A 72,089-nucleotide genomic window follows, 5' to 3' on the forward strand; every position below is an offset into this window, starting at 1 on the left:
ATACAGTGTATAGGAGAGCATCATACTGTGTATAGGGGAGCATCATACTGTGTATAGGGGAGCATCATACAGTGTATAGGGGAGCATCATACAGTGTATAGGGGAGCATCATACTGTGTATAGGGGAGCATCATACTGTGTATAGGGGAGCATCATACAGTGTATAGGGGAGCATCATACAGTGTATAGGGAGCATCATACTCTGTATAGGGGAGCATCATACAGTGTATAGTGGAGCACCATACGGTGTATAGGGGAGCATCATACTGTGTATAGGGGAGCATCATACAGTGTATAGGGGAGCATCATACTGTGTATAGGGGAGCATCATACAGTGTATAGGGGAGCATCATACAGTGTATAGGGGAGCATCATACTGTGTATAGGGGAGCATCATACTGTGTATAGGGGAGCATCATACAGTGTATAGGGGAGCATCATACTGTGTATAGGAGAGCATCATACTGTGTATAGGGGAGCATCATACTGTGTATAGGGGAGCATCATACTGTGTATAGGGGAGCATCATACAGTGTATAGGGGAGCATCATACTGTGTATAGGGGAGCATCATACAATGTATAGGGGAGCATCATACAGTGTATAGGGGAGCATCATACAGTGTATAGGGGAGCATCATACTGTGTATAGGGGAGCATCATACAGTGTATAGGGGAGCATCATACTGTGTATAGGGGAGCATCATACAGTGTATAGGGGAGCATCATACTGTGTATAGGGAGCATCATACAGTGTATAGGGGAGCATCATACAGTGTATAGGGGAGTATCATACAGTGTATAGGGGAGCATCATACTGTGTATAGGGGAGCATCATACTGTGTATAGAGGGAGCATCATACTGTGTATAGGGGAGCATCATACAGTGTATAGGGGAGCATCATACAGTGTATAGGGAGCATCATACTGTGTATAGGGGAGCATCATACTGTGTATAGGGGAGCATCATACTGTGTATAGAGGGAGCATCATACTGTGTATAGGGGAGCATCATACAGTGTATAGGGGAGCATAATACTGTGTATAGGGGAGCATCATACAGTGTATAGGGGAGCATCATACAGTGTATAGGGGAGCATCATATAGTGTATAGGGGAGCATCATACTGTGTATAGGGGAGCATCATACTGTGTATAGGGGAGCATCATAGAGTGTATAGGGGAGCATCATACTGTGTATAGGGGAGCATCATACTGTGTATAGGGGAGCATCATACTGTGTATAGGGGAGCATCATACAGTGTATAGGGGAGCATCATACTGTGTATAGGAGAGCATCATACAGTGTATAGGGGAGCATCATACTGTGTATAGGGGAGCATCATACTGTGTATAGGGGAGCATCATACAGTGTATAGGGGAGCATCATACAGTGTATAGGGGAGCATCATACTGTGCATAGGGGAGCATCATACTGTGTATAGGGGAGCATCATACAGTGTATAGGGGAGCATCATACTGTGTATAGGGGAGCATCATACAGTGTATAGGGGGGCATCATACTGTGTATAGGGGAGCATCATACAGTGTATAGAGGAGCATCATACAGTGTATAGGGGAGCATCATACTGTGTATAGGGGAGCATCATACTGTGTATAGGGGAGCCTCATACTGTGTATAGGGGAGCATCATACTGTGTATAGAGGAGCATCATACAGCGTATAGGGGAGCATCATACAGTGTATAGGCGAGCATCATACAGTGTATAGGCGAGCATCATACTGTGTATAGAGGAGCATCATACTGTGTATAGGGGAGCATCATACAGTGTATAGGGGAGCATCATACAGTGTATAGGGGAGCATCATACAGTGTATAGGGGAGCATCATACAGTGTATAGGGAAGCATCATACAGTGTATAGGGGAGCATCATACAGTGTATAGGGGAGCATCATACAGTGTATAGGGGAGCATCATACAGTGTATAGGGGAGCATCATACTGTGTATAGGGGAGCATCATACTGTGTATAGGGGAGCATCATACAGTGTATAGGGGAGCATCATACAGTGTATAGGGAGCATCATACTGTGTATAGGGGAGCATCATACAGTGTATAGGAGAGCATCATACTGTGTATAGGGGAGCATCATACTGTGTATAGGGGAGCATCATACAGTGTATAGGGGAGCATCATACTGTGTATAGGGGAACATCATACAGTGTATAGGGGAGCATCATACTGTGTATAGGGGAGCATCATGCAGTGTATAGGGGAGCATCATACAGTGTATAGGGGAGCATCATACAGTGTATAGGGGAGCATCATACTGTGTATAGGGGAGCATCATACTGTGTATAGGAGAGCATCATACAGTGTATAGGGGAGCATCATACTGTGTATAGGGGAGCATCATACAGTGTATAGAGGAGCATCATACAGTGTATAGGGGAGCATCATACAGTGTATAGGGGAGCATCATACTGTGTATAGGGGAGCATCATACAGTGTATAGGGGAGCATCATACTGTGTATAGGGGAGCATCATACAGTGTATAGGGAAGCATCATACTGTGTATAGGGGAGCATCATACAGTGTATAGGGGAGCATCATACTGTGTATAGGGGAGCATCATACAGTGTATAGGGGAGCATCATACTGTGTATAGGGGAGCATCATACAGTGTATAGGGGAGCATCATACTGTGTATAGGGGAGCATCATACAGTGTATAGGGAAGCATCATACAGTGTATAGGGGAGCATCATACTGTGTATAGGGGAGCATCATACTGTGTATAGGGAAGCATCATACAGTGTATAGGGGAGCATCATACAGTGTATAGGGGAGCATCATACAGTGTATAGGGAGCATCATACTCTGTATAGGGGAGCATCATACAGTGTATAGTGGAGCACCATACGGTGTATAGGGGAGCATCATACTGTGTATAGGGGAGCATCATACAGTGTATAGGGGAGCATCATACTGTGTATAGGGGAGCATCATACAGTGTATAGGGGAGCATCATACTGTGTATAGGGGAGCATCATACTGTGTATAGGGGAGCATCATACTGTGTATAGGGGAGCATCATACTGTGTATAGGGGAGCATCATACAGTGTATAGGGGAGCATCATACTGTGTATAGGGGAGCATCATACAATGTATAGGGGAGCATCATACAGTGTATAGGGGAGCATCATACAGTGTATAGGGGAGCATCATACTGTGTATAGGGGAGCATCATACAGTGTATAGGGGAGCATCATACTGTGTATAGGGGAGCATCATACAGTGTATAGGGGAGCATCATACTGTGTATAGGGAGCATCATACAGTGTATAGGGGAGCATCATACAGTGTATAGGGGAGCATCATACAGTGTATAGGGGAGCATCATACTGTGTATAGGGGAGCATCATACTGTGTATAGAGGGAGCATCATACTGTGTATAGGGGAGCATCATACAGTGTATAGGGGAGCATCATACAGTGTATAGGGAGCATCATACTGTGTATAGGGGAGCATCATACAGTGTATAGGGGAGCATCATTCAGTGTATAGGGGAGCATCATACAGTGTATAGGGGAGCATCATACAGTGTATAGGGGAGCATCATACATTGTATAGGGGAGCATCATACAGTGTATAGGGGAGCATCATACTGTGTATAGGGGAGCATCATACTGTGTATAGGGGAGCATCATACAGTGTATAGGGGAGCATCATACTGTGTATAGGGGAGCATCATACAGTGTATAGGGGAGCATCATACAGTGTATAGGGGAGCATCATACAGTGTATAGGGGAGCATCATACTGTGTATAGGGGAGCATCATACAGTGTATAGGGGAGCATCATATAGTGTATAGGGGAGCATCATACTGTGTATAGGGGAGCATCATACTGTGTATAGGGAAGCATCATAGAGTGTATAGGGGAGCATCATACTGTGTATAGGGGAGTATCATACAGTGTGTAGGGGAGCATCATACAGTGTATAGGGGAGCATCATACAGTGTATAGGGGAGCATCATACTGTGTATAGGGGAGCATCATACAGTGTATAGGGGAGCATCATACTGTGTATAGGGGAGCATCATACTGTGTATAGGGGAGCATCATACAGTGTATAGGGGAGCATCATACAGTGTATAGGGGAGCATCATACAGTGTATAGGGGAGCATCATACTGTGTATAGGGGAGCATCATACTGTGTATAGGGGAGCATCATACTGTGTATAGGGGAGCATCATACTGTGTATAGGGGAACATCATACAGTGTATAGGGGAACATCATACAGTGTATAGGGGAGCATCATACAGTGTATAGGGGAGCATCATACAGTGTATAGGGGAGCATCATACTGTGTATAGGAGAGCATCATACAGTGTATAGGGGAGCATCATACTGTGTATAGGGGAGCATCATACTGTGTATAGGGGAGCATCATACAGTGTATAGGGGAGCATCATACAGTGTATAGGGGAGCATCATACTGTGTATAGGGGAGCATCATACTGTGTATAGGGGAGCATCATACAGTGTATAGGGGAGCATCATACTGTGTATAGGGGAGCATCATACAGTGTATAGGGGGGCATCATACTGTGTATAGGGGAGCATCATACAGTGTATAGAGGAGCATCATACAGTGTATAGGGGAGCATCATACTGTGTATAGGGGAGCATCATACTGTGTATAGGGGAGCCTCATACTGTGTATAGGGGAGCATCATACTGTGTATAGAGGAGCATCATACAGTGTATAGGGGAGCATCATACAGTGTATAGGCGAGCATCATACTGTGTATAGAGGAGCATCATACTGTGTATAGGGGAGCATCATACAGTGTATAGGGGAGCATCATACAGTGTATAGGGGAGCATCATACAGTGTATAGGGGAGCATCATACAGTGTATAGGGGAGCTGTACGGGGGGAGACTCATGACATTATTAAATGTAAAGTGGGCACTTATTGTTATAGGGAACTCAGGTAACTCTGACTGTCAAAGGGGCACAAATGGCGCTATTACTTTCTAGGGGACAAAATATGGGCACTGTTTTCGAGAGTTGCTTTAGAATTTAGAGGGCACAGAGAGCCACACAGCAGGTACAGTTAAAGGGACACATACAGCAGCAGCGGCTCAGCATTGGGGTATCAGCAGGGTGTGGAGTTTGTGCAGGTAGGGAGTAGTCCCATTGGTGACAGTGCTGAAAATATGAGACATGAAATGAATCTTTGTTGTAATCTGCAGACGAGTCCTGGCTGGAAGAAGTTGTCATGTTGGTCTGGGCCAGATGGAAAAGTGAACGATTCCATCAGAAAGAACGTCAGCTGTAAGTCACCATCTGTAACTGTGCTCTGATCTCTTATACGGTATGTTGTGTAGGACGGGTATCTACCACTCACTATATGGCGGTAATATCAATATTGGTCTTATTTAGAAATTATATTCAGCAACAGCGCGGTCCTCTGCTGAGGTTCTCCTCCACTATTACTGTGCGTCACCGAGCTGTAATCAAGGTTACCTGGTTGGGGGCTCACTCAGAAGTTTCGCCCCCCCTGAACCAAAACCCTAGCTACGTCTCTGCTCATTGATCTACTATGCTATAAATTCTCCACAAAATGATAAAAAATTGAAGTATATGTTACAGTGGGAGGAGGATCTGAGGTTTGAACAGTCAATTGATGAATGGTATCGTAGCTGTGACACCATATCAGAAGGTAGTCACCAGACTTCCCTTGTGGAGACCTCCTTAAAACTATTGCACAGAGTCTATTATGTACAGGAAAAAATTCACAGCATTTTTCCTAAAATCTCGGGAGACTGTTTTAGGGGCTGTGGAATATCTGGTGACATGAGACATATTTGGTGGTCTTGTACGGTGGTTTCTGGGCTTTGGGAGAAGGTGAAGCGTCTGATAGCACAGATGTATGGTGGACCGGTTGTTCTGGAACCTTCTACCCTTTTACTGGGAACCAGGCCTTCCCGGCTTCCAAAAAGCTTTCAGAAGCTAGTAAACTACTTATGTATGGCCACTAAAATCCACATTGCGGCAAAGTGGAAGTCGCCCTCACTGCCAATATCTATGGTGAAAGAGAAGATGAACAACATTATGTTATTCTCATTTGTGGCCCCAGCGTTTCTTGTAGAATAAATCCCTTTCTCACACAGTCCTGTAGTAATGACTTTGTTCTCACGGTTTGTAGGAGGGTTCGTCTGACTCCATCTTATGTTATCAGTATAAGTGCGAGAGATGAGACCGACGACTGCAGTTTTACCGTGTGTGTCCGGCGTCAGTTCTACAGTGTGAGAGATGAGGGGTCTGAGACCGAATCTGGGGGTATACGGGTGTACACAGCATACACAGAGGGGTCTGTGACCGAATCTGGGGGTATACGGGTGTATACAGTGTACACAGGGGTCTGTGACCGAAGCTGGGGGTATACGGGTGTATACAGCATACACAGAGGGGTCTGCGACCGAAGCTGGGGGTATACGGGTGTATACAGCATACACAGAGGCGTCTGCGACCGAAGCTGGGGGTATACGGGTGTATACAGCATACACAGATGGGTCTGTGACCGAAGCTGGGGGTATACGGGTGTATACAGCATACACAGAGGCGTCTGTGACCGAAGCTGGGGGTATACGGGTGTATACAGCATACACAGATGGGTCTGTGACCGAAGCTGGGGGTATACGGGTGTATACAGCATACACAAGGGTCTGCGACCGAAGCTGGGGGTATACGGGTGTATACAGAGTACACAGGGGTCTGCGACCAAAGCTGGGGGTATACAGGTGTATACAGCATACACAGAGGGGTCTGTGACCGAAGCTGGGAGTATACGGGTGTATACAGCGTACACAGGGGGGTCTATGATCGAAGCTGGGGGTATACGGGTGTATACAGAGTACACAGGCATCTGCAACCGAAGCTGGGGGTATACGGATGTATACAGGGTACACAGGTGACTGCGACCGAACCTGGGGGTATACGGATGTATACAGGGTACACAGGGGGGTCTGTGACAAAAGCTGGGGGAATACAGGTGTATACAGCATACACAGAGGGGTCTGTGACCGAAGCTGGGGGTATACGGGTGTATACAGCATACACAGAGGGGTCTGTGACCGAAGCTGGGGGTATACGGGTGTATACAGCATACACAGAGGGGTCTATGACTGAAGCTGGGGGTATACGGGTGTATACAGCGTACACAGGGGGGTCTGTGACAAAAGCTGGGGGAATACAGGTGTATACAGCATACACAGAGGGGTCTGTGACCGAAGCTGGGGGTATACGGGTGTATACAGCATACACAGAGGGGTCTGTGACCGAAGCTGGGGGTATACGGGTGTATACAGCATACACAGAGGGGTCTATGACTGAAGCTGGGGGTATACGGGTGTATATAGCATACACAGAGGGGTCTATGACTGAAGCTGGGGGTATACGGGTGTATACAGCGTACACAGGGGGGTCTGTGACAAAAGCTGGGGGAATACAGGTGTATACAGCGTACACAGGGGTCTGCGACCGAATCTGGGGGTATACGGTGTATACAGCGTACACAGAGGGGTCTGCGACCGAAGCTGGGGGTATACGGGTGTGTACAGCATACACAGAGTGGTCTGCGACCGAAGCTGGGGGTATACAAGTGTATACAGTATACACAGAAGGGTCTGTGAGAGAAGCTGGGGGTATACGGGTGTATACAGCGTACACAGGGGTCTGTTACCGAAGCTGGGGATATACAGGTGTATACAGCATACACAGAGGGGTCTGTGACCAAAGCTGGGGGTATACAGGTGTATACAAAGTACACAGGGGTCTGTTACCGAAGCTGGGGATATACGGGTGTATACAGCATACACAGAGGGGTCTGTGACCGAAGCTGGGGGTATACGGGTGTATACAGCATACACAGAGGGGTCTATGACTGAAGCTGGGGGTATACGGGTGTATACAGCGTACACAGGGGGGTCTTTGACCAAAGTTGGGGGTATACAGGTGTATACAGTGTTCACAGGGGTCTGTTACCGAAGCTGGGGATATACGGGTGTATACAGCATACACAGAGGGGTCTATGATGGAAGCTGGGTGTATACGGGTGTATACAGCATACACAGGGGGGTCTGTGACCAAAGATGGGGAATACAGGTGTATACAGCGTACACAGGGGTCTGCGACCGAACCTGGGTGTATACAGCATACACAGGGGTCTGCGACCAAAACTGGGGATATACGGGTGCATACAGTGAACACAGGGGGCTGTGACCGAATCTGGGGGTATACGGTGTATACAGCGTACACAGAGGGGTCTGTGACCGAAGCTGGGGGTATACGGGTGTGTACAGCATACACAGAGTGGTCTGCGACCGAAGCTGGGGATATACGGGTGAATACAGTATACACAGGGGTCTGTGACTGAAGCTGGGGGTATACGGGTGTACACAGCACAGCATACACAGAGGGGTCTGCGACTGAAGCTTGGGGTATACGGGTGTATACAGGGTACACATAGGCGTTTGCAACCGAACCTGGGGGTATACGGGTGTATACAGTGTACACAGGGGTCTGTGACTGAGGCTGGGGGTATACGGGTGTATACAGTGTACACAGGGGTCTGCACCCGAAGATGGGGGAATATGAGTGTATACAGGGCACACTGAAGGGTCTGCGACAGAAGCTGGGGGTATACAGCGTACACAGAGTACAGAGGGGTCCACACAAACACGGCTTCGCTCCGTACACCTCGTACACACACGACCCTGCTCCGTACACCTTGTACACACACAACCCTGCTCCGTACACCACGTACACACGCAACTCCGCTCCGTACATCTCGTACACACACGGCTCCGCTCATCACACCCCAAACACACGCGGCTCAGCTCCGTACACCTCGTACACACACCGCTCCACTCCGTACACCTCGTACACACGCGGCTCTGCTCGTTACACCTCATACACACACGGCTCCGCTTTGTACACCTCGTACACACACGGCTCCGCTCCGTACACCTCGTACACACACGGCTCCGCTCCGTACATCTCGTACACACACGGCTCCGCTCCGTACACATCGTACACACACGGCTCCGCTCCGTACACCTCGTACACACACGGCTCCGCTCCGTACACCTCGTACACACGCGGCTCCGCTCCGTACACCTCGTACACACTCGGCTCCGTACACCTCGTACACACACGGCTCCGTACACCTCGTACACACACGGCTCTGCTCCATACACCTCGTACACACACGGCTCCGCTCCGTATACCTCGTACACACACGGCTCTGCTCCGTTCATCTCGTACACACACGGCTCCGCTCCGTACACATCGTACACACACGGCTCCGCTCCGTACACCTCGTACACACACGGCTCCGCTCCGTACACCTCGTACACACGCGGCTCCGCTCCGTACACCTCGTACACACTCGGCTCCGTACACCTCGTACACACACGGCTCCGTACACCTCGTACACACACGGCTCTGCTCCGTACACCTCGTACACACACGGCTCCGCTCCGTACACCTCGTACACACACGGCTCCGCTCCGTACACCTCGTACACACGGCTCCTCTCCGTACACCTCGTACACACGCGGCTCCGCTCCGTACACCTCGTACACACACGGCTCCGCTCCGTACACCTCGTACACACACGGCTCCGCTCCGTACACCTCGTACACACGGCTCCACTCCGTACACCTCGTACACACGCGGCTCCGCTCCGTACACCTCGTACACACTCGGCTCCGTACACCTCGTACACACACGGCTCCGTACACCTCGTACACACACGGCTCTGCTCCGTACACCTCGTACACACACGGCTCCGCTCCGTACACCTCGTACACACACGGCTCTGCTACATCCACCCTGTAAACCCCTCCTGACCCCACACAGAAACTTCCCCTCATCCAGCACCATGACAACCAGCACAGCAGAGTCCTGCCCACACTGAGGCCCCTGATCATGTGACCCCTGACTCCTCCCCTCCTGTGACCTCATCACAGGTCCTGTGCGCACAGAGCAGCTGTAGAAATCTCCGGCCTCGGGGGTCTCACCAGACTTCGCTCTTTTCTTGCAGGGGCCGCAGTGGATTTCATCCTGGATCCATAGAGCTGAATAGAGGAGCGATGTTCCTTCACTCTGATGGGAATTGATGGTGACGTTTGTCCAACGTCCACGTTACTGAGTAAATCCCCCCAGGACTGCAGCCGGTAAAGACCCCGATATCCACAGGTGTCCCCTCTAATTGGGGGAAAGGGATAGAAAAGCCTCTTATCCCGAGGGGAAACCCTGTACATGGAGACATCGGCCTCAGATCTCTCCTGTCCTGTTCTTCCAGAGAAGCCTCAAACTTCTGTGTGTGACTCAGAGCTGAGATCTAACGTGAGAGAAGATTCCAGTGCGGGGAAGACGGGAAACCTTCATATAGACGGCCGGTGGGGATGGAGGCAGTGACCGACTCTGGCCAAATCTGTCTCTAGAGCCGCAGTAGAAGATGAAGATGTCGTCCTCATCATGAAGGAGTTATTTCTCATGTCACGTGTAATGAATCTCTCTTATTGCTAATGCCGATTCCAGTGTCGGTAATGAGACGAGAATTAGCGTTATGGAAGATGAGTCTATGAGGAACATGTTCAGCTGCCGACTCCGAGGAGGAAACTGCTTGTTGTCTGTAGCCTAAATATATAGGTTTTATTAGTAGATGTCAGAGAAGAAAACTAAACCCTGTAAGATAATAAATCTCCTCATATGTTTCCCTTATTGTCTCCAGTAATTGTATTATTACACAGGATTCTTATGATGTTACATCGGCTCATCTTCTTCTCATTCAGGTCTCTACAATATCAGATCCTCTCAGTGAAGATCTTCTACAGAAGAGAATTTTCCTGATTTACCCATCAAGGATGGATATGGACAGAGACAAGATGGCGGAGAGGATATTACACCTCACCCTAGAGATCCTCTTCCGTCTCACTGGAGAGGTGAGAGATTCTGATGACGTCACATTACATCATTCTTATCTATGGGAATAACAGATGGACAGAACTGGAGAGGTGAGGACTCTGGAAATGTCTGTAGTGAGATTTATTAATGTGTCTCTCCATTACCAGGATTACACAGTGGTGAAGAAGACCTCTAGTGATCGCTGTCAGGACCCTGTGTCTGAGGGATGGGGAAGACCCCTGAGCCCAATCACGGGGCCTCCACCTCACCCCCTGATCCATGAGGACATCAATGACCAGAAGATCCTAGAACTCATCTACAAGATGATTGAGCTGCTGACTGGAGAGGTGACACTGCCGGGAATGCTGGGACATTATACAGTAACACTATGAAGGGATCGGGGGATGACGGTATCATTGTATGTGTCAGGTTCCTATAAGGTGTCAGGATGTCGCTGTCTATTTCTCCATGGAGGAGTGGGAGTATTTAGAAGGACACAGAGATCTGTACAAGGACGTCATAATGGAGGTTCCCCAGCCCCTCACATCTCCAGGTAGTAGACAGGACTAAATACACACGGCCTATAATTATCTGTATGTAGAGAATGAATTCAGTCCCTGTATGTGTTTCCTCCAGATCTATCCAGTAAGAGGACAACACCAGAGAGATGTCCCCGTCCTCTTCTTCCACAGGACTGTAACCGAGAAGATCCCAGTGCTCCTCAGGATCATCAGGTAGATGGAGAGAAGGTGTCAGGAGATCTCCCCTATGATGTGTAGACGGCTGTGAAGGTCTTGTGCTCAGTCTTGTTTTATCCCCCAGTATTATATGTTTTATACTTGTGTAATGAGAGCGGTGGAGGTGGCAGGATTAGAGCTGATCATAGATGAGACTTCTCCATCTGTCGGTGACTTTTACAATATTTGTTTCAGGGTGAAGATCTGACCCATATTAATACTACAGAGACATATGTGAGGGGTGATGAGTGGTGTAAAGAGGAGATTCCCACATATGACTACCCAGGTGAGTAGTAACCACTGAATGCAGAGAAGTCACAGATTCCTCTCAGTCACCGGCTGTGGCTGCTTTATCGGTGGTGTAGTCCGGCCGTATTACCATGATCACCATTTTGCCTCTAGACCACAACATTCTCCTCCACCCAAAACTGTTCAAATGACTTTGGGCATTGAAAGCCCTTTTCTATAGAACTTACAACCTGGAGGATCCATCCACCTCAAAATGCTGACCGTTACCTACCCAGATCTGTAACTATAAAGCCAAATGACAGCGTACGTAGAATGTGCTGACAAGATAGAAAATCACTTGAAAAAAAATATTATGATGGGCCTGTAAGAGAAACCGGAGGGTGATGATGCTGTTGGCTTCCTAGATCCCTGAGATCTTATCGGATGAATCTCCCTTCAGTGCTGCTGAATGTCTCATGGTTCCTAGGGATGAGCGAGTATACTCGTTAGGATTTGGTACTCGGCGAGTAATGCGGTATTCGAATCCTGGCGAGTATTTCACAACTCGCCTCCCTAAGCTGTGCGTGGCTGAGGGCTGTAATATACATTTATTCCCGCCTGCAGGAGATGTGTTGGCTCCAGCCCTGGTGTCATGGAGTCACTCCACATCATAAATTACATTGTTTCTGATCCTAAGGAATTCAGATTACTGCACAATCTCTCCTGAAATGGGGAGCAATATTATTTTCTCTAATCTTCTGCTCAGGATCCATAGTAGCTCCAATGGTCCACCATAAATGAGGGCAACTCTGGTTTACTGTTGTGTAATCTGTATTTGTAGCTTTCAGTCAATGAGATTCTCGTGCTCTGGGGCGGGGCTGTGGGCGGGGCTTTATGTGGAGCGCTGATTACATATTCATCTGTATTGGCCTATGACAGGTCGCTGACCCCTCACTGACCTGCCCCCCATTATTACATAATGCATATAATAGCATTGATATTATTGGTGATAATGCCTATAATATTGTGGCTATTGTGAGGCTTAGAAAAAAAATTACATCCAGCAAAATGTCACCAGCGGCCCCTGCGCAGTAGCCTCTATCTCTTACTTTGCTGGTTGTCACTATCTTCTCTGCTTTCCATATCCCAAGGATTGCCTTGCTCATCGCCCTATAACACCCTTACATGGAATGTGACCTTACACTGGGACCATGGTGTTACCTGCTATTCTGTGGTGTTAGATGGCAAGAAGAATAGTCAGGTAGCTGGGTCAGAACCAGAAGGACAGAATACAGAATCAGAAGACACAAGAGTAGTCAGTAAACGGGCCACGGTCACAACAGGAAACAAATACACAAGCCGCAAGCTGAGCACAGAGGACTGAACCAGAGGAGAACAGCGCTGTATCTGGCAGATTCCGGCCATGTGCTTTGCGCTTTAGTAGGGTGTGGTACTTTCCAATTGGCTGAAGTAGGGAGCAGATTACTCCAGCTGGACAGCAGGAACAGATCCCAGATGAGATTGGACACACCATATGCAGAAGCCCTAATATAACTAAATGACAGAAAACCAGAACAGTCGAAATCCCCATAAAGTGATTCCATGTTATTAATTAATTCACTGAGGGTTATAATCTATACACACATGGTCAAAATTGTTGGTACCCCTCGTTTAATGACAGAAAAACCCACAATGGTCACAGAAATAACTTGAATCTGACAAAAGTAATAATAAATAAAGCATTTCTGAAAATGAACAAATGAAAGTCAGACATTGCTTTTCAACCATGCTTAACCCCTTCACTACCAAGGGTGGTTTGCACGTTAACTCCCGGGCCAATTTTTACAATTCTGACCACTGTACCTTTATGAGGTCATAACTCTGGAGCTTCCATGGATCCCGGTGATTCTGACATTGTTTTCTCGTGACATATTGTACTTCATGTTAGTGGTAAAATTGCATTCAAATAACTTGCGTTTATTTGTGAAAAAAACGGAAATTTGGCGAAAATTTTGAAAATTTCGCAATTTTCCAACTTTGAATTTTTATGCCCTTAAATCACAGCGATACGGCACACAAAAAACTTAATACATAACATTTCCCACATGTTTACTTTACATCAGCACAATTTTGGAACCAAAATTTTTTTTTGTTAGGAAGTTATAAGGGTTAAAAATTGACCAGCGATTTCTCATTTTTGCAACACTATTTTATTTTTAGGGACCACTTCACATTTGAAGCCACTTTGAGGAGTCTATATGATAGAAAATACCCAAAAGTGACACCATTCTAAAAACTGCACCCCTTAAGGTGCTTAAAACCACATTCAAGAAGTTTATTAACCCTTTAGGTGCGTCACAGGAATTTTTTGAATATTAAAAAAAAAATGAACATTTAACTTTTTTTCACAAAAAAAATACTTCAGGTTCAATTTTCTTTATTTTACCAAGGGTAACAGGAGAAATTGGACTGCAAAAGTTATTGTGCAATTTGTCCTGAGTACGCTGATACCTGATATGTGGGGGAGAACCACTGTTTCTGCGCATGGCAGACCTCAGTAGGGAAGGAGCGCCGTTTGACTTTTTCAATGCAAAATTGGCTGGAATTCAGATCAGACGCCATGTCGCGTTTGGAGAGCCCCTGATGTACCTAAACAGTGGAAACCCCCCAAGTGACCCCATTTTGGAAACTAGACCCCCCAAGGAACTTATCTAGATATGTGGTGAGAACTTTGAACCCACAAGGGCTTCACAGAAGTTTATAACGTACAGCGGTACAATTAAAAAATCATATTTTTTCCACAAAAATGATCTATTCACCCCCAATTTTTATTTTTCCAAGGGTAACAGGACCCTAAAAGTTATTGTGCAATTTGTCCTGAGTACGCTGATACCCCATATGTGGGTGTAAATGACTATTTGGGCGCATAGCAGAGCTCGGAAGGGAAGCAGCGCCATTTGACGTTTTTGGCTAGAATTGAGATCGGACACCATGTCGCGATTGGAAAACCCCTGATGTACCAAAACAGTGGAAACCCCCAACAAATGACACCATTTTGGAAACTAGACCCCCCAAGGAACTTATCTAGATGTGTGGTGAGCACTTTGAACCCCCCAGTGCTTCACAGAAGTTTATAACGACCGGGCGTGAAAATAAAAATATCGTATTTTTTCAACAAACATCATCTTTTAGTCCCCATTTTTTTTATTTTCCCAAGGGTAACAGGAGAAATTGGACCCCAAAAGTTGTTGTCCAATTTGTCCTGAGTACGCTGATACCTCATATGTGGGAGAAAACTACTGTATGGGCACACGTCGGGGCTCGGAAGGGAAGTAGTGACGTTTTGGAATGCAGACTTTGATGGATTGGTCTGCGGGTGTCATGTGCGTTTGGAGACCCCCTGATGTACCTAAACAGTGGAAACCCCCCACAAGTGACCCCATTTTGGAAACTAGACCCCTAATGAACTTATCTAGATGTGTGGTGAGCACTTTGAACCCCCCAGTGCTTCACAGAAGTTTATAACGACCGGGCGTGAAAATAAAAATATCGTATTTTTTCAACAAACATCATCTTTTAGTCCCCATTTTTTTTATTTTCCCAAGGGTAACAGGAGAAATTGGACCCCAAAAGTTGTTGTCCAATTTGTCCTGAGTACGCTGATACCTCATATGTGGGAGAAAACTACTGTATGGGCACACGTCGGGGCTCGGAAGGGAAGTAGTGACGTTTTGGAATGCAGACTTTGATGGATTGGTCTGCGGGTGTCATGTGCGATTGGAGAGCCCCTGATGTACCTAAACTATTGAAACTCCCCACAAGTGACCCCATTTTGGAAACTAGACCCCCCACGGAGCTTATCTAGATGTGTGGAGAGCACTTTGAACCCCCAAGTGCTTCACAGAAGTTTATAACGCCTGGGCGTGAAAATAAAAAAAAACATTTTTTTCCGCAAAATTATATTTTTGCCCCCAATTTTTTATTTTCCTAAGGGTAACAGGAGAAATTGGACCCCAAAAGTTGTTTTGTAATTTGTCCTGAGTAGGCTGATACCCTACATGTGGGGGTAAAACACTGTTTGGGCGCATGGCAGAGCTTGGAAGGGAAGGAGCACCATTTGACTTTTTCAACGCAGAATTGGCTGGAATTGAGATCAGACGCCATGTTGCCTTTGGAGAGCACCTGATGTGCCCAAACAGTGGAAACCCCCCAATTATAACTCCAACCCTAACCTCAACACACCCCTAACCCTAATCTGAGCCCTAAGCCTAGCCCTAACCCTAGCCCTAACCCTAACCCTTACCCTACCCTAACCCTAACCCTAGCGGGAAAATGGAAATAAATACATTTTCTTTTAGTTTTATTATTTTTCCCTAACTAAGGGGGTGATAACGGGGGGTTTGATTTACTATTTATGGCGGTTTTTATATTTGGCGGCTGTCAGATGCTAAAAGACGCTTTTTATTGTAAAAATAGCTTTTGCGTCACCACATATTGTGAGCTATAATTTTTCCGTATTTTGACCCACCGAGTCATGTGAGGTCTTATTTTTTGCGGGATGAGATGACGTTTTTATTGGTACCATTTTCGGGCACGTGACATTTTTTGATCGCTTTTTATTCCGAGTTTTGGGACGCAGAATGAACAAAAACCAGCGTTTCATGAATTTCTTTTGGGGGGTGCGTTTACACCGTTCCGCGTGCGGTAAAATTGATAAAGCGGTTTTATTCTTCGGGTCAGTATGGTTACAGCGATACCTCATTTGGGTCTTTTTTTATGTTTTGTCGGTTTTTTGCAATGAAAACTTTTTTTATATAAAAAATAATTATTTTTGTATCGCTTTATTCTGCGAGCTATAACTTTTTTATTTTTTTGCGGATGATGCTGTATGGTGGCTCGTTTTTTGCGGGACAAGATGACGTTTTCAGCGGTACCATGGATATTTATATGCGTCTTTTTGATCGCGCGTTATTGCACTTTATGTTCGGTGGTATGATAATAAATCATTATTTTTTGCTTCGTTTTTTATTTTTATTTTTTAAGGGGTTCGCTAAAGGGGTTAACTAATGGGCCAGTTTTATAGGGCAGGTCATTACGGACGCGGGGATACCAAATATGTGTACTTTTATTGTTTTTGTTTTTTTTTATTTTGAAAAAATGGATTTATTGGGGAATATTTTTTTTTTTACTAATTTATTTAGCGATTTTTTTAAAATTATTTTTAACACTTTTTTTTACTTTATTACCTTGTCCCAGGTGGGACATCACTGTCCTGTGACAGATCGCTGATCTGTCACATCACAGATCACTGTGACAGATCAGCGATCTGTCACAGGCACTGCTGCAGACTTCCTCATGCCTGCGCTTTGCAGGCAGTGAGGAAGTCAGCTCCCTGCAGGCCCCCGTCGCCATCTTGGTTCTGGGGGCCTGTAGGGAAAGAGCCCCCCGCAGCAGCGCTGCACATTGCGCTGCCGTGGGGGGCTCAGGGAAGCACGGAGGGAGCCCCCTCCCTGCCGATGCTTCCCTTTAACCCCCGGTACACCGCGATCGCGTTTGATCGCGGTGTGCAAGGGGTTAATGTGTCGACACATTGTGCCGGGTGTCAGCTATGATAATTAGCTGACACCCGGCCGCGATCAGCGGCGCTCACCAAGTGGGCGCCGCTGATCGCTGGGACGTAATATTCCGTCCATGGTAGTTAGGTCCAGGGTCACATGGACGGAATATTACGTCCTTTGTAGGTAAGGGGTTAAACAGAATTTAAAAAAAAAATGAAACTCATGAAATAGGCCTGGACAGAAATGATGGTACCCCTGAAAATAATGTGACAAAAGGAACATGATAAATCGCGGAGTGTCCACTAATTAGCATCACAGGTGTCTACAATCCTGGAATCAGTGAGTGGCCTGTATAGAGGCTACAGATACTCACTGTGCTGTGTGGTGACATGGTGTGTATCACACTCAACATGGACCAGAGGAAGCGAAGGAAAGAGTTGTCTCAGGAGATTAGAAAGAAAATTATAGACAAACATGTTACAGGTAAAAGTTATAAGACCATCTCCAAGCAGCACGATGTTCCTGTGACTAAAGCTGCACATAATATTCGGAAATGTAAGCTCCATGGGACTGTAGACAACCTCCCTGGACGTGGCCGCAGGAGTCAAATTCATGGCAAATCAAAGAGATGGATAATATGAATGGTAACAAAAGAGCCCAGAAAAACTTCTAAACGGATTAAAGGTAAACTTCAAGCTCAAGGAACATCAGTGTCAGATCCCACCATCACAAAAATTTTCCTTTAGACCTAATTTTTTTTTACTTTCGTAAGGGTAATAGGAGAAAATGGATGATACATTTTGTTTTTCAATTTCTCCTGAGCATGCCGATACCCCATATGTGGGGGAAATCTACTGTTTGGGCACACGGCAGGGCTCGGAAGTGAAGGCGTGCCATTTGATTTTTTGAATGTAAAATATGCTGTAATAATTAGCGGTTGCCGTGTCGCGTTTGGAGAGCCCCTGATCTGCCTAAACAGTGGAAACCCCCAATAAGTGACACCATTTTGGAGACTAGACCCCTTTAGGGAACTTATCCAGATGTGTTTTGAGCACCTTGAATCCACAGGTGCTTCACAGAAGTTTATAACTTAGAGTCGTCGAAATAAAAAAAATAACATTTTTCACAAATAATTCATTTTTTGCCCCATATTTTGCATTTTCATAAGGGTAACAGGAGAAATTGCTCCATACAATTTGTTGTGCAATTTCTCCTGAGCTCGCCGATACCCCAAATGTGGGAGAATACTACTGTTTGGGCGCATGGCAATGCTTGGAAGGGAAGAAGCGCCATATTGGAGAGCAGATTTTGCTGGAATTGTTTGTAGGTGACATGTCAAATTGTCAGAGCCCCTGACGTGTCTAAACAGTGAAAACCCCCAACACGTGACCCCATTTTTTAAACTAGACCCCCAAGGAGCTTATCTAGATGTGTGGTGGGCTCTTTGAACCCCCAAGTGCATCACAGAAGTTAATTACGTAGAAATGTGAAAATAAAAAATCAAATTTAAAAAAAAATCTTTTCGCCCTCCATTTTTTATCCAAAGGGTAGCAGGAGAAATTGGACCGCAAAAGTTGTTGTGCAATTTGTCCTGAGTATTCTGACACCCCATATGTGGGGGTAAACCACTGTTTGGGTGCATGGCAGAGCTCGGAAGGGAAGGAGTGTCATACTGGAGAGCAGATTTTGCTGGAATTGTTTATAGGTGACATGTCACATTGTCAGAGCCCCTGAGGTGCCAGATAAGCATAAGACCCCCAAAGTGACTGCATTTTACCAAATACTTCCCTGAATGAATTCTTCTAGTGGTGCAGTGAGCATACTGACACCACAGCTGTTCCATAGAAAATTATACCATTGGGCAGTGAAGAAAAAATAATTAAATTTTACCACTAAAATGTTGTTTTAACCCCAGATTTTACATTCGAAAATAGGTAGATAGGTGAATGGTCACTACACCCATAGATGAATTCACAGAGGGGTGTCATTTCCAATTCCCAGAAGGGTGTCATTTCCAAAATGGGGTCACTTCAGGAGGGATTCTGCTGTTATGGTACTTTGGAGAGCCGCTAAGTGCCAGAACAACTGAAGTGACTCCATTTTGGAAATGACACCCCTCTGGGAATTCATCTATGGATATAGTGACCATTTTCACTACATGGATGATTTCCAGAAACTCGTAGTAGAAGTTTTAGAGCAAAAATTGCAAAAATGTCATTGTAGTGCCCAATATATTGTGCCCAGCTTGTGTCTCTGGAGACCTCCCCCCACCTCACCCTGGAAATTGTTAAGTCAGCTCTACTCAATTGTGTCTGTCACTAAATAAACCAAATGCTTGAATGTCAAAACAGTTCAAAAACGTGGTTCTGTGTGGAAGATTGTAAAGCCGTCATGGAGGCATAAGGCTGGCAGTGATGGGCATTGTGGGTAATAATAGCGGGGATCATGCCTCATTCCTCTCTAGGAACATACACGACATCTTCTCTGGGGGTTCTTTCTTGTTTCAGTTACTGGGATGAGTGCAATAAAATGTCGCTCAGTGAGTCTTCTGACATCTTCACATTCTAAAGGATTGGCGGGGACAAAATTTTCAAAAACAAGATTTTCAGTGACCTTTTCCTGATAATCAAGGAAAGTATCTGCATTTCCGGCTTTTTTGTATAACACAAAAGAATTATATGTGGCCACCTCAAACAAATACATGACTAACCTTTTATACCAGATCTATGATTTTCTTGATACCTGGTATGGCTGTAGAACCTGATCTGCAAGGTCCACACCCCATATATTTGTTGTAGTCAATGACAGACCAAGGTTTTGGAGTAGTGGATCCCTGTTGGTCTGCAGTGGCCCTTGTGGCATCTGTGTGGATTGAGCTCAGGATAAAAATATTTCATTTATCCTTAATATTAAGGGCAAGCAGCTCTCCATTGTGTAAAGCCCCTGACTGCCCCTTTTGGAACTTTTTGCTGACCAATGATTGTGGAAACCCCTGATGGTTTTTGCGAATGGTCCCACAAGCCCCTATGTTATGTTCAACCAGACTTTTAAATAGGGGTATGCTGGTGTAGTAGTTGTCAACATACAGATTGTAGCCTTTCTTTTTGTAAAAATGGAGTTATCAGCTCCCAAACCATTTTTCCAGATGTCCCCAGATAAGTAGGGCATCCTGGTGGGTTTAGTTGGCTCTCTTTCCTCTCATAAATGTGAAAAGCTGATGTGTATCCGGTTGAACTCTCGCACATTTTATAGAGCTTTATTCCGAACCTTGTCCTCTTAGAAGGAATAAATTGCTTGAGGTGCAGTCTTCCTTTGAATTTTACAAAGGACTCATCAATTGAAATGTTTTCTGTTGGGGTGTAGAGCTTTAAGAACTTTTCTGTCAAGTCTTCGATGATGGGTCTGATTTTGAATAGTCTGTCATGTTCTGGGACATTTCTGGGCAGGCATTGACTATTGTCGTTAAAATGCCAAAATCTCATGAGCATTTCATAACGGGTCCTAGGAAGAACAGCAGAAAACATTGGGGTGGCTTGAACAGGGCAGTTGGACCAATAGGACTGAATGCTCGTTTCTTTAACAAGACCCATAGCGAATATAAGTCCTAAAAATGTTTTAATTTCTAGGATATTAGTTGGTGTCCATAAATTTGACCTAGCATAATAGGATCGTGGATTCTGGCTGATGAATTGGGAAGCATATAAATTTGTAGGACAATATGCTCTAGCAAGCTGTCAGAAACAAATTAAAAAAAATAATTGGTCCAAAATTTTCCACCTCCACATTTATACCAGGAATGGCATTAAAATTAGGGATGAATGGAGTAGCCGAATCCGAAGCCTCCCATCTGGGAAATGCTACATCAAGAGGCAAAGCCCCTTGGACATTGGTGTGCGCCAATTCCCGAGCACTAGGGACAGCACTAGTACTGGGCATTGTTCCCTGAGTTGGAGACATTTCTCCAGAAGCGCTATTTGTCCTTCTTGTTGTACTGGTCCTTGTGTGTGAGGATGGACCAGAATCACTGCTCATTTCTGAGCTATCGCTGTCGCTGCTACTAAAGCCCTCGAAATCCACATCACCATCTGACACTGCACTTTCTTCACTGTCAGAAGATAAAAGTGCATAAGCCTCCTCTGCACTATAATACTGACGGGACATTTTATTCATTTTATTTTTTTTATAAATAGAAAACTATGACGTGCCCAAATTATTGGGGAGACAATTGAGAAAAGCCTAATTCTTTAGCCTACCCCTAACTTTAGGATAAACCCTAACTTTAGCCCCAACACTAACCCTAACTATAGCACTAACCCTAACCTGCCTTACCTGTTTTTTTTTTTACTTTATAGCACAATCGCTGACTGACACAGCTGTTGGCAGCAGCACTTGTAACACTGTTTCTCCTCTAATCTCTCACTGACAGGAGATCTGAGGAGAAACAATGTTTTCATGAGGCAGATCGCCCGGGAAATTTTGCTGCTACAACAAACTCTCCTAGTGATTTGTCTCATTGGCTGGTGTGAGGCTGACGTCATCAGGACCTAAACCAATCAGGTCTCGATGCGTACGGGGGTCACAGGAAGTGTTGTGTGGCGGAATCCCCTCATTATATGGTACGTGGGGGTCCCGATGAGCATAAAACCGCTGACCGTAGACAAACATCGGCATTGCACAAAGCCCTGCTAGCGCCGATGTCTATCTACCGTTGGCAGTCATGAAGTGGTTACGTTAAGGGTACCATAGTTTCTGTCTAGGCCTATTTCATTAGTTTTATTTTTTTTTTAAATTCTGTGGAAGCATGGCTGAAAAGCAATGTCTGACTTTCATTTGTTCATTTTCATAGAGTTTTGATTTATTATTACTTTTGTCAGATTCAAGTTATTTCTGTGACCATTGTGGGTTTTTCTGCCATTAAACGAGGGGTATCAACAATTTTGACCATGTGTGTAGGAGGAGTGAATATTTTGACTCCACAGCAACTTTCCGGAAATTACCACGCAGTGGATGTTGGAGAGTGATAATTACACATTTGCCATTTTCTTACCCAGCACATAGTGCCCAGATTGTGCTCCAGGAGACACCGCAAATTAAGTGGATTCTTCTCACTATAATATTGCTAAATACAGGGATCCTAAATGTTGTTTGCGCACACTGCAAGACTCCGAAGTGAGAGCGGATTTTGCTGGATTGGTTTATAGAAACCTTGTTGCTTTTCAACAGCCTTTGAGCCACTAATAGTGTGGGAACCTCTGTTTTTCCATTGACAGATGATGGACCTGAGTGGGGACTTGTTTTTGTGAGATGAGAATTGGTATTATTTTTGCCTACATAACATTGATTGGTTTCTTTTTATTTGATATTTGGGAGGCAGAATGAACCAACAGTTGAACACCGCACACTACTGGTTCATCCAACAAGGTTTTCTATTAGACGGTGAAGTGTCATTGTCTTGGTAAATAATTAAAGTTTTTTACATAGCTTGCCATTTTTATGGACAGTTTAAGTAGAAATATTAAAAAATATAAAACTCAAGGATATTTTATAAAAATAAATTTTTCTTATCTTAGCAGATGACTGTACCAGGAGGTCAGAGGGACAGCTGACATCTTTAGTTTTGAAATCTGATGATCTTGAGATCCTACAACGTACAACTGAAGTGATTGCTATTACTCCAGATATACCATCATCCATTCACAGCAAAGATCTGTCATCTGATCCTGTGAAACAGGTCCCATCTTCTGATTCATTACCGACTACTAAGGAAAATCAAAGTCACAAAAGAGGCATTAAAAAACAACCTGCTCCTAAAGCAAAGAAGTCATTTTCATGTTCAGAATGTGGGAAATGTTTTAACAAGAAATCACATTTTGTTACACACCAAAGAACTCACACGGGGGAGAAGCCTTTTTCATGTTCCGAATGTGGGAAATGTTTTAACTGGAAATCAGATTTGGTTAATCACCATAGAACTCACACAGGGGAGAAGCCTTTTTACTGTTCAGAATGTGGGAAATGTTTTAACTCAAAATCACAATTGGTTAATCACCATAGAACTCACACAGGGGAGAAGCCTTTTTCATGTTCAGAATGTGGGAAATCTTTTAACACCAAATCACATTTTGTTACACACCAATTAACTCACACAGGAGAAAAGCCTTTTTCCTGTTCAGAATGTGGAAAATGTTTTAACCATAAAGGGAATCTTGTTACCCACCAGAGAATTCACACAGGAGAGAAGCTTTTTTCATGTTCAGAATGTGGGAAATCTTTTAACAACAAATCACATTTTGTTACACACCAATTAACTCACACAGGGGAGAAGCCTTTTTCCTGTTCAGAATGTGGAAAATGTTTTAACCATAACGGGAATCTTGTTAAACACCAAAAAACTCACACAGGGGAGAAGCCTTTTTTATGTTCAGAATGTGGGAAATGTTTTAAAATGAAATGGAATCTTGCTAAGCACCAAAGAGCTCACAAAGGAGAGAAGCCTTTTTCATGCTCAGAATGTGGGAAATGTTTTAACCAGAAAGGGAATCTTGATTAACACCAAAGAACTCACACAGGAGAGAAGCCTTTTTGATGTTCAGAATGTGAGAAATGTTTTACTCAGAATTCAAATCTTGTTACATGTGAGAGAATTCATACAGCAGAGAAGCCATATTCTTGTTCAGAATGTTTTAAATGGAAAAATAAATCTTGATCGCCATCAAAGAACCCACATAGGGAAGAAGACTTTCCTGTTCAGAATGTGGGAAATGTTTTAACCGGAGATCACTTCTTGTTTGACATCAAGTCACACAGGGGAGAAGCTTTTTTCATTTTCTTAATGTGGATAATATTTTACTTGGAAATCAACTGTTAATAAACATCAGAGGCATCACATAGGGGAGAAGGTTTTTTTTTATAATGTTGGAATAGTTTTAATCAAAATTGAATCTTCTTAAATGGGTTGTCTCTTGTCATTCCTCATGTTTGTTGACAAAAGGAAAAAAATAAACTTTATTACTTCCAAAAGTAAAACTATATCCCTAATTCACCCCCTGAAGGTTAGTCAATAGGTGACTAATAGAAAAAACATATATCCCACATCTCAGTATATAGGGTGAGGAGATGTATACACACTCACTCTCCAAGCCTCTCATTTCTACGACTCATCAGGAGACTATTTAATATTGACCTATATCCACGCCAGACTAGACAAAATAAAAACTAAAATCATGTATCATGTTATCTGAAACAGTCAGAAAACTAGCCACATATCGGCAGATCCCAGACCTCAAACTATATACTGTGTAAGTTTATAAGCCACTCCAGTGTCAGGAATAGATAGTATGTGAAAATACAGTATAATTCTTGTGTTTTTCTCCTATAGGGACTGCCCTAGTTTGGGATTGTAACAGCTGTTAATTAGTAGTGCAGACAAATTGTCCTAGACCAGTGATGGCGAACCTATGGCATGCAGAGCCCTCTCTGCTGGCACGTGGTATCACCTCATCTACAAGTGTCCTCGCTCCAGAGCTGCAGCTTCCTGCCTCACATGGCAGTCAGCGACGCGGCTGGATAACATCATCATTCAGCTCTGCAGCCGCTGTGCTAGTGAGAGGAAGCTTCCGGCAAGTGCGCGGAGAGGTGTGTGTGTAATGATGGGGGAGAGGGCAATGATGGGAGTGATGGAGAAGACAATGATGGGGAGAAGGCAATGATGGGAGTGATGGAGAAGGCAATGATGGGGAGAGGGCAATGATGGCAGTGATGAAGAAGGCAATGATGGGTGTGATGGCAATGATGGGAGTGATGGAGAAGGCAATGATGGGGGAGAGGACAATGATGGGAGTGATGGAGAAGGCAATGATGGGGAGAAGGCAATGATGGGAGTGATGGAGAAGGCAATGATGCGGGTGATGGGGAGAGTGCAATGATGGCAGTGATGAAGAAGGCAATGATGGGGGTGATGGCAATGATGGGAGTGATGGAGAAGGTAATGATGGGGAGAAGGCAATGATGGGAGTGATGGAGAAGGCAATGATGCGTTTGATAGGGAGAGGGCAAAGATGGGTGTGATGGAGAGGGCAATGATGGGGTGGTGAGGAGGAAATGATGGAGGTGGTTGAGCAATTTCTACAATAAGGGGTCAGGATGGGGCACATTTCTACATGAAGGGGATCATGATGGGGCACATTATTAAAAGAATGGGGCATATTACTACAAGAAGTGGACAATTATGGGGCATATTACTACAAGAAGGGGACAATGATGGGGCATATTTCAGGGTAGAATCTGCTTGCATTCCATGCTAAAATCTATCTATCTAATCTGCATTTTTTTCCATAAAGATCAAAACAACTGCTGTGTCTGGAAAGGGCAGTGTGAGTGGCTCAGTGTCAGTGTGTGATAAGCAATCATGAGCTTGAAGCCCCCCTGCTGAACAAAAGAGAAGACTGCAAAGGTAAATTTCAAATCAATGAATTGTTTACATAATAGAATTGATCATCAAGGTTTAGGGACGGCAAGCGCTGTACAGGCAAGAGAGTTGGCAGCTGCGGACTCTCCTGTGCAGCGCTTATGATGGTCACTGCTGAGTAGTTCTCATTCACTTTCAGTGCTGCAGGACCTTGAGACGCCACTACACATTTTTCATCACACAAAATTGCCCTGGTGGCACTTCGTCATAAATAATTGGATTTTAGGTTGCAGTTTGGGCACTCGGTCTCAGAAAGGTTCGCCATCACTGCCCTAGACTAATCTCAGTCTTCAGACGGCCCAATATGTACCACTCAGGGAAAACTCACCTGCTCCAAAGATCATTAGCAGCTTCTAACTAATGGCCATGCTGCGGTCTGTCAAGGAATGAGTGCAATATCGTTATACAGACTAGGGATATGTGCAATCATAATGTCTGGGAGATCTGTGCCATTATTTAGTATGAATATGGAAACTATTTCTGAAAGGTAAGTGTTCCCTGAGCGGTATATACGGTATTTTCACATACTATCTATTCCTGACACTGGAGGGGCTTATAAACTTACACAGTATATAGTTTGAGGTCTGGGATCTGCCAATATGGGGCTAGTTTTCTGACTGTTTCGGATAACATGATACATGATTTTAGGGTTTTCTTCGTCTAGTCCCGCTTGAATATACTTCAATATTAAATAGTCTCCTGATGAATGAATGATGAATCCAATGAATATTCATTTCTCTGAAGTAGCGGCACACGTGACCGCCGGCAGCAGCAGGAAGCCAGTAGCTGACACTGCGCGCTACTGAAGAGGAAGGAATACTCACTGCCGTCTGTGCGCACAGTCCCGGCGAGTACTCCAGCAGCTGTGCTCTGCTTGTGAGCAGTGCATAATGCCCCTGCCATGTGCTGCTTACAAGCATAAAGCAGTTGCTGGCACCGGAGCAGATGCGAGGGAGCAGCGGGTAGGTAAGTGTAATTTTTTTTTCTGATGGGGCCATGCATACCAGGATGGGGATGGGGGGCAATTATACCAGAATAGAGATGGTGCCCTGCATACTAGGAGGAGATGGGGGCCCTGCATGCCAGGATAAGGATGAGGGCCCTGCATACTAGTATAAAAGATAAAAAAAACTGACTGGCACATCCAGACTAGTGTGAATAGGTGCTTACCAAGAGGAGCTACCCCCATATACAATATACAAAAAAGCTGCACTCTAACATGCTAAAGCATGTCATTGTGGAATATTGCTGACAGAGGTGTCCACATTCACCCAGGAATTCTGACATCAGCCTTAGAGAGGTATTCACACAGGCCAGGGACCCATCAGACTTTTGAGATCACCTTGACATTGGTTGGTGGGCAGATAATATTTGGCCAAATTTTATGCTAAGCGTCTCATATTTTTTCCTTAGACTCCAAAGCCATATTGCTATTCAAATTTCACATATTCCACATTGACATGCTTTAGCATGATAGAGTGCAACCTTTTTTTGTATATTGGGGTTGCTCCTCTTGGTATGCACCTATTCACACTAGTCTGGATGTGCCAGTCAGTTTTTTGTCTTTTTTTGTCTTTTGTATGTTAGCTTACTGACCGAGCACTCCGCCCTCCACCAGGTGGTGATTTTAATTACAGCAGGTCCCTACTTACCCATAAATGCAGGCATTGCTGACAGAGGTGTCCACATTCACCCAGGAATTCAGACATCAGCCTTAGAGAGGTATTCACACAGGCCAGGGACCCATCAGACTTTGAAACCACCTTGACGGTTGGTGGGCAGATATTTGGCCAAATTTTATGCTAACCGTCTCATTTTTTTTTTTTTTGTATACTGCATAGTATAGGGATGAGGGCAATCATTCCTGCCAGGATAGGGATGAGGGGGCCATGCATACCAGGATAGGGATGAGGGAGCCATGTGTCAGCGTCGGGATTTTTTCTTATAGTCACAAACCTCAGGTAAAGCTCACTTAGAGCTTCTCTTACCTAGGATCCTAGGAGTGGAGAAATAAAAAGAGAGACACAGGTTGCTTGTCTTTCAAGTTAATCTCATCCTTTATTAAGATGGGTGCATCATTTATAGGGTCACAGAAGAGGAAAATGAACAAATATGGATACTTCCGTAATGTGTAACAATTAGAGTTGAGCGATACCATCCGATACTTCAAAGTATCGTATCGGATGGTATCGGCCGATCTTTAAAAAAAGTATCGGTATCGCCGATTCCGATACCGGAAGTCCCATTCAAGTCTATGGGACTTCCGGTATCGGAATAAGAAAAACCCTTTCCTGCCCTTGTACAGCCTCTCTGGGGTCTGTACGGGCCTTTCGGGGGGCTGTGCCGGCCTGCCAGGGGGTCTGTGCAGGCTCCGGTGGTCTGTGCCGGCCTGCCGGTGGTCTGTGCAGGCTCCGGGGGGCTGTGCCGGCCTGCCGGGGGGCTGTGCCGGCCTGCCGGGGGGCTGTGCCGGCCTGCCAGGGGGTCTGTGCAGGCTCCGGTGGTCTGTGCCGGCCTGCCGGTGGTCTGTGCAGGCTCCGGGGGGCTGTGCCGGCCTGCCGGGGGGCTGTGCCGGCCTGCCGGGGGGCTGTGCCGGCCTGCCGGTGGTCTGTGCAGGCTCCGGGGGTCTGTGCAGGCATCGTCCGATGGGACTACAAGTCCCATCTGGCGATGCCTGCTACCATGACAGTGATTGACACATTAGCCAATGATGGGACAGTAGTAGTCCCATCATCCGGCTAATGTGTTAAATGTAAAAAAAAAAAAAAAAAAAAATTACATGCTACATTCATACTACATACTACATACATGCTACATTCATACTACATGCAACATACATACTACATATATACTACATGCATGCTACATATATACTACATGCTACATTCATACTACATACTACATACATGCTACATTCATACTACATGCAACATACATACTACATATATACTACATGCATGCTACATATATACTACATGCTACATACATACTACATATATACTACATGCATGCTACATACATACTACATGCTACATGCATGCTACATACATACTACATACATACTACATGCTACATACATACCACATATATACTACATACATACAATACATTCATACAATACATACATAGACATACAGTACATATAACATAGAGTAACATACTTACCAATACTTGTCACATTGTTCCCCGAAGCCATTGTCGTCTACGGAATAAATATTAACATAACAAACCACAAAAATACTCACCCACGATCCGAAGCAGTCCACGAGTGTGTCCCACGACGATCTTGGGTAGAGAACTGCAGCATCAGCTGATGCTGCCGTTCTCTACGGGCTGCAGGAATCCAATGACGGAAGGTAGGTATCCTTCCGCACTGTATTCCTCCGCCACTTAAAAAAAAAAAAAGTCCCTAGTCTCACTTTATGCCATTGCTGTGTGGGAATTTCCCACACAGCAATGGCATAAAGTGAGACTAGGGACTTTTTTTTTTTTAAGTGGCGGAGGAATACAGTGCGGAAGGATACCTACCTTCCGTCATTGGATTCCTGCAGCCCGTAGAGAACGGCAGCATCATCTGATGCTGCAGTTCTCTACCCAAGATCGTCGTGGGACACACTCGTGGACTGCTTCGGATCGTGGGTGAGTATTTTTGTGGTTTGTTATGTTAATATTTATTCCGGAAAGACAATGGCTTCGGGGAACAATGTGACAAGTATTGGTAAGTATGTTACTCTATGTTATATGTACTGTATGTCTATGTATGTATTGTATGAATGTATTGTATGTATGTAGTATATATGTGGTATGTATGTAGCATGTAGTATGTATGTAGTATGTATGTAGCATGCATGTAGCATGTAGTATGTATGTAGCATGCATGTAGTATATATGTAGTATGTATGTAGCATGCATGTAGTATATATGTAGCATGTATGTAGTATGTATGTGGTATGTATGTAGCATGTAGTATATATGTAGCATGCATGTAGTATATATGTAGTATGTATGTAGTATGTATGTAGCATGTATGTAGTATATATGTAGTATGTATGTAGTATATATGTAGCATGTATGTAGTATATATGTAGTATGTATGTAGTATATATGTAGCATGCATGTAGTATATATGTAGTATGTATGTAGTATATATGTAGCATGCATGTAGTATATATGTAGTATGTATGTAGTATATATGTAGCATGTATGTAGTATGTATGTAGCATGCATGTAGCATGTAGTATGTATGTAGCATGCATGTAGTATATATGTAGTATGTATGTAGCATGCATGTAGTATATATGTAGCATGCATGTAGTATGTATGTGGTATGTATGTAGCATGTAGTATATATGTAGCATGCATGTAGTATGTATGTAGTATGTATGTAGTATGTATGTAGCATGCAGTATGTATGTAGTATGTATGTAGTATATATGTAGTATGTATGTAGCATGTATGTAGTATGTATGTAGTATGTATGTAGTATGTATGTAGCATGCAGTATGTATGTAGTATGTATGTAGTATATATGTAGTATGTATGTAGCATGCATGTAGTATGTATGTAGTATATATGTAGTATGTATGTAGCATGTAGTATGTATGTAGTATTTTTTTTTTTTTTTTTAACATTTAACACATTAGCCGGATGATGGGACTACTACTGTCCCATCATTGGCTAATGTGTCAATCACTGTCATGGTAGCAGGCATCGCCCGATGGGACTTGTAGTCCCATCGGACGATGCTTGCACAGACCCCCGGACATCAGCACAGCCCCCCGGCAGGCCGGCACAGCCCCCCGGCAGGCCGGTACAGACCCCCACAGGGTGCACAGCCCCCCGGCAGGCCGGCACAGCCCCCCGGCAGGCCGGCAGAGACCCCGGGCAGTCCACACAGCCCCCCGGCAGGCCGGCACAGCCCCCCGGCAGGCCGGCAGAGACCCCCGGAAGGCCCGAAATGACGGCGCATCATGATGCGCACACACCGCGCATCATGATGACGTCAGGCCGTCAATCAACTGAACTTCCGATTCCGATGCCGAATTCCGATATTGAAAAAATATCGGAAGTCGGTATCGGAATTCCGATACAGCAAGTATCGGCCGATACCCGATACTTGCGGTATCGGAATGCTCAACACTAGTAACAATTCAAAATGGTGGATAGCTTGGCAAGAACAATAGTTATATAACAGAAATGTCAAAGTATATCATGTGTTAGAAGATATATTTAATTGAGGGTGAAAGGAGTACGTGGGTTTATGGCATTTCCCTTATGTCAGTTTAACAATTCGTGGAACCATTTCCGTTAGTACTTTTTGGCCAGATAACTATTTGGCCTTGACATTCTGAGAATAAGGCTGGAGTCACACACAACGAATAAAAAATCGGACCCATTTTAACGGTCCGAAATCGCACAAAGGTATCTTAACCAGTGATGCGTTTTTGATGCGATTTTTCTTCATTGATGCGATTTTAATCACATGTAAGCATCCTTTTGACATCCGTCTGGCGAGATTTTCTCGCAGGAAAGCAAAATGGACATATAATGGAGCCCAATGACAGGTTTCCCCACACAAACTAATTAATAGATATAGACACATTAAATAAATATATATATATTTATATATATATATATATTTTATACATGTCATAGAGACACATTTATATATATTTCTAGTTCATACATTTCTTCATTGCAGAATAGCCGCTGACACATTAGCCGGCTTTTGTATAACATTCTCCTGCCCGACATGAAATGACACATGGTTTACATATAGTTAACCATTTCATTTCATGTTTTTTATTTTATGTCTATCAGTATTAATTATATGAGGGCTTGTGGGTTAAATTTTGGGCTTGTAGGGGTTCATTTAAGGGGTTAATTCGTTGTATTAAATTGCGGAGACTCCCGCTGACGTCACTGAGGCTGCAGGGAGTCCCCGTAATTTAATACAATGAATTAACCCCTTAAATGAACCCCTACAAGCCCAAAATTTAACCTACAAGCCCTCATATAATTAATAGTGATAGACATAAAAAAAACAAAACATGAAATGAAATGGTTAACTATATGTAAACCATGTGTCATTTCATGTCGGGCAGGAGAATGTTATACAAAAGCCGGCTAATGTGTCAGCGGCTATTCTGCAATTAAGAACTGTATGAACTAGAAATATAGATATTAATGTGTCTCTATAACATGTATAAAATATATATATATTTATTTAATGTGTCTATATCTATTAATTCGTTGCTTTATTTAACGGAACACTGTGATTTTACTGTCTTAGGGAAAAAAAATGCCGGCTTTTGGTGCGATTTTTATCGCAACTCACACATCGGGTCCGTTTTTACTCCCATTTTTTCTCACCCCCATAGACATGCATTGTCGAATCCGATCCGAAAATCGGTGACAATCGCAGCATGCTGCGATTGTCTCGGTCAGAGGATCGGATGCGATAAAAAATCGCATGATGGGAGCTGCCCCATAGAATAACATGGGTTCGAATGCAATGCGATTTTTTATTGCATTGCATTCGTCCGTTTTATTCGCCAGTGTGACCCCGGCCTAAGATGGGAATTTGGAACTGACCACTTGGCAGAATTATCTAACCACGTAGGCAGATAATAACAATTAAATAGTGTCATGGGTTATAAGTTGTTTTTCAGTTATTTTCTGAATTTTAGAGAACTAAGATTAACCATTTCTTTACCAACTCCCCTCTTTTTATTATCTATCTACCTGTTCTGTCTGTCCTTGCCTTCATCCGAGGCCTGCAAGATAACCCTACTTCACAAAATACATGGCTTGTCCTATGTATATCATGGGATACCAGTCCTGCTGTGTATCCATTCAGACTATACTTGAGAATCAGACCTCCTTTCCCTACTTCTATCCTACTTATTGCCCTATCTCAGAGGAATACAGACTGTATCAAGGGGAGTTATATTTGTATATGGTAATGAGATATTCATAATTACTGTAATGCAGGGTAACATATTTTTATATATATATATATATTAGTATATTTAGTGTATTTATTTTTTTCTTTATTCATAAGTAAATATTAAATCATTTAAAGTCCATAGTGTATGTAATCTCCATGGTTGTAGTTCTTTGTAGAGCCTTTGTCTTTGCTCAGACCAGCGGTTTTCCACAATGCAATCAGCCAGGTCTACTGAAGTTTGCTTGTTGCAGAATATACATTCACGCTGAACGGTGGTTATGAAGGTCGTCAGCACTTGGTTGGTTATGAAGGTCGTCAGCACTTGGGTTTGCTTGATCTCTGAATCGATATCAATTTTATTACTACGTTTACCTGGAAAACATTTGCAATTAAAACCAAGAATTTTCTTTATGAGCAAAACAAACAATCTTATCATTACTGCAATAACCAATATCACAAAAACTGCTTGAATTAGGAAATGAATTATTCCTGATATCCATCCACCTATCCCTTTAAACAGATTCAAAGGCTTTAACCATGCGAGCCATTCAGGGAGGGGCAGGTCCTCCAGGGAATTAACCTTCCGTATTCCTTCCTTTATCAGCCTAGCTTGTTCTATGTCATGAGTGACTCTCATCAGTCCGGACGGATCTATATAGTGGCAGCAGGCGGGTCCCACTACCTGACAGAATCCCCCTTGAGATGCTGTGAGATAGTCGAGCACCATAGAGTGTTGGTTGGTTATAACAATGAGCTGTCTCATATAAGCAGATCCTACATTGATGGCATCAAATAAATACTCAGTCACATTATCAAAGATATCAACCAATTCTTCTATCATCTGAGCATTTCTTATAGTTCTGAACATAACTCCCAGAGGACCAGTGAGAACCATCCCAGTCTTAAGATACCATGGAGTGTGCATTAAATGCTTGGGTGGCTAGGAGAAGGTGCACTACGCTTTGTTATCATGTGACCAGGGACATTTTTATAATGGAAGTCATTCTCATCCCATACCCAGGTGGCCGGCTCTAACCTAGCCAGTGTACATGCACCTTCAGCTCCTTTAGGAATCCACCTATACACATTGCTCCCACAGACTATATAAACTCCCTTTGGTAATTCAAACTGAAATTCATTAAGAAAAGCTATAGCTATTGAAACCAACCGGGTGGTGGCAGTGTAGAGGCACCAGGAGTAATCCAGATCTGTAGTGACTGCCCTATAATATCGTAACGGCTGACATTCTGGGTCAGTATTAATGCTTATGGACATCTCAGCTGCTCCATCTCCATACTGACCTCCTCCAGCTTCCTCATCTACATGAACCGCCTCTCTTGCTGTACATTGTGCTGTATTACCATAAAGGAAGAAATGATTCCTTGTCCAATTAGTATCATGTAGGAATCATTCTAAACACACTTGGTCACTACAAATTTGCTTATCTCCGAGGGAAAAAGGAGTTTTTACTGCAAAACTAAGCTTTACCTCCTGATCTGTCACCTTTCCTATATAATTTTTATCAGTAGCCTTGTTTCCCCAGTTTCCATCATATTCCTTAAATTCAAACAAATTGATTGGTCGCTTATTTACAGGTTCCTGTTTTCTGGTAAGATTGATTTGGAACCACGGCTGTTGTCCAACCAGTAATAGACAAGGCAGCAGAAGTTTGACTCTGCTGCTCAGCCAGATTGAGGGCCCGCATTTCCCAACACTTTCCTCTGAACAGCTCCTCTTCTGTCAATGGAGTTACGAAATATGGCATAATTTTTGCAGCAATGGGAGCATGTGAACAAATCCAACAGTTGGATAAATTTCGGACTTGGGCAATATAGTTATGGTACTGGACAAATTTATTAGCCCACAGTTTTGACACGTCATTATCCCATGGTTTAAAGACATCATTATCTTTTTTACATTGAATAGATATCACAGTGAGAAACAAGAATGGATAGTACTTCCCAAATTCCATTCTTTTAGTTCCTGTAAAATTTCTTGCAGCGAGACGTGTGTGGGCGTGATCAGCTGGACTTGATAGGGTCCCTCAAAGTGAGGATCTAGACTTTTCCTCAGGTGCTTTCGCGTCACCACCCAGTCACCAGGCTTAAGGTCATACGAATTTGCTGCAACACCTGTTGCAATGCTCCCACATAGGCCGTCATATTTGAATGAGAGGCCTGCATCTGCTGGGGAAAGTACAATCCTGTCTTGGGAGGGCTCCCAAACAATACCTCATATGGACTTAAACTTGTCTTTCGGTTGGGAGTTACCCTAACAGTGTACAATGCAATGGGAAGACACTCAGTCCATGGTTTACCTGTTTCTGCCATTGCTTTTTGAATTTTCAATTTCAGTGTACCATTTAACCCTTCCACCCTGCCACTGCTCTGAGGATGATAGGGAGTGTGAAATGATTGCTCCATTCCTAAGGCTCGAGTGATTCCTTGGCACACCTGTGAAGTGAAATAACTACCTTGGTCACTTTCAATTACCTCTGGCACTCCAAATCTGCAAACAACTTCTGACAACAGCTTTTTAACCACGGTGCGTGCATTTGCATGAGCACAGGGCCATGCGTCTGGCCAGTTGGAAAAAAGATCCACACATACCAGCACATATTCATAGTTGCCTATTCTTGGAAGCTGAATGAAATCAATCTGCAGTCGCTGAAAAGGGTGCAATGGCCTGGGGGTGCACTTTGGTGGCACCTTCACCGTTTTCCCCTACATTATGGCATGCACAGATAACACATCCCTGTACGAATTTTGCAGCTGCATAATGGAACCCTGGTGCGACCCAACTTGCTTTTACCTGGCTTACCATTCCATCCTTGGATTGGTGTGTCAGTCCGTGGGAGAGGGAGCACACTATAGGGAACAATGCCCTGGGCAAGCAATACCTACCGTCCACTCTCCACAATCCATCTTCTTCCTTCACACCTGCGTGCCTTTGCCATTCTTCCTTTTCTGGTGCAGAGGCCTGATCTTGCAGTCTCTGGAGTAATTGAAGATCCACCTCCCCCGACACCTGTACAGTGTATGTTCCTGCGGGAAGAGGGAACAAAGCAACCTTGGCTGCAATATCAGCTCGGTTGTTGCCTTCGGCTTCCTTAGTGCGCTCTTTAGTGTGAGCTTGCACTTTCACTATAGCAACTTTCTTAGGCAGCTCCAATGCTCTGAGAAGCTGGGCCACCAAATCTGCATTTTTAATGGGCTTACCAGAGGAACCAACAAACTGTCTGCTCTTCCATATGGGACCATAATCATGGCAGATGCCAAATGCATAGCGGCTATCTGTGAAAGTATTTTCTGTCAAATGTTCAGCGATTACACACGCCTCAGCGAGTGCTTTCAATTCAGCTTCTTGAGTAGACATCCTAGACATCCTAGAATGCAAAGCTTTACTTTGTACCACCTTATGTTGATCAACCACGGAATAACCTGCATAAGGTACTTCATCTTGGTAAATCTGTGGCAAATCTACATAAAACTCTTGATCTACATTAGGGATTGGTGTCTCTTGCACATTGCCAAGTAGCCATGTTAAAAATACAGTATACCCTTAGCATGTCCCCCCCAATTCATGACAAAGCAAATGGAAGTGGAGGTCATAATTTGGCATTCCTAGAGCTGAGGCTGAGAGAATGGCCTACTTCAAGTTCTTGAACCCCTCTTTTGCTTCCGGGGTCAGTTGGCATGGCTTCTCTACAGTAGCTGGTCAGCCCCAGGAATATACTCAGTGGCAGATGGAAGTGAGCTCCATTGCTTGGCTTATGGCTTTTTCTATGCAATGACCTAAGAAAAGAACTTTTTCCTTTGCTAATTGCAGTTACCTCTTGACACCTTACATCCTTCATGGTACAAAAATATTAACAAGGAAGCTGTTTCCATTAGACATACAGTACCTGTTTGATCTCTCTGCTCAGGGGATATCGTCTAATACGTACCGGGACAGTTCCTGGCTTCAATCTAATGAATACTGGCACTATCCTAAACCAACATCTGTTTTATCTTTTACCCATAGTGCAGCTGCTATCTGCTCGAGCATCTGCAGTATTTCCTCATCTTGCTCAACCTGTTGTTTTTCCTGTTCTTCTAACTGCATCATGGACATCACCGTGGATAGTGCTTCTTCCGATAAAGGGCCTGAAACAGTAATTCCCTTTTTCCCAAACTTAATGATTGCATTGACAGCATTCAAAATATCAGCGCCTATCAAGTTCAGCAGACATTTCTCTGAAACTAACAATTGGGCACATAAGTCAGTAGTCTGAGCTATTCACGCATTCATAGGTTCTGTTTCATACAAAGGATGAACCATTCCTCCTGCTCCTAATCCCTGTACCATTTTCCCTGTCATGAATTGTTGTGGCATATCCTTTTTCTTATATATTATAGTACGGCTCACCCCCAATCAATCAGGCATTTTATTTGTTGGAGGAAGATTTAATTGTGTGATAGTGATTGGACCGTCCTGTGGGGGAACCGCTATTCTTGTTTCCACTTCTCCGGGTCTGTTCTCCCATCTTTCCTTTTCTTCTCTCCCCCTGTGATGTATACCTGCCGCCTGCACCACAGTTTTCACAGCATTAATAAATGCATCCGGAGGTGTATTCCCCATAACAGGAGTCGCCTTCTGCTGCTTCTTCACTTTCCTATTGGTAATCTGGTCATCTATCCCCTGAACATGGGAAGGGATTGTATATACATTCTGGCCGTACTCTCATCACTTCTGTTCTCAGATCTTCCTTCAGTCCTATCAGTAACATATTTTTACAAATCTGGCTTCTCTGGGGTTTTTCAAATCATAGTTATGAGGTGTAAGGGTTGTCTGCAAGTGAAATGTAAAATGTTTCCTCATTTCTCCCCTCCGTAGGAATTGCTTGGGGCTGTTCTTACCGGAGTGGAGAGACTGTCTGTGAACCCCTGTGGCGACCCAAGGGTAATAAGCATAGAGGAGAAGCATCATATACAAGTCAGCTAGTTTGCATCTGCGGAGACACGGGGATCAGTCCTCCCCCCGTGTTTGGCACCTATGGGACCCCTGGCTGATGGTATATCACCAGGGTCTACCAGAGATGGGGCGTATAGAATTATACAGATGTTAAGGCTGCAGACAGAAATCTCCTGTCAGCACATAACTTCGCTCTTTGGGCTGCTTAACCCCTTACCTACAAATGACGTAATATTCCGTCCATGTGACCATGGACCTAATTACCATGGACGGAATATTACGTCATCGCGATCAGCGGCGCCCACGTGGTGAGCGCCGCTGATCGCGGCCGAGTGTCAGCTAATTATCATAGCTGACACCTGGCACAATGTGTCAGGGGCGGTCACGGACCGCCCCCGACACGTTAACCCCTTGCACACCGCGATCAAACACGATCGCGGTGTACCGGGGTTAAAGGGAAGCATCGGCAGGGAGGGGGCTCCCTCCATGCTTCCCTGAGCCCCCCACGGCAGCGCAATGTGCAGCGCTGCTGCGGGGGGCTCCTTTCCTGCAGGTCCCCGGATCCAATATGGCGACGGGGACCTCCGGGGGCCTGTAGGAAGCTGGCTTCCTCAGTGCCTGCAAAGCGCAGGCATGAGGAAGCCTGTGCAGTGCCTGTGACAGATCGCTGATCTGTCAGAGTGATCTGTGATGTGACAGATCAGCGATCTGTCACAGGACAGTGATGTCCCCCCTGGGACATTGTAATAAAGTAAAAAAAAAATAAAAAAAAGTGTAAAAATAATTAAAAAAAAATCGCCAAATAAATTAAAAAAAAAAAAAAAATATTCCCCAATAAATTCATTTTTTGGAAATAAAAAAAAAAAAAAACAATAAAAGTACACATATTTGGTATCGCCGCGTCCGTAATGACCCGCCCTATAAAACTGTCCCAATAGTTAACCCCTTAAGCGAACCCCTTAAAAAATAAAAACAAAAAACGAAGCAAAAAATAATGATTTATTATCATACCGCCGAACAAAAAGTGCAATAACGCGCGATCAAAAAGACGCATATAAATATCCATGGTACCGCTGAAAACGTCATCTTGTCCCGCAAAAAACGAGCCACCATACAGCATCATCAGCGAAAAAATAAAAAAGTTATAGCTCGCAGAATAAAGTGATGCAAAAATAATTATTTTTTATATAAAATTTTCATTGCATAAAAGTGCCAAAACATAAAAAAACGACCTAAATGAGGTATCGCTGTAACCGTACTGACCCGAAGAATAAAACCGCCTTATAAATTTTACCGCACCCGGAACGGCGTAAACGCACCACCCAAAGGAAATTCATGAAACACTGGTTTTTGTAAATTCTGCATCCCAAAAAACGAAATAAAAAGCGATCAAAAAATGTCACATGCCCAAACATGATACCAATAAAAGCGTCAACTCGTCCCGCAAAAAATAAGACCTCACATGACTCGGTGGGTCAAAATATGGAAAAATTATAGCTCTCAATATGTGGTGATGCAAAAACTATTTTTACAATAAAAAGCGTCTTTTAGCGTGCGACAGCTGTCAAACATAAAAACCGCCATAAATAATAAATCAAACCCCCCGTTATCACCCCCTTAGTTAGGGAAAAATAATAAAATTAAAAAAATGTATTTATTTCCATTTTCCCATTAGGGTTAGGGCTAGGGTTAGGGCTCAGATTAGGGTTAGGGCTAGGGTTAGGGCTAGCGTTAGGGTTAGGGCTAGGGTTGGGGTTAGGGCTATGGTTAGGGTTAGAATTGGGGGTTTCCACTATTTGCGCACATCAGGTGCTCTCCAAACGCAACATGGCATCTGATCTCAATTCCAGCCAATTCTGCGTTGAAAAAGTCAAATGGTGCTCCTTCCCTTCCAAGCTCTGCCATGCACCCAAACAGTGTTTTACCCCCTCATATGGGGTATCAGCCTACTCAGGACAATTTGTAAAACAACTTTTGGGGTCCTATTTCTCCTGTTGCCCTTAGGAAAATAAAAATTTTGGGGCAAAAATATCATTTCTGTGGAAAAAAATTTTTTTGTTATTTTCACGCCTGGGCGTTATAAACTTCTGTGAAGCACTTGGGGGTTCAAAGTTCTCACCACATATCTAGATAAGTTCCTTAGGGGGTCTAGTTTCAAAAATGGGGTCACTTGTGGGGGGTTTCCACTGTTTAGGTACATCAGGGGCTCTCCAAATGCGACATGGCGTCCGATCAGAATTCCAGCCAATTTTGCATTGAAAAAGTCAAACGGCGCTCCTTCCCTTCTGAGCTCTGCCATGCGCCGAAACAGTGGTTCCCCCCCACATATCAGGTATCAGCGTGCTCAGGACAAATTGCACAATAATTTTTGCAGTCCAATTTCTCCTGTTACACTTGGTAAAATAAAAAAAATTGAACCTGAAGTAATTTTTTTTGTGAAAAAAAGTTAAATGTTAATTTTTTTTAAATATTCAAAAAATTCCTGTGACGCACCTGAAGGGTTAATAAACTCCTTGAATGTGGTTTTAAGCACCTTAAGGGGTGCAGTTTTTAGAATGTTGTCACTTTTGGGTATTTTCTATCATATAGACCCCTCAAAGTGGCTTCAAATGTGATGTGGTCCGTAAAAATAAAATGGTGTTGCAAAAATGAGAGATCGCTGGTCAACTTTTAACCCTTATATCTTACTAACAAACAAAAATTTTGGTTCCAAAATTGTGCTGATGTAAAGTAAACATGTGGGAAATGTTACTTATTAACTTTTTTGTGTGCCATATCTCTGTGATTTAAGGGCATAAAAATTCAAAGTTGGAAAATTGCGGAATTTTCAAAATTTTCGCCAAATTTCCCTTTTTCTCATAAATAAATGCAAGTTATATGAATGAAATTTTACCACTAACATGAAGTACAATATGTCACGAGAAAACAATGTCAGAATCACCGGGATCCATGGAAGCATTTCAGAGTTATGACCTCATAAAGGGACAGTGGTCAGAATTGTAAAAATTGGCCCGGTAGTTAACGTGCAAACCACCCTTGGTAGTGAAGGGGTTAAGGGGGGCCGGTCTCATCCCCTCCGCTACTACAGGGGTGGAGGGAGCTGTGGAAACACAGACTGATCTTGGGAAGGGGGAGCAGCCTGTGTGTGGAGACGCTGCAGATTGCCTGACATACATTCTCTCATTCTAACTTCATCACACTTAGTATTAACTTCATCATTCATCATAACTTCTTAGTAATAACTTCATCATTCTTAGTAATAAAACACAACATATCATTCAGAGGTTCTGATCCATGCTGCACCTTGCACACCATAATCACATTTTCCCAATGCCATACAGCATGCTCCTTACTTAAACACTCATTGTATCTCTCAGCATCCAAACATCCATTCCTTGGCACTTCTGCCTTTTCAAGAATTGTCAGCGGTATTGTTAACTGCTTCATAATCCTGCAGGTCCTTTATCTTATATCTCGGATCCGTAGTCTGCCCTGACCAGGTGTGCCTAGCACCATAACAGCTGTCAAGGGTAGCGACCCCTGTCTTCAGCCCTGTTATGTAATAGCGGGATCCCACTGGTCTACTACAATAGCCAGCAATCCCACTATCAAAGCAATAACATAAACCGCAGCTCTGTTCTGTCCTAATGCTGATACATACTCTCCCAAACAATTAGACAGAATACTGTCAACAACACAGTTCCAAACACAAGCGCTGTATACTCCTCATACATCTGGATCTGAGCCCTTACTAGACTCTGAATATGGAAGGTCTATTCCTGAATCCGCTCCGGGTTCAATAAGATAATATTCGTGCGTGATATTATCTTGCCACCTTGGCATATACCCTCTAGAGTCCAATACATCTACCCAGCTTTTGAACAATGCATATGACAAGAATATACTCTGCGCCTATACTGGTGGACTGAACACAGACCCTTATCACACAGCATATGGTACACACATGGTAAGCATCTGTCTGACACTTCAATCACATCCATACACGCAGTACTTCTGTACTCTCCCGCTCCCTGCATCTTATCAAAAATGCTCTAGTGCCAATGGACGAAAACATCAATCACATCTATTTGTAGAAACTCTTGCTTGGTTCACTATATCCTCTATTTAGCGTCCTATCTGAGTACCGGGTTGCATACAAAAAACATTTACATTTATATTCCCATAGATTGTCTTCACGTGATTTTCCCTCTTCACTACAAACTCCCACCCGGGACCTTCCTGTAAATTTTTCAAGTAGCAACTAACTAGAGAGTTTTATCTTACTCACTGCTTTGAGTAAGAAAACTATTTTATACACTGAGCACCCATCATTTATCAAATTTCCTTTGATAATCCTTTAATTTTATTTTTGCAGATTCACACCAAACAATCAACCAATTCTTATCATTTTACTACTTACCAACTGGATTCTGTCCCTTGTAGGACAGCAACTACTGGTAACATTTGAGTCACTAAGAGAGATTTCCCTACTCTCACTCAAAGGGGCGGAGGGAGCTGCGGACACAGACTGTCGCTGTAAAGGAGGGGCTGCTGCTCGTCCCTGCGCTATTTGATTTCTCCCTCTCCTACTTTGGGCGAACTCCCTCTAGTCATCATTCTTATCAGTATTAAAATATGGATCATGCTGCTCAGCTGTTCTCATCCATGCGGCCACTTGCTCCTCATAACCATATTTCTTAATCCATTTATCATGTTCTCTGCTAAATCGCTTCCATCTCTCAATCTCAACAGCGCAGCTTAGTGCTCCACAACACAGACATAGCAACATATCAGGACAGCATTATCAGTACTACTTATCAATTAACATTTGACAAGGCATCAACAAACAAAAGAAGAATAAAAGTTAGAACAAACATAAACCAAGTATAGCAAAGCAGCAAAGCAGGATCAAGACAATTTGATTGCAATATTTTCAATATTAACAAACACTGATATCATTACAAACAGAAAGACAGGAACCTTTGTTATAGATACAGACAAAACAAATGAAAAATCATCGCACTTCATCCTGAAACAAAACAATTGTTAACAGCACTTTTGGTCTATTGCCCGGTCTTTACTTTGCAACAACAATTAAGCACATAACATTAGAATGTTAAGATGGTTAGTATTTTTAGACAGATGAACAAGTGCAAATATGCAACAACAGACAAGGACACAAAAACAAAATAGATTAAAGCAAAGAGACAAAAATAAAATAAACCTAAATCTTTTAAATTTTGTTACCCGAGGGGATTCCCATTCAAAGATCCAGACAGACTGACCTACCTACCTTGCCTGAGGGAGACAAGAAAGGATGCGAGCAAAAATGCTCACTTACCCGGGTCCTCTTTCTGCTCTCCCTGACAAAAGCAAGGCAATCTTTTTCAGTCCAAATCGATAGTTAAAAGGGAATGCAATCCCGCTGTGGGCCTCCAAGTTGTCAGTGTCAGGATTTCTTTTCTAGTCACCAACCTCAGGTAAAGCTCACTTAGAGCTTCTCTTACCTAGGATCCTAGGAGTGGAGAAATAAAAAGAGAGACACAGGTTGCTTGTCTTTCAAGTTAATCTCCTTTATTGGGAGGGTCAGGGTAGATCTTTTATAGCTCATCAGAAGAGGAAATGAACAAATATGGACAATTCCGTAATATTGTGTAACAATTAACAAAAATGGTGGAGAGCTTACACAATAACTGGCAAGAATGATAGTTATATAACAAGATGTCAACTGTATCATGTATCATAAGATATATTTAATTGGAGGTAACGGGAGTTTTTGGCATTTCCCTTTTATTAATTTAATAGTTCATGGAACCATATCCTGTTGGCCAGGAAATGGATTTGGCCTCAACATATCTAGACATTTATTATGAGAGAGATTTGGAACTGACCACTGGCAGAATTATCTAACCACGTAGACAGATGATAAAAATTAAAATGGTGTCATGGGTTACAAGTTGTTTTTCAGTTATTTTTCTAGAATTTAGAGAACTAGGATTAACCATTTCTTTGACACAATTGACTGTACGGAACCACAGATGGGTGAGTCTGAAGAGCTGTTCACACATTCTATCATGAATTCATCAGAAGTGTACTCAAAAGCTTCACAGAGTCAAGAGGAGGAAATCTGCACCGATGCCCATTTATTTAGCTGGATCCGGGGCAGAACGAAGTATGGTCTGAACAGCATCCTGACCCTCATCAGCAGACGCTTACCCCTGGGGGAGATGGTCCTGATGAGACTCAGATATCTGAGGCTCATATGGATTGTACTGTGCTGTCAGGGCAAGAAGAGGAGGAGGGTGACTCCAATGGCGAGGAATGTGATAACACAGAGGATGATGATGATGAGGTGATAGATCCCAGTTGGTGTGAACATAGAGACACACAGCTGAGTAGGTCATCTGAGGAAGATGAGGTTAGGTTGCGCTGTACATCGCAAACACGCAGTGAGGCAGCCACGACGAGCGATGCATCCTCAGCCACAACTGTGCCTCTGACCAGCAGCGTCCATGGGTCTGCAGTTTGCAGAGGTGGCAAGGGTTGCCTATTCTGGGCCTTTTTTGACACTGCAAATTATGAGCCAACTCATGTAATCTGCCAACTTTGCAAAAAAAAAAAAACTGAGCCAAGGTAAAAAGTGCAATAATTTGACTACTTGTATGAAATTTCACATGCGCAATCAACACAAGGGCTTTAAAAGTGAACCTGGAAATTATAGGCCAGTAAGTCTAACCTCTATTGTTGGCAAAATATTTGAAGGGTTTCTGAGGGATGTTATTCTGGATTATCTCAATGAGAATAACTGTGTAACGCCATGTCAGCATGGGGTTTTGAGGAATCGCTCATGTCAAACCAATCTAATCAGTTTTATGAAGAGGTAAGCTATAGGCTGGAACAAGGTGAGTCATTGGATGTGGTATATCTTGATTTTTCCAAAGCGTTTGATACCGTGCCACACAAGAGGTTGGCACACAAAATGAGAATGCTGGGTCAGGGGGAAAATGTGTGTGAATGGGTAACAGGCTTAGTGATAGAAAGCAGAGGGTAGTTATAAACGGTATATTTTCTAACTGGGTCGCTGTGACCAGTGGGGTACCACAGGGGTTGGTGTGGGACCTATTCTAATCAACATATTTAGTAACAATCTGGTAGAAGGTTTACACAGTAAAATATCGATATTTGCAGATGATGCAAAACTATGTAAAGCAGTCAATACAAGAGAAGATAGTATTCTGCTACAGATGGATCTGGATAGGTTGGAAAGCTGGGCCGAAAGGTGGCAGATGCAGTTTAGCAATGATACATGTAAGGTTATACACATGGGAAGGAGTCCATATCACTATTACACACTGAACGGGAAACAACTGGGTAAATCTGACATGGAGAAGGACTTGGGGATCCTAGTTAATGATAAACTTACCTGGAGTAGCCAGTGCCAGGCAGCGACTTCCAAGGCAAACAGGATCATGGGGTGCATTAAAAGAGATCTGGATACACATGATGAGAGCATTATACTGCCTCTGTGCAAATCTCTGGTTAGACCGCACATGGAGTACTGGTACAGTTTTGGACACCGGTGCTCAGGAAGAATATAATGGAACTAGAGCGAGTACAAAGGAGGGCAACAAAATTAATAAAGGGGATGTGGGAACTACAATACCCAGAGAGATTAGCAAAATTAGGATTATTTAGTGTAGAAAAAAAACAACTGAGGGGCGATCTAATAACCATGTATAAGTATTTAAGGGGACAATACAATCACTCCGAGGATCTGTTTATACTAAGGAAGGTGACGGTCACAAGGGGGTATTCTCTGCGTCTGGAGAAAAGGTTTTTCCACCAACATAGAAAAGGATTATTTACTGTTAGGGCAGGGAGAATCTGGAATTCCTTGCCTGAGGAGGTGGTAAAGGCGAACTCAGTCAAGCGGTTCAAGAGAGGCCTGGATGTCTTCCTGGAGCGCAACAATATTGTATCTTACAGTTATTAGGTTCTTTAGAAGGACGTATATCTGGGGATTTATTCTGATGGAATATAGGCTGAACTGGATGGACAAAAATCTTCTTTTTAACTATGTTAGCATGCTTTATTGTGGGAATTCAATTGCACAAAAATGCGGACCAGCGGACATCAACAACCATCAGCCGCCCCATCAATCACATCTGCTGCTTCCTCCTCCTCGGTTACTGTATCAACTATTGAGACACAGGTCTTCAACCACAAAACCTCAAGTTCTGTACTTGCTCCAGTCACGCTGACTGAGATGCCGCCTTCAGATGTAACGGAACCGGACAAGCCTAGATTTTGACTGATCAGAGAGAACGATCACACCACAAGTTTCTCAAACCACAGTAACATCTCCGCTTGCAACTCTCTCACGGTCCAGCAGTTTGTCTGGTTCACCGTTCTCCGCCCTCTCTCAGCACTGCAGCCAGCCCATGGTTCCGCAGTTGTGGTCACATAAAAGATAGCTTTGTCATGCGTAGGAGGAAATAAAGAGGTTGAACTCCACCATCTCCAATTTGTTGGCCACAGAAATGCTGCCTTTCTGCCTGATACAGACAGTTTACGAAATCTCATAGCCGTCGCAGTCCCCCAGTACCAATTACCCAGTAGTCATTACTTTTCTAAGAAAGCTGTGCCTGTGCTACACCAGCATGTCGCAGACATCACCCATTCCATGACAAAATCGCTGTCTGCTAGAGTGCATTTCATCACAGACACTTGGACGAGTAAGTATGGCCAAGGGGGTTACATCTCGCTGACTGAGCACTGGGTGACTCTACTGGCTGTGGGAACAGGTGCTGCTCCACAAGTCTTGGAATCCCCAAGGTTTGCAGGACAAACCTCTACATTTAACACTTCCTCCACTGCTTTTGCCTCCTCTATCACCTCTAGGGCCTCCACCTGTGCCCTCAACCTCTGCCTTAATGAGACACACGTTCCAAGTGCGGAGCAGACCCCCACCACCTCCGTACTGCACAACATGGGCTCTCTGCAATCAGGCAGTCTTAAAATTGATATGTCTTGGAGATTGCAGCCATACAGCTGAAGAGTTGTGGACAGTTCTCCAGGCTCAGTGTGATCAATGGCTGTCTCCGCTGAACCTGCATGCAGGGAAGGTGATAACGGTGCAAACTTGGTGGCGGCCCTACAGCAAGGCAAGCCCACACACGTGCCTTGCATGGCTCATGTCCTCAACTTGGTGGTACAGCGTATTCTCCACCACTATTCTGGCCTGGGTGAACTGCTCAAGAAGGCACGTAAGCTGTGTGCTCATTTCTGCCGTTCACACCCCTCTCCTCATCGACTTGCAGTGGAATTCCACTGTGCACGTTGGAGCAACTGTAGCAGCAGCAACAAGCCCTGACGCAGTATGTCATGTCATATAGCCTGGGCCAACGCAGTATGGACCTGGCGCATGTCACATTTACAGAGTGCGCACAGATTAAGGACTTCTGAACCCTTCTGCACAGTTTCAAAATGGCTACTGAGATAGTTCTCACTGATGCCGCCATCATCAGCATCACTATTCCGGTCATCTATATGCTGGAGAAGACATTGAACAGCCTGCGGGAAGAGATGGTGGTCCCAGAAGAGGAGGAAGCAGAGGCGGATGCAGAAGGGATAATACTGTCTCTAAGTTCAAGACTGTCACCACACAGGTGGGTGCCAAGGGAGGGTGGATTACTGTGATCGAGTGGGGGTGGTGATAGACACGCTGTTATCGAAGGAGCAAGATCCGAGCAACAAATGGAGGAGAAAGAGGTGATGGGCGAGCAACTGTAAGATGAAGAGGATAATACTTCCCTCTCTGTTATTCGTGGTTGGAGGGATGGGACGGAGGAAATGAGCCTCATTGTTACCCAGCCACCAACACAGCATGGGCTTTGGGCTTAGACCTCATGGTAGAGCCCGACATATGAGTGCCTTCTTGCTACACTATCTGCAACATGATCCCCGTATAGTTATGGTAAGGAATAATGCTGACTACTGGGTTGCCACTTTCTTAGATCCACGTTATAAAACCAAATTTTGCCAGACGATCCCCGCCCTAGAAAGGGAACAGCGAATGCTGGAGTATTGAAACACGCTTTTACACAACCTTAAGAGAGCTTTTCCCTAAGACAGCAGTGAAGCACACAGTTCGAATTATGGTTGTAGACTTCCAACCTCTGGACCGTCAATTCTTCAATGCCAAAATATTAGCAGCAGCAGCAGTGGTGGAAGTAGAAGAAGCAATTTCTGTAAGTCCTTTGACACTTTTTTAGGCCAACGCATGACGTGGGTTACTTGCTTACGTATTTTGGCCAAAATATTTACTAATACCTCTCATATTTTTATATGTGTTTTTTGCACTATATTTTTCAGGGTGCAGTTGGGCCCATTCGGTCTTGCAAACTGTGGTGTCTGTTCACATGGGATGCATTTGGATAGCACTGGGCAGCCCGCCTGATCTAATAGTATGGGTGTAACTAATATGCTGTTAGCCTGGATGCTGTGCATTACCATTGTGTGAACAGCGCCGCATACAAGTCTTCATTGTGCATTAATATACCAAGCAACCGCCCCTCCATACATTGGTAGGTTGTGAGCGGTTGTCTCATCGGTATTCTTGCACCTGTGTTGCCCCCATCCTAACTATATGGGCCCACTCACCCTGACAGTGCGTTTGTTTGGAGGTCTGGGCAGGTCGGCATCTCTGCCTTTTTACTGTGTTTTTGAACATTTGACATTTGCCTGAATTTTTATATCTACACGATTTACACAAATTATATTTTCTTGTGGTAACTCTATACTATTTAACATTAGAAGCTGTGTATTTTTGTAATTATTTGTATGTATACATGATTAATTACCACTTCTGTCTCTGTAAAAACAATCCCCTTTAACCCCTTTCTGACATCGGGTGTAAATGTACGCTGATGTCGGACTCCCTCCTTTTGATGTGGGCTCTGGCACTGAGCCTACATCTTTTCTTGCACATGATGGGCCAGAAATCCCGCACTTCAGTGACCGTCACATGATTGCGGGTCACCGATAGGTTGGCATGACAACCAGAGGTCTCCAGCAGACCTCTATGGTTGTCACTGCCGGATCCTATGAGCGCTGCCCAGTGGTTGGCGCTCATAGCAAGTGAGCAACTCTGCTACATGCAGGTGATCTGATCATTGCCTGTATGTAGCAGAACTGATCGGGTTATAGCAGCTTCTAGCCTCCCATTGAGACTATTGAAGCATGCCTGTGGAGACATGGGGTGGTCAGCGCGCACCCCAGTGCGCTGACCGAAACGAGATGGATCAGGGATCCTCCCACCTAACGCAGGCTCTCCGTTTAACATGGGCATAATGCTACTCAGACAACACACAGTGAGGGTAATGCAGTGTGGGCAATGCTTTATTGAACCACAAAACAGGCAGATAACACATAGAACAGTCCCAGCAACATACCCAACAGAGTGCACATTACAGAGTCTCACCCTTCCGCTGATTCACTCCCAGGGTCGCTACCCCACCTGTGGCACGCACAGAGAGGAGGTAACGACAAGTGTAGGAAGATGACAATCCATACAGTTCATACAAGGTAAAAGGCCAGTTGATCTGAGGATCACAACCTGGCTTCTCCAAACGTATCCATGGTTCAGCGATGGTGAATGGAGCAGATCTGTATTCTTCCAACCGAGGCTGAAAACCCCTAGGTTGTTTCCTGTAGAATGATAGATCTGAGTCCCTCGTGATGTAAAAACTATACGAAGTATAAAATTTGAAGTCTGGGATCTGCCGATATGTGGCTAGTTTTCTGTTACAGATAACATGATTTTAATTTTTTTTTGTCTAGTCTCGCTTGAATATAGATCAATATTAAATAGTCAACTGATGACGCCTTTGGTGAGGACAATGAAACCCGTAGAAATGTGAGGCTTGGAGAGTGAGTGTGTATACATCACCTCACCCTATATACTGAGGTGTGGGGTATATGTTTTTTTCTATTAGTCACCTTCTGTCTAACATTCAGGGGGTGAATTATGGGTATAGTTTTACATTTGGAATTAATAAAGTTTAGTTTTATCCTTTTTTCAGCATACAGGAGGAATGACAAGAGACAACCCATTTAAGAAAATTCAATTTTGGTTAAAACTATTCCAACATTATGAACATAAAAAAAGGCTTCTCCCCTATGTGATGTTTCTGATGTTTATTAACAGCTGATTTCCAAGTAAAATATTGACTACATTAAGAAAATCAAAAAGGCTTCTCCCCTGTGTAACTGCTCTGATGTCTAACAAGCGCTTTCCAGTTAAAATATTTCCCACATTCTGAACAGGAAAAAGGCTTCTCCCCTGTGTAAGGTCTGTTGAGGTGGCTCAGTGGTTAGCACTACAGCCTTGTAGTGCTCTAGTCCTGGGTTCAACTCCCATCAAGGACAACATCTGCAAGGAGTTTGTATGTTCTCCCCGTGTTTGCGTGGGTTTCCTCCCACATTCCAAAGACATACTGATAGGGAATTTACATTGTGAGCCCCATTAGGGACAGTGATGATAATGTGTGCAAACTGTAAAGGGCTGCGGAATAGGTTAGTGCTATATAAAAATAAATATTATTATTAGTAGTAAGATTTCATTTCTATTAAAAGATTTCCCACATTATAAACAGGAAAAATGGCTTCTCTGATGTGATCAAGATTTATTTTCGATTAAACATGAAGGAAGTTTCTCCCCTGTGTGAGTTATTTGGTGTGGAACAAGACTCCCTTTCTGGTTAAAAATTGTTCCACATTCTGAACATGAAAAAGGCTTCTCCCCTGGTGAGTTCTCTGGTGCCTAACACAATCTGATTTATTACAAAAACATTTCCCACATTCTGAACATGAAAAAGGCTTCTCCCCTGTGTGAATTCTCTGGTGTTTAACAAAAAGTGATTTATGTGCAAAACATTTCCCACATTCTGAACAGGAAAAAGGCTTCTCCCCTGTGTGAATTTTATGGTGATTTACCAAATCTGATTTCCGGTTAAAATATTTCCCACATTCTGAACAGGAAAAAGGCTTCTCCCCTGGTGAGTTCTCTGGTGCCTAACACAATCTGATTTATTGCAAAAACATTTCCCACATTCTGAACAGGAAAAAGGCTTCTCCCCTGTGTGAATTTTATGGTGATTAACCAAATCTGATTTCCGGTTAAAATATTTCCCACATTCTGAACAGGAAAAAGGCTTCTCCCCTGTGTGAGTTCTATGGTGATAAACCAATTGTGATTTCCAGTGAAAACATTTCCCAAATTCTGAACAGGAAAAAGGCTTCTCCCCTGTGTGAGTTCTCTGATGAGTAACAAAATGTGATTTCTGGTTAAAACATTTCCCACATTCTGAACAGGAAAAAGGCTTCTCCCCTGTGTGATCTCTATGGTGATTAACCAAATCTGATTTCTGTTTAAAATATTTCCCACATTCTGAACAGGAAAAAGGCTTCTCCCCTGTGTGAGCTCTATGGTGATTAACCAAATTTGATTTCCGGTTAAAACATTTCCCACATTCTGAACAGGAAAAAGGCTTCTCCCCTGTGTGAGCTCTATGGTGATTAACCAAATTTGATTTCCGGTTAAAACATTTCCCACATTCTGAACAGGAAAAAGGTTTCTCCCCTGTGTGAGTTCTATGGTGATTAACCAAATTTGTTTTCAGGTTAAAACATTTCCCACATTCTGTACAGGAAAAAGGCTTCTCCCCTGTGTGGGTTCTCTGGTGAGTAACAAAATGTGATTTCTGTATAAAACATTTCCCACATTCTGAACAGGAAAAAGGCTTCTCCCCTGTGTGAGTTCTCTGGTGAGTAACAAAATTTGATTTCTGTATAAAACATTTCCCACATTCTGAACAGGAAAAAGACTTCTCCCCTGTGTGAGTTCTATGGTGATTAACCAAATCTGATTTCAGTGTAAAACATTTCCCACATTCTGAACAGGAAAAATGCTTCTCCCCTGTGTGAGTTCTCTGGTGTGCAACAAAATGTGATTTCCATGTAAAACATTTCCCACATTCTGAACAGGAAAAAGGTTTCTCCCCTGTGTGAGTTCTCTGGTGTGTAACAAAACGTGATTTCCACGTAAAACATTTCCCACATTCTGAACATGTGAATGACTTCTTTGCTTTAGTAGCAGTTTGTTTTTTATTGCCTCTTTTGTGACATTGCTTTCCCTTATTACTCAGTAAGGAATCAGAAGATGGGACCTGTTTGATAGGACCAGATGACAGATCTTTGCTGTGAATGGATGATGGTATATCTGGAGTAATAGCAATCACTTCAGTTGTATCTTGTAGGATCTCAAGATCATCAGATTTAAAAATTGAAGATGTCAAATGTCCCTCTGATCTCCTGGTACATTCATCTGCTAAGATAAAAAACAATTACTACTTATTAATAAAATATCCTTTGGTTTTATATTTTTGAACATTTCTACTTAAACTGTCCATAAAAATGGCAAGCTATGTAAAAAACTTTAATTATTTACCAAGTCAATGACAGTTCACAGTCTAATAGAAAACCTTGTTGGATGAGCCAGTAGTGTGTGGTGTTCAACTGTTTGTTCATTCTGCCTCCCAAATATCAAATATAAAGAAACCAATCAATGTTATGTAGGCGAAAATAATACCAATTCTCATCTCACAAAAACAAGTCCCCACTCAGGTCCATCATCTGTCATTGGAAAAACAGAGGTTCCCACACTATTAGTGGCTCAAAGGCTGTTGAAAAGCAACAAGGTTTCTATAAACCAATCCAGCAAAATCCGCTCTCACTTCGGAGTCTTGCAGTGTGCGCAAACAACATTTAGGATCCCTGTATTTAGCAATGTTATAGTGAGAAGAATCCACTTAATTTGCTGTGTGTGTCTCCTGGAGCACAATCTGGGCACTATGTGCTGGGTAATAAAATGGCAAATGTGTAATTTTCACTCCAACATCCACTGCGTGTTAATTTCCAGAAAGTTGCTGTGGAGTCAAATTATACACTCCTTCTACACATGTGGCCAAAATTGTTGGTACCAGTTGTTTAATGAAACCCACAATGGTCACAGAAATAACTTTAATCTGACAAAAGAAATAATAATTAAAAAATCTATGAAAGTGAACAAATTAAAGTCAGACATTGCTTTTCATCCACGCTTCCACAGAACTTAAAAAAAATAAAACTCATGAAATAGGCCTGGGCAGAAATGATGGTACCCTAAAGTAAAATATTTTGTTGCACAACCTTTAGAGACAATTACTGAAATAAAATGATTCATGTACCTGTCAATGAGACTTCTGCACCTCTCGACAGGTATTTTGGCCCACTCCTCAAGGGCAACTGCTCCAGTCGTCTCGTGTTTGAAGGTTGCCTTTTCCAGACGGCATGTTTTCAGCTCTTTCCAAAGATGCTCATTAGGATTTAGGTCAGGGCTCATAGAAGGCCATTTCAGAATAGCCCAATATTTTCCTCTTAGCCATTCTTCCGTGTTTTAGCTGTGTATTGTGTGTCATTATCCTGTTGCAAGACCCATGACCTGCAACTGATACCAAGCTTTCTGACATTGGGCAGCACATTTCTCTCTAGAATCCCTTGATAGTCTTGAGATTTCATTGTACCCTGCACAGATTCTAGACACCCTGTGCCAGATGCAGCAAAGCAGCCCCAGAACGTAACAGAGTCTCCTCCATGTTTCACAGTAGGGATAGTGTTCTTTTTGTGATATGCCTCATTTTTCCATCTGAGAACATAGAGCTGATGTGCCTTGCCAGAAAGTTCCATTTTTGTCTCATCTGTCCATAGGAAATTATCCCAGAAGCTTTGTAGCATGTCAACATGTGGGTTGGCAAATTCCAGTCTGTTTTTTTATGATTTTTTTTTCAACAAAGGTGTCCTCCTTGGTCGTCTCCGTGAAGTCCACTTTGGGTCATAGAATGACGGATGGTGTGATCTGACACTGATGTTCCTTTAGCTTCAAGTTCACCTTTAATCAGTTTACAAGTTATTCTGGGCTATATTACCATTCATATTATCTGTCTCTTTGATTTGTCATCAATTTTCCTCCTGCGGCCACGTCCAGGGAGGTTGGGTACAGTCCCATGGATATTAAATTTCTGAATAATATGTGCAACTTTAGTGACAAGAATATGAAGCTGCTTGGAGATGGTCTTATAACTTTTACCTGTAACATGTTTTTCTATAATTTTCCTTCTAATCTCCTGAGACAACTCTTTCCTTCGCTTCCTCTGGTCCATGTTGAGTGTGATACACACCATGTCACCACACAGCACAGTGAGTATCTGTAGCCTCTATACAGGCCACTCACTGATTCCAGGATTGTAGATACATGTGATGCTAATTAGTGGACACACCGCGATTTACACATTCTGTTGAAGCTTGGTTGAAAAGCAATGTCTGACTTTCATTTGTTCATTTTCATAGATTTTTTATTTATTATTACTTTTGTCAGATTCAAGTTATTTCTGTGACCATTGTGGGTTTTTGTCATTAAACGAGGGGTAAGAACAATTTTGACCACGTGTGTATAGTTTATAACCATCAGTGAATTAATTAATTACATGGAATTACTTTATGGGGATTTCTACTATTCCGGTTTTATGTCATTTAGTTATATTAGGGCTTCTGCATATGGTGTGACCAATCTCATCTGGGATCTGTTCCTACTGTCCAGCTGGAGTAATCTGCTCCCTACTTCAGCCAATTGGAAAGTACCACACCCTACTAAAGCGCAAAGCACATGGCCGGAATCTGCCAGATACAGCGCTGTTCTTCTCTGGTTCAGTCCTCTGTGCTCAGCTTGTGGATTAAAAAACTGGAGTCTGAACTGAGAAAGTAAGTTAATGTGTATGCACAATGTAAGTGCATATTAACACATGACTAGTGTTGAGCATTCCGATACCGCAAGTATCGGGTATCGGCCGATACTTGCTGTATCGGAATTCCGATACCGACTTCCGATATTTTTTCAATATCGGAATTCGGCATCGGAAGTTCAAAGTTGATTGACAGACTGACGTCATCATGATGCGCGGTGTGTGCGCATCATGATGCGCCGTCATTTCGGGCCTTCCGGGGGTCTCTGCCGGCCTGCCGGGGGGCTGTGCCGGCCTGCCGGGGGGCTGTGTGGACTGCCCGGGGTCTGTACCGGCCTGCCGGGGGGCTGTGCCGGCCTGCCGGTGGTCTGTGCACCCTGTGGGGGTCTGTACCGGCCTGCCGGGGGGCTGTGCCGGCCTGCCGGTGGTCTGTGCACCCTGTGGGGGTCTGTACCGGCCTGCCGGGGGGCTGTGCCGGCCTGCCGGTGGTCTGTGCACCCTGTGGGGGTCTGTACCGGCCTGCCGGGGGGCTGTGCTGATGTCCGGGGGTCTGTGCAAGCATCGTCCGATGGGACTACAAGTCCCATCGGGCGATGCCTGCTACCATGACAGTGATTGACACATTAGCCAATGATGGGACAGTAGTAGTCCCATCATCCGGCTAATGTGTTAAATGTTAAAAAAAAAAAAAAAAATACTACATACATACTACATGCATGCTACATACATACTACATGCTACATACATACTACATATATACTACATACATACTACATACATGCTACATACATACTACATGCATGCTACATACATACTACATGCTACATACATACTACATGCATGCTACATACATACTACATGCTACATACATACTACATACATACTACATACATGCTACATACATACTGCATACATACTACATGCATGCTACATACATACTACATGCATGCTACATACATACTACATGCATGCTACATACATACTACATACATACCACATACATACTACATACTACATATATACTACATGCATGCTACATACATACTACATGCTACATACATACCACATACATACTACATACATGCTACATACTACATACATACTACATACATACTACATACATACTACATGCATGCTACATACATACTACATGCCACATACATACCACATACATACTACATACATACTACATACATACTACATGCTACATACATACTACATATATACTACATGCATGCTACATACATACTACATGCTACATACATACCACATACATACTACATACATGCTACATATATACTACATGCATGCTACATACATACTACATATATACTACATGCATGCTACATACATACTACATGCTACATGCATGCTACATACATACTACATGCTACATACATACCACATATATACTACATACATACAATACATTCGTACAATACATACATAGACATACAGTACATATAACATAGAGTAACATACTTACCAATACTTGTCACATTGTTCCCCGAAGCCATTGTCTTTTCCGGAATAAATATTAACATAACAAACCACAAAAATACTCACCCACGATCCGAAGCCGTCCACGAGTGTGTCCCACGACGATCTTGGGTAGAGAACTGCAGCATCAGATGATGCTGCCGTTCTCTACGGGCTGCAGGAATCCAATGACGGAAGGTAGGTATCCTTCCGCACTGTATTCCTCCGCCACTTAAAAAAAAAAAAGTCCCTAGTCTCACTTTATGCCATTGCTGCGTGGGAAATTCCCACACAGCAATGGCATAAAGTGAGACTAGGGACTTTTTTTTTTTTTTTAAGTGGCGGAGGAATACAGTGCGGAAGGATACCTACCTTCCGTCATTGGATTCCTGCAGCCCGTAGAGAACGGCAGCAACAGCTGATGCTGCAGTTCTCTACCCAAGATTGTCGTGGGACACACTCGTGGACTGCTTCGGATCGTGGGTGAGTATTTTTGTGGTTTGTTATGTTAATATTTATTCCGGAAAAGACAATGGCTTCGGGGAACAATGTGACAAGTATTGGTAAGTATGTTACTCTATGTTATATGTACTGTATGTCTATGTATGTATTGTACGAATGTATTGTATGTATGTAGTATATATGTGGTATGTATGTAGCATGTAGTATGTATGTAGTATGTATGTTGCATGTAGTATTTATGTAGTATGAATGTAGCATGTAGTATGAATGTAGCATGTATGTAGTATGCATGTTGTATGTATGTAGCATGTAATTTTTTTTTTTTTACATTTAACACATTAGCCGGATGATGGGACTACTACTGTCCCATCATTGGCTAATGTGTCAATCACTGTCATGGTAGCAGGCATCGCCCGATGGGACTTGTAGTCCCATCGGACGATGCCTGCACAGACCCCCGGAGCCTGCACAGCCCCCCGGCAGGCCGGCACAGCCCCCCGGAGCCTGCACAGCCCCCCGGCAGGCCGGCACAGCCCCCCGGCAGGCCGGCACAGCCCCCCGGAGCCTGCACAGACCACCGGAGCCTGCACAGACCCCCTGGCAGGCCGGCACAGCCCCCCGAAAGGCCCGTACAGACCCCAGAGAGGCTGTACGAGGGCAGGAAAGGGTTTTTCTTATTCCGATACCGGAAGTCCCATAGACTTGAATGGGACTTCCGGTATCGGAATCGGCGATACCGATACTTTTTTTTAAAGATCGGCCGATACCATCCGATACGATACTTTGAAGTATCGGACGGTATCGCTCAACTCTACACATGACCATTAACCAGAGAAAAAAAAAAGCAAAAAACACAACTATCCTAAACTAAAAAGTAAAAAATAAACTGCAAATAATGCATAAAGGTAATAATAATAAGGGTATTTAGTAAACATAATTTTGATCAAAATAATGTACAAGCCATCCCACCACGTCACGGCAACCCCGGTGGGACAGTCCTAACTCTAGTATTTAAAAGCTTTTCACTTGCCAAGTGACGTAAATGTGAACAAGGATCGAGCGACTAAACCACTAGTAAAAGCATAGGCCAGACAGGATGGTTTTCCCAGCTCAGAAAAGAGGGCGGTCACACCCTTATATGCACTGAATGCACAATAAAATGAATAAAAAACTGGAGTCTGAACTGAGAAAGTAAGTTAATGTGTATGCACAATGTAAGTGCATATTAACACATGACCATTAACCAGAGAAAACAAAAAGCAAAAAACACAAATATCCTAAACTAAAAAGTAAAAAATAAACTGCAAATAATGCATTTTTTACTTTTTAGTTTAGGATATTTGTGTTTTTTGCTTTTTGCTTTCAGCTTGCGGCTTGTGTATTTATCCCCTGCTGTGACCGTGGCCCGTTTACTGACTACTCTTGTGTCTTCTGATTCTGTATTCTGTCCTTCTGGTTCTGACCCAGCTACCTGACTATTCTTCTTGCCATCTAACACTACAGAATAGCAGGTAACACCATGGTCCAAGCCTAGGGGTCCCTGTGTAAGTCCAGATCCATGTAATCGTGTTATAGGGCGATGAGCAAGGCAATCCTTGGGATATGGAAAGCAGAGAAGATAGAGTCAAGCATGTTCATGGTGGACATCTTTTGAGCTGCCAGGTGACCATGAACAGAGCTCCCAATACATTGTGTCTGCAAACTATTCCAGCAAGATCTGCATTCAAATAGCTAAATGGCGCTCCTTCCCTTCTGAACACTGCCATGTGCCCAGACAGTAGTGTACAACCGTATATAGGGTATAGTGCGAGCTGAAAAATAATTTGTAAGATCCATTTGTTTTCTATTATCCTCTGTGAATAATTTATCACCACATAAAGTGACACACGTCAGATATTAATAATGGGGCCTGATTAGGAACACAAAACTGGCTGCAGGAAGAGGTTAAATCAGAGGATTTTGGACACTACTGTAATCACACACTGTGACTATAGACAATAACATCTACTGAAATGATCAAACTCCACAGTCTCCATCAGTAATAAATGAGCAGCTAGTGGTGAAACCTCTCTGGGGTAATTAGAGTATGGGGCTCGGTGACGTCACAATATAAACTATCGTAAGGTCCAATATTTTCTGTCAGATGAGTTTCAAGAAGAAATATTACACATTTATAGAGAACTGTGTATAATAGTGCAGAGCGGAGATGTCTTAAAGAGAACCTGTCAGCAGGATTGTGCTCAGTAACCTACAGACACTGTCAGGTCGGCGCCGTTATACTGATTACATCGATACCTAGTGATGAAATCCATCTTGTTGTTGTTTAATCTGTATTTGTAATTTTCAGTTAATGATATTATCGTGCTCGGGGCGGGGCTGTGGGTGGGGCTGTGGGCGGGGCTTTATGTGGTGCTCTGATTACATATTCCTCTGTATTGGCTTATGACAGGTCGCTGATCCCTCACTGACCTGCCCCCCATTATTACATAATGCATATAATAGCATTGATGTTATTGGTGATAATGCCTATAATATTGTGATTATTGTGAGGCTTAGAAAAAAATTACATCCAGCAAAATGTCACCAGCGGCGCCAGCGCAGTAACCTCTGTCTCTTACTTATAGATGCTACTGCGCAGGCGCCGGATGTAATACAGATGAATATATAATCAGAGCACCACCTAAAGCGCATATTTTTCTTCAAGTGATTTTCTATCTTGTCAGCACATTCTACGTACGCTGTCATTTGGCTTTATAGTTACAGATCTGGGCAGGTAACGGTCAGCGTCTCCTAATGTGAAGGAGAGAATGGCTAATGAAATCAATTATTAAACCTTATATAAGTCAGTTCAGATATGGTGTACCAAGATGGCGTCTGTGTCTTCAGACAACACCCTGGAAGGAATCCTTGGAATGCAGAAGCTGAGATACTGGATACCATATATGGAAGTGAAGCTGAAATGGACCTATCATAGACTGACACTGGCAACTCAGAAGATTGTGTGACACCCATTTCCTGTCTCTTTGTCTTGAGAATAAACTTCAGCTGTGTGCAAGCCTTTACTGAGAAAGGAGTAGACATCTAACTCTGTGCTCGGTGTGACTCTTTAAGTGTGCACTCGGCCTATATTGGGTCAGGTACAAGCAATCATATAGATCTTGCTTTAAGGATCACCCTCACACTAATCCCAGGGGGTAGGAGGATCCTCCAGGTTGTAAGTTCTATAGAAAAGGGCTTTCATTGCCCAAAGTCATTTGAACAGTTTTGGGTGGAGGAGAATGTTGTGGTCTAGAGGCAAAATGGTGATCATGGTAATACGGCCGGACTACACCACCGATAAAGCAGCCACAGCCGGTGACTGAGAGGAATCTGTGACGTCTCTGCATTCAGTGGTTACTACTCACCTGGGTAGTCATATGTGGGAATCTCCTCGTTACACCACTCATCATCTCTCACATCTGCCTCTGTAGTATTAATATGGGTCAGATCTTCACCCTGAAACAAATATTGTAAGAAGTCCCATCTATGATCAGCTCTAATCCTGCCATCTCCCCCGTTCTCATTACACAAGTATAAAACATAGAATACTGGAGGATAAAACAAGATTGAGCACAAGACCTTCACAGCCGTCTACACATCATAGGGGAGATCTCCTGACACCTTCTCTCCATCTACCTGATGATCCTGAGGAGCACTGGGATCTTCTTGGTTACAGTCCTGTGGAAGAAGAGGACGGGAACATCTCTCTGGTGTTGTCCTCTTACTGGATAGATCTGGAGGAAACACATACAGGGACTGAATTCATTCTCTTCATACAGATAATTATAGGCCGTGTGTATTTAGTCCTGTCTATTACCTGGAGATGTGAGGGGCTGGGGAACCTCCATTATGACGTCCTTGTACAGATCGTTGTGTTCTTCTAAATACTCCCACTCCTTCATGGAGAAATAGACAGCGACATCCTGACACCTTATAGGAACCTGACACATACAATGATACCGTCATCCCCCGATCCCTTCATAGTGTTACTGTATAATGTCCCAGCATTCCCAGCAGTGTCACCTCTCCAGTCAGCAGCTCAATCATCTTGTAGATGAGTTCTAGGATCTTCTGGTGATTGATGTCCTCATGGATCAGGGGGTGAGGTGGAGGCCCCGTGATTGGGCTCAGGGGTCTTCCCCATCCCTCAGACACAGGGTCCTGACAGCGATCACTAGAGGTCTTCTTCACCACTGTGTAATCCTGGTTATGGAGAGACACATTAATAAATCTCACTACAGACATTTCCAGAGTCCTCACCTCTCCAGTTCTGTCCATCTGTTATTCCCATAGATAAGAATGATGTAATGTGACGTCATCAGAATCTCTCACCTCTCCAGTGAGACGGAAGAGGATCTCTAGGGTGAGGTGTAACATCCTCTCCGCCATCTTGTCTCTGTCCATATCCATCCTTGATGGGTAAATCAGGAAAATTCTCTTTTGTAGAAGATCTTCACTGAGAGGATCCGATATTGTAGAGACCTGAATGAGAAGAAGATGATCCGATGTAACATCATAAGAATCCTGTGTAATAATACACTTACTGGAGAGAATAAGGGAAACATATGAGGAGATTTATTATCTTACAGGGTTTAGTTTTCTCCCCTGACATCTACTAATAAAACCTATATATTTAGCCCACAGACAACAAGCAGTTTCCTCCTCGGAGTCGGCAGCTGAACACGTTCCTCATAGACTCATCTTCCATAACGCTAATTCTCGTCTCATTACCGACACTGGAATCGGCATTAGCAATACTGCAGGAGATATTCATCACACGCGACATGAGAAATAACTCCTTCATGATGAGGACGACATCTTCATCTTCTACTGCGGCTCTAGAGACAGATTTGGCCAGAGTCGGTCACTGCCTCCATCCCCACCGGCCGTCTATATGAAGGTTTCCCGTCTTCCCCGCACTGGAATCTTCTCTCACCTTAGATCTCAGCTCTGAGTCACACACAGAAGTTTGAGGCTTTTAGAAAAGATTTTTTGTTTCCACAATCACAACGGACAGAAATGATCTGATCCCAAAGTCTCCATGTACAGTGATTTATGGGGATTATTTCTGGCCTTAGGCTTTCCTATATTACAAGAAAAACTCCAGAAAAAGCCGATATTAAAATGTTTCTAAAGAAAATTGGCTCCAACAATTCTTGTAAAAAGAAAAAAATATGTAAAAAGCAGAAGACACAATTTATAATTTTTAACATGTTGAACATTTATTAAAAAGAAATTAATCTGTTTGGGCCCCAGAACATAGATGTACACCGCAGGGACGGCACAGAGGAGGCTTCAACAAAACCACTTGCTGCTATGAAAAGCAAACATGACATGTAAGAAGGTGTGACAGAGTTTGGCTGAATGCCCCCCGCCTCCAAGTACTCGATAGTATGGGGCGTCCTAGTTACTCCGATACTTACATGCCTAATAATGGGGTCTGGGCTGCAATGTATGAAGGTCTATTAGGCCGGGCCAGAGGCAGCGTCCAATAAGTTACCTTATAACGCCCCCATACACATTACACTAAAGTTCCATGAAAGCTCTGATTTCGGGGGGTTTGGCCAACCATATAATGTATTTGGGGGCCTCCCGACAGATGATGTCAGGGCAGAGGAGGATCTGGCATCCTGAATTTCAGAGGATAATCCGTTTGTTCTTCCTGTAGATAATCCTCCTCTAGAGGAGTCTGGAGGCGACTCTCTCACACAGACCACAGGAAAGCTGGAATATTTGTGTGTATGGGGGAGTCGGGAGAGATCGCCGTCTGCCAAATGACCGTTCAGCCAACTCTGATCTCATGTGTATGGGGCCGTTAGTATTACACTGACCGGCAGTGATGATACACGGCACTACAGTAGTACAGGGCATCACCGGAGCCATCAGAGGCTTGTATGTTGTGTGATCGCACTGATCAGAGGGGTTTAAAAAAGGTTTAAAGGGGGAAAAAAATCACAGTTTCAGCAACAAGAAATATCCATCACTATATGGAAAGCAGAGTCACTGCACAATGTTAGTTACGTCACGTCCATAACTACTTTATTATACTCTATTATCCTGTACACAGTGGAGTAGATAGAAATCACAGATCCCACAGCAATAGCTGGAATTGGACCCTCCAACGTAAAGAAAAAAAATCTATCTATATACACTGTTCAAAAAAATAAAGGGAACACTTAAACAACAGAATATAACTTCAATTAAATCAAACTTCTTTGAAACCAAACTGTCCACTTAGGAAGCAACACTGATTGACAATCAATTTCACATGCTGTTGTGCAAATGGAATAGACAACAGATGGAAATTATTGGCAATTATCAAGACACCCTCAATAAAAGGAGTGGTTCTGCAGGTGGGGACCACAGACCACATCTCAGTACCAATGCTTCTGGCTGACGTTTTGGTCACTTTTGAATGTTGGCTGTGCTTTCACACTTGTAGTAACATGAGACGGACTCTACAACCCACACAAGTGGCTCAGGTAGTGCAGCTCATCCAGGATGGCACATCAATGCGAGCTGTGGCAAGCAAGTTTTCTGTGTCAGTCAGTGTAGTGTCCAGAGGCTGGAGGTGCTACCAGGCGACAGGCCGGTACACCAGGAGATGTGGAGGGGGCCGTATGAGGGCAACAACCCAGCAGCAAGGACCGCTACCTCCACCTTTATGCAAGGAGGAACAGGAGGAGCACTGCCAGAGACCTGCAAAATGATCTTCAGCAGGCCACAAATGTGCATGTGTCTGCACAAACAGTTACAAACTGACTCCATGAGGATGGTCTGAGGGCCCGACGTCCACAGATGGGGGTTGTGCTCACAGCCCAACACCGTACAGGACGCTTGGCATTTGTCACAGAACACCAGGATTGGCAAATTCACCACTGGCGCCCTGTGCTCTTCACAGATGGAAGCAGGTTCACACTGAGCACATGTGACAGACGTGACAGAGTCTGGAGACGCCGTGTAGAGCGATCTGCTGCCTGCAACATCCTTCAGCATGACCGGTTTGGCAGTGGTCAGTAATGGTGTGGGGTGGCATTTCTTTGGAGGCCACACGATGTTGGGCTGTGAGCACAACCCCCATGGAGACACAATTGTGCCTTTACCTGGAGATAAATTCCCAGTGGGGGCAATTTCCAAAATGCAATAACTTAAGTGGGGAATTCAGCTCTTTTCACACTTAAGGGATCTGTATATGGAGTCTACAAACTACAGTGGGGGAAATAAGGATTTGTTACGCTACCAATTTTGGGCTAAAGTCACATTTTTGTGAGGAAAAAAGTAAAATTGTCATTCTTTCCTTCCACATTGCTTAAATTCCTGTCACACTATCCGGATTCAGATACTGTCCTGTCAGAAAGAAGAATAGAGGGAGCGAAAGGGTTAATAGGACTCACAGGAGGAACCGGCCCAGAAAGCAGAAGATCCAGGAGTGTCCGCCACATATATGACTGCTCTGTGCACAGGACCTGTGATGAGGTCACAGGAGGGGAGGAGTCAGGGGTCACATGATCAGGGGCCTCAGTGTGTGCAGGACTCAGTGTGCTGGAGCGCTCCCGATAATCAGCTGCGTGTGTCGCGCTGTGTGATAGTCACAGCACCTGCATGGAGGGCGACACATGCAGCTGATTATCGGGAGCGCTCCAGGGATCCGGGGTCCCGATGCAGCTATTCGGTAAGTGATATTAGCCAATAACAACTTCTCCGACGATATTCGCTCATCTCTAGTAATAACAGCTCAAAGAAATTCACCGAACTTTTCATTAAGATTAATAGCAAGACCCTATTAAATATTGAGCACCAGCGGGATGAAGCATTGACAGCGGCATGTAAAAGTGTGGGCGCCCCTGGTCAAAATGACCGTTATTGTGAGCAGTAGTAACATGAAGATGAAATGATCTCTAAAAGGCCGAACCTCTAAGATGACACATGGCCTTTGTATTTTAGGCTAAAATAATAATAAAAAAAAAAAATATATATATATATATATATATACTGTATATGAGAGACACACATTTATTACAATTTCATAATTGCAAAAAGGAGAAAGGGCATGCAAAACTTTGGGCACCCTTGGAGATTTGTGTACTGAGATAATTTTGACCAAGATTTCACACCTTAATTAGCATGTTAGGGTTATGGTGAGATCACATGGTGACCAGGAGCTACAGTCTGAGGAAAGGGCTAAAAAGCCTTCACTAGACCCCTGTACAGCTGTATAATGAGGCCCAGGCTTTATAGTGAAGGGACAGGAGTGAGGGCCTGCTCCCAGGAGCTACAGTCTGAGGAAAGGGCTAAAGAGCCTTCACTAGACCCCTGTACAGCTGTATAATGAGGCCCAGGCTTTATAGTGAAGGGACAGGAGTGAGGGCCTGTGCCCAGGAGCTACAGTCTGAGGAAAGGGCTAAAGAGCCTTCACTAGACCCCTGTACAGCTGTATAATGAGGCCCAGGCTTTATAGTGAAGGGACAGGAGTGAGGGCCTGTGCCCAGTAGCTACAGTCTGAGGAAAAGGCTAAAAAGCCTTCTCTAGACCCCTGTACAGCTGTATAATGAGGCCCAGGCTTTATAGTGAAGGGACAGGAGTGAGGGCCTGATCCCAGGACCTACAGTCTGAGGAAAGGGCTAAAAAGCCTTCTCTAGACCCCTGTACAGCTGTATAATGAGGCCCAAGCTTTATAGTGAAGGGACAGGAGTGAGGGCCTGTGCCCAGCAGCTACAGTCTGAGGAAAGGGCTAAAAAGCCTTCACTAGTCCCCTGTAAAGCTGTATAATGAGGCCCAGGCTGTATAGTGAAGGGACAGGAGTGAGGGCCTGATCCCAGGAGCTACAATCTGAGGAAAGGGCTAAAAAGTCTTCACTAGACCCCTGTACAGCTGTATAATGAGGCCCAGGCTTTATAGTGAAGGGACAGGAGTGAGGGCCTGTGCCCAGTAGCTACAGTCTGAGGAAAAGGCTAAAAAGCCTTCTCTAGACCCCTGTACAGCTGTATAATGAGGCCCAGGCTTTATAGTGAAGGGACAGGAGTGAGGGCCTGATCCCAGGACCTACAGTCTGAGGAAAGGGCTAAAAAGCCTTCTCTAGACCCCTGTACAGCTGTATAATGAGGCCCAAGCTTTATAGTGAAGGGACAGGAGTGAGGGCCTGTGCCCAGCAGCTACAGTCTGAGGAAAGGGCTAAAAAGCCTTCACTAGACGCCTGTACAGCTGTATAATGTGGCCCAGGCTTTATAGTGAAGGTATAGGAGTGAGAGCCTGTTCCCAGAAGCTACAATCTGAGGAAAGGGCTAAAAAGCCTTCACTAGTCCCCTGTACAGCTGTATAATGAGGCCCAGGCTTTATAGTGAAGGGACAGGAGTGAGGGCCTGTTCCCAGGAGCTACAGTCTGAGGAAAGGGCTAAAAAGCCTTCACTAGTCCCCTGTACAGCTGTATAATGAGGCCCAGGCTTTATAGCGAAGGGACAGGAGTGAGGGCCTGTTCCCAGGAGCTACAGTCTGAGGAAAGGGCTAAAAAGCCTTCACTAGTCCCCAGTACAGCTGTATAATGATTCCCAGGCTTTATAGTTGTGGCGCCCCTGAGGCTCAGTCGCCACAGAGGTACTGCACCTCCTCTCTCTCTTCATGATGTGTGGTGCCCCACCACCCAGGTAAGGTGGGAACTCCTTTCCATACTCCAACACCTGCACCCCACACAACAAGGTAGTTCTGCACAACCACAAGCGGCTTTGTACTAAGAGAGTAGCAGAGCACCTTTGGTGGTTCCCTGCTTGGAACACTGGACGTGCTGGGAGGTGGGTGGAGTTAAGATACATAAAAAGAGTGGGAAAGTGTAGGATTACAGAGCAGTCCGAGGTCAGTCAGACAGAAGGTCGGCGGAGTAGGAGGTCACTCTGAGAGGAGTGAGGATCCCTGGAAGAAGGGATGGAGGAAGGAGTGCTGCAGCTGCCTCAGTGACCTGAGCCAGCTGGCACGGGAAAGGAAAGGAGGAGAAAGACGTGAACTAAACCCTAAGCTTCCATAAGAGAGAGATTAGTACAGAACGAATGAGTATAGAGAACAGAGAGAAGTGGGTTGGAAGAGGAACCCTGCCTACAGGTTCTCAGCGCAAGGCTGGGGCCCGGACCCCGAGGTTGTATGGACACTTATGGTACTGCAGCAGACACCGGTGGAGTAGCTGGCTGTAAATGCACTACTCCCATCTAAGACTTGGGGCACAACAGCGACTGTATAGAGAGCCGGGACTCAGGAGAAGGGAGTCCGCGAAGCAGGCTACAGCTGTCTGCCGTACAAGTAGAGTTCTTGGGAACATCAGTCAGGAAGAACTCCAGTGTAACACGGTACTAGGAGATCTTCACACTTTAAGGCGCTATAGAGGAGTCGTTCAGGAAGGTACATGTTGGCGGAGTGCTAGAGAGGAGAGTGCTAACTTGCCCGGGGGGGGGGGGGTTGATTGAGTCTCTGACCCGGAGGACATGGTACGGAAGCAGGCACTACAGACTGTGAGAAAAGCTTTGGAACTACATTCCCTGGTGTCCTCCATTCCTTCCTGCGTCCGCCTGCCTGGCACTGCTACATCCCCTGCGCCAGACACTACACCATCTAAGTGTCATCACATCTACACTGCCCTGGGGCTACAGCTTCACCTGTGGGGAGCAATACCATCTAAGCTGCAACACACCACCAGCCCCAGAGGATCTGCATATCCAACGAAAGAAAACGATGATTAAAAGGCTTTTTTTACTAATATAAAGAGAAACTTTATTGTTTAGAACCATAGATAAAATATTACATATCACCAATTAGGGGATTAAGGGGAAGTAAACATACACATATGTATATTGTGATTACACATCTAAAAAGACGCACATAACCAGCACCTGAAGGTGTAACCTATACACCTCCAATTATATGACTATCAAAAATTGACAGTTTTGCTGAAAAATAGTACATCAATCTCAAAGTGGACACTACAATATTATGTCCTCATATCCTACAGCTAATTTAGAAAATTCATATTATAGATGACTATTATATCATGCCTCCACCGCCGAGAAGCTAACCGTTATATATAATGGACGTAATCACTTATAATAATAGATCTTATATGGTGTGGTACCTAAATGTAGCCACTTATCCTGGCTAATCACCCATAATGTTATCTACAATACCGCCAGCAAGTGGCCACTAAACATACCATAGTGATTATCACCGGCAACAGCCGCTATGTACAAAAAAATCACATCACACCATAATGGCCATTACCAGCAATGGCCGCTACATATGTAGATTAACGTCCCTACTAAACTAATTATTACCGGCAGTGGTGGTCTGGAGGTGCACAGGTGCCTGGGTAGCGCGTCCGCCCCGACGTGCGTTTCGGACCCGCCTTTTTCAAGGGGCCTAGCCGGTATGTACACCGGCGTCCTTAAATAGTGTACCCGGACGCCGTGAAATCGGCGTTACCGGAAGTCATGTCCGCGGCCCGGAAGTGACGCGCTCTGTCACCGAGGCAACCACAACACCGGTCAGCATCGGCGTCACACAGTGGGAGTGGCCGGGGCGGGCCAACCCCACCATGTAGAGACGCCACATGCGGACAGGGGCAGCGGTGACAAGGGGACAGGCGCGTACAGGGCCGCTGGCACCGACCCATAGCTACACGGAAAACATACAAAGAACACATTTATTGTAATATACACATACTACCAATTATACACAGGATCAGCAACCATCTATAAGGACACTACCATATATATTTTTTCTATAAGATATAACAATTATTACACCATCAACAATAATCCTTGCATATCATTATTAGACTAAGGATATATATAATATAAACATCATGATCCTTGCTGACTTCTTCATTTCTTGGCAACAATTAAAGATGTGTCTGACAGGATATCAGGACTCTTCAGACCTACAGATGACTACCCATTCCTGCTACTACATGTGGGGACAAATGACACTGCAAGAAACGACCTGGAAACCATCTGTAGAGACTTTGAAGACTTAGGTAAGAAAGTGAAAGAACTGGGAGCGCAGGTGGTCTTCTCTTCCATCCTCCCAGTGGATGGCCATGGAACAAGGAGGTGGAATAAGATTCTGCAGGTGAACAACTGGCTACGTCGATGGTGCCGTCAGCAACGATTTGGATTTCTGGATCACGGAGTGAACTACTTATACGATGGACTACTTGCTAGAGATGGGGTGCACCTTACGAAGACTGGAAAGCATGTATTTGGAAGTCGCCTTGCTACACTTGTAAGGAGAGCTTTAAACTAGAACAACATGGGAAGGGAAGCAAAAGACCAGAAAAAGCCATACACCTGACAAATGCTATTGAGAACTCTGCTATTAGAAGTGGAAAGGAAGAACAAAGACGAAAGAATCTAATTTATAAAAATATTGGAGAAAGAGAAACCAATCACAAACTAAAATGTTTCTATACTAATGCACAAAGCATGGGCAACAAACAAGGAGAATTGGAACTACTAACACAGGAAAAGAAATATGATGTCATTGGAATCACTGAAACTTGGTGGGACGATACACATGATTGGAATACAAGACTAGAAGGATACAACTTATTTGCAAGAAACAGACTTGATAAACGAGGAGGAGGTGTCGCATTGTATGTTAGAAACGCGTATATCTGCACAGAGATTGAAGCTTCAGAGACTGGGAGTTCTGTGGAAACTGTTTGGGTAAGAATACAAGGACAGAACAATGGAAAGGACACCATTGTAGGCATTTACTACAGGCCGCCTGTGCAAGCTGAAGCTATGGATGAACTCTTTATGCATCAAATGGCCAAGTTCTCCAAAAAATATGACATAGTTGTCATGGGAGATTTCAACTATCCAGACATTTGTTGGGAATCTCTCTCAGGCAAAACTAACAGGTCAAGGAAATTCTTATCCTCTCTTGCTGACAACTTTATCTTCCAAAAGGTAAGGGAGAAAACAAGGGGAACTGCTACCTTGGATCTAATCCTTATAAACAGGGAGGAAATGGTTGAGGAGGTAAAAGTGGCTGGGACCCTAGGAGGTAGCGACCATGCTATTTTAGAATTTTGGATAACTAGAGGCGGAAGACCTGTGAAGACTCAGACGTCAAGGTTAGATTTCAGAAAGGCAGATTTTAAGGGATTCAGAAAGAGAATTGGAGGGATCCAATGGCTGGATATCCTTAAAGACAAAAATGTCCAGGAAGGATGGGAAATCTTGAAAAATGAAATTCTCAAAGCACAGTTGTTAACAATTCCGAAAAGAGGGAAGAATAGGAAGCAGTTAAGGAAACCAGGATGGATGAACACAGAACTTAAGCACATGCTAAAAAGGAAGAAAAAAATGTTTATAAAATGGAAAGAGGGAGGCATATCTAAAGAAGAATATAATGCTGTCTGCAGAACCTGCAGGGCACAAATCAGATTAGCTAAAGCTGAAAATGAATTGAGGCTTGCAAGAGATGTCAAAAGCAATAATAAAGGATTTTGGGGATATGTCAAAAGTAAAAGAAAAGTCAAAGATGCTATAGGATTTTTACAGGATGAAAATGATGAAATGGTAAGACAGGATGTTGAGAAGGCTGAACTTTTAAATTCCTATTTTGCATCTGTTTTCTCTCAGAAAGGAAATGTAACATCAACTGTTATTCACTGTCCTATTAAGGGAATAGAAGAATCCAGGATATCTATAAACAGAAAGATAGTGAGGAAACACTTAGCTAGCCTAAATGAATTCAAGTCTCCAGGTCCAGATGAATTACACCCCAGAGTACTGAAGGAGATAGCAGAAGAAATTTTTGAACCCCTCTCTATAATCTTTGAAAATTCTTGGAGAACAGGAGAAGTGCCAGAAGACTGGAGAAGAGCAAATGTTGTTCCTATCTTCAAAAAGGGGAAGAAGGTGGACCCAGGTAACTATAGGCCGGTGAGTCTGACTTCTATACCAGGAAAGATCTTTGAACAAATTATTAAACAACATGTATGTCAATACCTGGATAAGAATGAAGTGATTAAACAGAGTCAGCATGGGTTTGTAACTAATAAGTCATGTCAGACTAACTTAATTTCCTTCTATGACGGTATCACTGATTGGGTGGATCAAGGAAATGCTGTAGATATAGTATATCTTGACTTCAGCAAAGCATTTGACAAAGTCTCTCATACAATCCTTATTGAAAAAATGATTAAGTATGGAATGGACAAGGCAACTGTTAGGTGGATTCATAACTGGCTTAGTGATCGGACCCAAAGAGTGGTCGTAAATGGCTGCACATCCAGTTGGAAGAATGTCTCAAGTGGGGTACCACAGGGCTCTGTCCTGGGCCCTGTATTGTTCAACATCTTTATCAACGATTTAGATGAAGGCATTGAGGGTAAACTGATTAAATTTGCTGATGACACAAAGCTAGGAGGGATAGCTAATACTAGAGAAGAGAGAGAGAGGATTCAAAAAGATTTAAATAAACTGGAGAAGTGGGCAGCAACAAACAGAATGGTTTTTAACAGGGAGAAATGCAAAGTACTACATCTGGGCAATAAAAATGGAAAAAGCATATATAGAATGGGAGGAATAGGGCTAAGTGACAGCACATGTGAAAAAGACTTGGGTATACTAATAGATCACAGACTGAATATGAGTCAACAGTGTGATGCAGCAGCAAAAAAGGCAAATGCAATTCTAGGATGTATTAACAGAAGCATACAGTCTAGATCACGTGAAGTCATTATTTCCCTCTACTCCTCTTTGGTCAGACCTCATCTGGAATATTGTGTCCAGTTTTGGGCACCACATTTTAAAAAAGACATCAACAAACTGGAGCAAGTTCAGAAAAGAGCGACCAGAATGGTGACCGGTCTGCAAACCCTGTCTTATGAGGAAAGGTTGCAGGATTTGGGAATGTTTAGTTTGCAAAAGAGAAGACTGAGAGGAGACTTAATAGCTGTCTACAAATATCTAAAGGGCTGTCACATTGTAGAAGGATCAACTTTATTCTCATTTGCACAAGGAAAGACTAGAAGCAATGGGATGAAACTGAATGGGAGGAGACACAGATTAGATATTAGAAAAAACTTTTTGACAGTTAGAGTGATCAATGAGTGGAACAGGCTGCCACGAGAAGTGGTGAGTTCTCCTTCAATGGAAGTCTTCAAACAGAGGCTGGACAGACATCTGACTGGGATGATTTAGCGAATCCTGCTTTGAGCAGGGGGTTGGACCAGATGGCCCAGGAGGTCCCTTCCAACTCTACGATTCTATGATTCTATGATTCTAATTATTCACCCACAAGGGGCTAGAATATATATGATGTCCATAGATATATGGTTCACTTTGTCCATCCTTATAGATCCCAACACTAAAGTAATAAAATAAAACATTAAAAGAAAAATTAAAAGAGTGATATCACAAATCATAGGCGATGTTTACCCACA

At 43.8% G+C, this 72,089-nt stretch overlaps 3 protein-coding genes across 3 annotated transcripts; 2 read left to right on the top strand and 1 right to left on the bottom strand.

Annotated features, from left to right (window-relative positions):
• Nucleotides 1–10,479: 10,479 nt before the first annotated feature.
• On the top strand, nt 10,480–11,341 carry LOC141099678 (oocyte zinc finger protein XlCOF29-like). Its single transcript, XM_073587640.1, has 3 exons — nt 10,480–10,732; nt 10,838–10,987; nt 11,117–11,341. The coding sequence occupies exons 2-3, from the start codon at nt 10,910–10,912 to the stop codon at nt 11,339–11,341; spliced, it is 303 nt and encodes a 100-aa protein (XP_073443741.1). The 5' UTR covers nt 10,480–10,732; nt 10,838–10,909.
• A 43-nt stretch (nt 11,342–11,384) lies between these two features.
• Nucleotides 11,385–24,427, top strand: LOC141099703 (uncharacterized). The gene is made up of 4 exons (XM_073587662.1): nt 11,385–11,502; nt 11,586–11,683; nt 11,882–11,972; nt 23,043–24,427. The coding sequence occupies exons 1-4, from the start codon at nt 11,418–11,420 to the stop codon at nt 24,020–24,022; spliced, it is 1,254 nt and encodes a 417-aa protein (XP_073443763.1). The 5' UTR covers nt 11,385–11,417; the 3' UTR covers nt 24,023–24,427.
• A 24,795-nt stretch (nt 24,428–49,222) lies between these two features.
• LOC141099679 (uncharacterized) lies at nt 49,223–53,870 on the bottom strand. The gene is made up of 2 exons (XM_073587641.1): nt 53,864–53,870; nt 49,223–52,224 (listed from the first exon to the last, which is right to left on the bottom strand). The coding sequence occupies exons 1-2, from the start codon at nt 53,868–53,870 to the stop codon at nt 50,831–50,833; spliced, it is 1,401 nt and encodes a 466-aa protein (XP_073443742.1). The 3' UTR covers nt 49,223–50,830.
• Nucleotides 53,871–72,089: the final 18,219 nt, after the last annotated feature.

This window comes from Dendrobates tinctorius, unplaced genomic scaffold (genome assembly GCF_039654945.1).
Source record: "Dendrobates tinctorius isolate UK_male_01 unplaced genomic scaffold, ASM3965494v1 ptg000101l, whole genome shotgun sequence".
NCBI lineage: Eukaryota > Metazoa > Chordata > Amphibia > Anura > Dendrobatidae > Dendrobates > Dendrobates tinctorius.

Bases quoted from the DNA above. Each gene is read 5' to 3' on its own strand.
- LOC141099678 (XM_073587640.1), top strand. From the start codon at position 10,910: ATGGATATGGACAGAGACAAGATGGCGGAGAGGATATTACACCTCACC. The intron at 10,988-11,116 runs GTGAGAGATTCT...CTCCATTACCAG, and splicing joins TCTTCCGTCTCACTGGAGAG to GATTACACAGTGGTGAAGAA.
- LOC141099703 (XM_073587662.1), top strand. From the start codon at position 11,418: ATGGAGGAGTGGGAGTATTTAGAAGGACACAGAGATCTGTACAAGGAC. The intron at 11,503-11,585 runs GTAGTAGACAGG...TGTTTCCTCCAG, and splicing joins CCAGCCCCTCACATCTCCAG to ATCTATCCAGTAAGAGGACA. The intron at 11,973-23,042 runs GTGAGTAGTAAC...TTCTTATCTTAG, and splicing joins TCCCACATATGACTACCCAG to CAGATGACTGTACCAGGAGG.